General features: G+C 42.8%; 3 protein-coding genes across 3 annotated transcripts; all 3 read left to right on the forward strand.

Moving 5' to 3' along the window:
• The first annotated feature begins 12,547 nt into the window (after positions 1–12,547).
• Positions 12,548–27,893, forward strand: lratb.1 (lecithin retinol acyltransferase b, tandem duplicate 1). The gene is made up of 20 exons (XM_061095782.1): positions 12,548–12,860; positions 13,992–14,092; positions 14,961–15,030; positions 15,344–15,474; positions 15,567–15,655; positions 15,817–15,916; positions 16,358–16,401; positions 16,738–16,815; positions 17,076–17,272; positions 18,537–18,601; positions 18,721–18,827; positions 18,923–19,025; positions 19,126–19,225; positions 21,451–21,490; positions 21,595–21,646; positions 21,857–21,965; positions 23,789–23,872; positions 23,976–24,093; positions 24,948–25,038; positions 25,731–27,893. The coding sequence occupies exons 1-20, from the start codon at positions 12,608–12,610 to the stop codon at positions 25,803–25,805; spliced, it is 2,007 nt and encodes a 668-aa protein (XP_060951765.1). The 5' UTR covers positions 12,548–12,607; the 3' UTR covers positions 25,806–27,893.
• Positions 27,894–31,535: 3,642 nt separating this feature from the next.
• LOC133028888 (lecithin retinol acyltransferase-like) lies at positions 31,536–36,041 on the forward strand. Its single transcript, XM_061095922.1, has 2 exons — positions 31,536–32,163; positions 34,640–36,041. The coding sequence occupies exons 1-2, from the start codon at positions 31,600–31,602 to the stop codon at positions 34,790–34,792; spliced, it is 717 nt and encodes a 238-aa protein (XP_060951905.1). The 5' UTR covers positions 31,536–31,599; the 3' UTR covers positions 34,793–36,041.
• Positions 36,042–38,035: 1,994 nt separating this feature from the next.
• Positions 38,036–46,562, forward strand: rbm46 (RNA binding motif protein 46). Its single transcript, XM_061066654.1, has 9 exons — positions 38,036–38,129; positions 39,334–39,514; positions 40,513–40,669; positions 40,853–40,982; positions 41,814–41,911; positions 42,718–43,141; positions 44,119–44,318; positions 44,567–44,669; positions 46,291–46,562. Exons 1-9 carry the CDS (start codon positions 38,045–38,047, stop codon positions 46,560–46,562), a joined length of 1,650 nt encoding a protein of 549 aa, XP_060922637.1. The 5' UTR covers positions 38,036–38,044.
• The last annotated feature ends 25,527 nt before the right edge of the window (positions 46,563–72,089 follow it).

Genomic DNA, 72,089 nt, shown 5'->3' on the forward strand with positions numbered 1-72,089 from the left:
ACTGCCTTGTGAACCAGCCAACGAGGCACTGCCGGGCGTACAAGAACCTCTGTCACGCCCAGTATATGGATATATAAAGTATGTGCGCACTTTGTCTAAAGCGCCATTTTTTCTTTGCAGCTTACTGTGTAGGATCAGTGGTCCATGCATGATCATTTGCTAGACACCGCCGTTTCCTGACCTGTGACCTCTGAATTAAACTGCTTAATTTTAACTTGAGAACGACGACTCCTGCCTTTGATTTTCACCCGCAACAAAAGCGACTCACAATAAGTGCATCAACCATGAGATTACAAACTCAGAACAACAAGAATCAAGAAAGTACTTAAATTAAAAACAATTATCAAGAGGTCATCTGACTACCGCCAATCAGAATCCATTATTCTGCATTACAACAGGATAAACAGCAGTGTTATAACTAGATACTAAACACAAGTTAAGAAAAATGTCTATTTGTTATTTTATATCAGTTGTCATAGCGGTGTAAGTGTCAGTATTTAGAATACTACAGATAAATATAAATTAATCTGAGTGTATTAAAGGAGACAAACCTCTTTAGTGGTATTTTTTCTTTCTTCAGAACAGATGGAATCGTGTCCCTGTCCTGCTTCTCCACCGACTGCTTCAGATGGATGTCGTGTCAGAGCCACTTTTAAAGCAGGTGTGCTCGGAGCAGATGGAAATCAAGCAGTGAGTTGTTTGCATGTTACACAACCACAAATGATCACTGAATGAAATCTAACCTGTGACCTCATGGCCGAGATTTATTGTTTTTCCGTGTGCTCACTCTGAGGATGACATGCACACTCTTACTAGCACAGTCATTTCATGGTGGAAGCAAGTGTATCTTGGTGCTTTGCTCTGTCCGTCCAACACTTAGGTCCAAAAGAAGATTTCTTGAAAGGTCCTCCTCAGATGACCTCGCAATTCTTCTTTGCTTGAGTGCAGGTCCATGTCAAAAACTCCTTGTCCTGTTTATAACCTTATTGACCAGGGTTCAGGACAGAACTGTAGAACAGAGACTCGTTCTTGTCCCAGTTACCACAAGAGACTCAGAGGAATGACCCAAATAACAATAGTGCTCCAATGTTCTATGATAAAAAATGAATAGGACTTTTACTTCTGGAACCAGGGGTGACTGAAGTATCTTCTACTACTTCCAATTTAAGTAAGCTTATGCTGCTATTGTTATTTGTGTTGATGAATAATCTACTAATGGCAGTGAGGTTTCTAAACCTAATCCATGATCTCTTAACTCAATACGAGACGATGGATCTGAATTATCCCGACTTGCGGCCAACGCTGACGGTTTTTACCCGAAAGAAATATGAACCAAACCACAGCTGAAAAACCAAGGTCAAAACTGAACCATTGATCTGAAGAACTGTTCCCTATCAAACAGTAAGAGTCCAACTGAAAGCATAACCTTATACCCAGTGTTGCCAACTCGGCGACTTTGTCGCTATATCTGGCGACTTTCCAAACCCTCATGGCGACTTTTTTTGTCAAAAGCTACTAGCGACAAATCTAGCGACTTTTTCTGGTGTTGTTGGAGACTTTCTGGTGTTTTGGAGACTGACGTGAAAGCACGTATCGTTCTGCAGTTCCTGTCCTCAACGAGCAGCGGGTGCTGCCGTGAGCCCCTCCGCCATCCCAGAGCACTCACAGGCGGTCAGTCTCCCAGTAGCTGCAGTCAGAGCAGAGACGAGAGCAGACTGCAAATGAATTGCGCATGCGCAAAGCCGCCGCTGATCCTGCCCTGGTTTACAGAGCGAGATGTAAGTGTCAATGTATGTTTACTGTCACTGGAAAACATGAGTCATTGAGTTCAGTCTCTTCATCGATTCAGAGTCCACATCGTGATGCATCTAAGAATCAAGACATTTCCGCACCTCTAGATGGTCTATTTCAAAGGCAAGATAAAAAAAAAAAAAAGAATCAACAGAAGAATACAGAAGCGTATTGCATTCACTTGAGAAAAAAATAAGTTCTGTTTTTTATTTTATAGAGAACTTATCTCGGATAAGATAATTATCTATGTCCTACAGCGACCATTACAATTATGCAAATTAGGCGATGACGTCATTTAGCGACTTCTAGCGATTTTTAGGACAGCCAATAGCTACTTTCCTTGCTGAGGAGTTGGCAACACTGCTTATACCACCTATAAAAAAAAAGCAAAAACCTAGAAGTGACGACTTTACGTACAATTCAGCAACACCATAGAAATAAAACCCAGTTTTGAATTGCACTTCTACACAATTTATCTGAAATAACAAACGTTCTCACTTCTGTTCCAGCCACACTACTTTTTTGTCTTAAACCCGACAATAAAGACTCTGAAATCAGCTTCTCATTCATTGAAACCAGTTTTTACTAAATAAGACACTAGTTACAATATCTTGTGTTGTATTCATGATCACACTAAATAATGACTGGTGTTATGTAAAACAGTCTTTGATTTAAATACAATTACTGTATTGACTATTTATATTATATAATGTATATATATGTGTGTGTATGTATGTTGTATCAACAAAACAGTTTAAATAGTTTGACAAACACAAATTTGTATTATTTAGCTAATATAATGTAGGTATAATGTATAAATCAGTTATTAATGACACATAGAGGAGAATTGTATTGTATTATATTGTTTAAAACATAAAGATATAAAGAAACTGAGCTATAAGAGGTGACAACATTACATCGGCACAAAAGATAACTGGCAATACATGAAAAATACATTCCAAGATATTTTGATACATTTAAACACATAAATTGTTGCAACAACATAGCAAAATAAATATATAACACCTCAAACAACCCTGAATATGTACAATGAACATTATTTAACAGCATAAAATTGAGTATTGTAGTATTTTGTATTTTACCACAGTAACAATGCAAAAATCAATTTCAGCTGCCTAACAAGTAGTTTGACGGCTTCTTCTTCTTCTTCTCCTGATTATTTGGTGCATTGGCGAGTGGCAACCAGTGATGCCGGTAACGCGCTACTTAGTAACGCGTTACTCTAATCTGACCCCTTTTTCAGTAACGAGTAATCTAACAAGTTACTATTTCCAAACCAGTAATCAGATTAAAGTTACTCCTCCAAGTCACTGTGCGTTACTATTTTGTCTATTTGTTACTTTTATTATCATCTTCCGTCACTCGCACCGTCACTCGCACACATCAACAACCCTTCACTTCCTCATTGCCCCCCCCGATCACCAACACAACCAGCCAATGAGGGCTCTGACATTCCCAACAACCCCATCCTATTGGTCCAAACAGTCACATGTCCCACCCCGACCCCTTCACTGACCCTCAGGATATCGGAACGCTCCTTCAACACAGTGTTTAACTGAACATATGTCAAATCCAAACATAAACATAAACCCAGTCCGTTACAATATATTTGATTTTCTTCTTGCGTCTCTGGGAGTGAAGTCATGTAGCCTATGCGACAATTAAGTTGAATCGCCGTCGTTTCGTGCCATAATAAACAAGATCCCTACTACTGTCAATGCCGGGCTGCCTCACAGAACAGCTTTTTGTAAAACAACTGCTTGCTTCTCTAATGCTGTGAACAACAGGTACAATGTTCATAAAACATGTTGAAAAGAATTGAATAGTTACATTTATAAACAATGTAGATCATAAATAGTAAGTTCTTCCATTACAGTGCTAACAGTTAAATGTGTCAGGTCAAGAAAGACTCTTTATTTTATTTTAGAAAAACAAGTATTTATGTTAAGTGAAGTCAAGAAAGACTGTCTTTATTTTATTTTTTTAGAAAAAAAACAAGTGTTTATGTTAAGTGAATTCAAGAAAGACTGTCATTCTTTTATTTTTTATAAAATCAAGTATTTATGTTAAGTGAAGTCAAGAAAGACTGTCTTTATTTTATTTTTATAAAAACATGTATTTTTTCAGGAAATAGTTTTTAAGTTCAACTTAAAATGTCAGGAGATACATTATACGTTGTTGTGTACATTACTGTTAAAAATGCACTTCTAATAAAGTGAGTGTTGGCAAAACCGGTTGTCATTTTTATGTTGAGGCGGCGGGGGTGTTGTCGGCAGCTGCTGAATGTAACTAATAAAGTAACTTGTAATCTAACTTAGTTAATTTAAAAATCACTAATCTGTAAAGTAACTAAGTTACTTTTAAAATCAAGTAATCTGTAAAGCAACTAAGTTTCTTTTTCAAAGTAACTGTGGCAACACTGGTGGCAACCAGCGTCACTGTCAGCTGTCGCTGTTCTTCTGGGAGAGAAACTGGACATTCCACACTCATGTGACCCCCTCAGCCAGATTCCGTGTTCTTCCTACAACATGCTAACTTTCCTGCTCTGTGCAGAAACAGCAGAGGCTGAACCAGACTGCTGGGCAGAGCCACAATCAGTCCACAATCTATCACGATACATTTAAAGTACGGATCCACTGACTCCTTATTATACAAGCCAACGGAAAGCACAAGTGCAACAAACCTCAACAGCAGCACTCCCACTATTGCTGTGATGATGTGTAGAGCTCTTTGCTTTGATTGGTCAACCCTCTCCCTGGGCCCGCCCCCCGGCCCTGGGCGAGTCAGGACTTTGAGAACAGAGAAGAAGAAGAACAACACGACAATAATTGAGATGCCCATCAAGCAAAGAAAAGGGAGGGCAGGAAAATCAGGCATGTACTTGATTGTTACCCCGATCCATCCGAAGCACAGCAGCCAAACACAGCCGAGGGTGATGTTTCTGATTCTCCCCCCTAATGATTGTCTCAGGCGATGGTAGGTGATCGGGTGGACAACGGCCAGGTAGGGCTCCACACAGGTCAGACTGTGCAGCAGAGTTTGTCCAGGGAAAACGATGCAACATAACACATATCCTATCATCAGCACTGTCTCCGTGCGGGTGTAGGCGCCCAAAAGGTAGAAGGCTGACCCCAAAACACCAATAATCTCGATAGCGATCGTGTGATAGGTGAGGACGTCGTTGTGACTGGTTGTCTGCCCTGTAGCTACAGAACGCTGATGCCTCCATCTTTGGAAACCGATGTAGAGGACGAGGATGCAGAGAGGAACGAGGAATAGGGTTAAGGTGACGGTGTATATGGTGTACATGACCATGCTCGCTACAGAGTTTTGACAGTTAAAGTAGTACAGAGAGTTGGTGGAGTTGGATGAGGAGAGGGACGGAGGTCCTTGGGTAACGTTGATGGACATGTTCTGTGGAGGAGATGGAACATACAAGCATGGTCAAAAATGTAATCATGAAGGTCAGACCACCATCTCCGTCTCCAGTTACTTTTCATAAACACAATTTAAGTTCTTGCTGAGGGTCACATTACATTACATTTCATTTAGCTGTCACGTTTATCCAAAGCGACTCACAATAAGTGCATCAACCATGAGATTACAAACTCAGAACAACAAGAATCAAGAAAGTACTTAAATTAAAAACAATTATCAAGAGGTCATCTGACTACGGCCAATCAGAATCCATTATTCTGCATTACAACAGGATAACTAGATACTAAACACAAGTTAAGAAAAATGTCTATTTGTTATTTTAGATCAGTTGTCATAGCGATGTAAGTGTAAGTATTTAGAATACTACAGATAAATATAAATGAATCTGAGTGTATTAAAGGAGACAAACCTCTTAAGTGGTATTTTTTCTTTCTTCAGAACAGATGGAATCGTGTCCCTGTCCTGCTTCTCCACCGACTGCTTCAGGTGGATGTCGTGTCAGAGCCACTTTTAAAGCAGGTGTGCTCGGAGCAGATGGAAATCAAGCAGTACTGGGAGTTGTTTGCATGTTACACAACCACAAATGATCACTGAATGAAATCTAACCTGTGACCTCATGGCCAAGATTTATTGTTTTTCCGTGTGCTCTCTCTGAGGTTGACATGCACACTCTTACTAGCACAGTCATTTCATGGTGGAAGCAAGTGTATCTTGGTGCTTTGCTCTGTCCGTCCAACACTTAGGTCCAAAAGAAGATTTCTTGAAAGGTCCTCCTCAGATGACGTCGCAATTCTTCTTTGCTTGAGTGCAGGACCATGTCAGAAACTCCTTGTCCTGTTTATAACCTTATTGACCAGGGTTCAGGACAGAACTGTAGCACAGAGACTCGTTCTTGTCCCAGTTACCACAAGAGACTCAGAGGAATGACCCAAATAACAGTAGTGCTCCAATGTTCTATGATAAAAAATGAATAGGACTTTTACTTCTGGTACCAGGGGTGACTGAAGTATCTTCTACTACTTCCAATTTAAGTAAGCTTATGCTGCTATCGTTATTTATGTTGATGAATAATCTACTAATGGCAGTGAGGTTTCTAAACCTAATCCACGATCTCTTAACTCAATTCGGGACGATGGATCTGAATTATCCCGACTCGCGGCCAACGCTGACGGTTTTTACCCGAAACAAGATATATGAACCAAACCACAGCTGAAAAACCAAGGTCAAAACTGAACCATTAATCTGAAGAACTGTTCCCTACCAAACAGTAAGAGTCCAACTGAAAACATAACCTTATACCACCTATAAGAAAAATGAAAAAACCCAGATATGACGACTCTATGTACAATTCAGCAACACCATAGAAATAAAACCCAGTTTTGAATTGCACTTCTACACAATTTATCTGAAATAACAAATGTTCTCACTTCTGTTCCAGCCACTCTACTTTTTTGTCTAAAACCCGACAATAAAGTCTCTGAAATCAGCTTCTCATTCATTGAAACCAATTTTTACTATATAAGATATTAGTTATATACAATATCTTGTGTTGTATTCATGATCACACTAAATAATGACTGTGGTGTTATGTAAAACAGTCTTTGATTTAAATACAGTCACTGTATAGAATATATATTATATAATGTATATATATGTGTGTGTATGTATGTTGTATCAACAAAACAGTATATATAGTTTGACAAACACAAATTTTTATTATTTTGCTAATATAATGTAGTGATAATGTATAAATCAGTTATTAATGACACATAGAGGAGAATTGTATTGTATTTTATTGTTTAAACATAAAGATATAAAGAAACTGAACTAAAAGAGGTGTCAACATTACATCGGCACAAAAGATAACTGGCAATACATGAAAAATACATTCCGAGATATTTTGATCGATTTAAACACATAAAATTGTTGAAACAACAGAGCAACATAAATATTAATATATAACACCTCAAACAACCCTGAATATGTATAATGAACATTATTTAACAGCATAAAATTGAGTATTTTGTATTTTTCCACAGTAACAATGCAAAGATCAATTCCAGCTGGCTAACAAGTAGTTTAAGGGCTTCTTCTTCTTCTTCTTCTTCTTCTTCTTCTTCTTCTTCTTCTTCTTCTTCTTCTTCTTCTTCTTCTTCTTCTTCTTCTTCTTCTTCTTCTTCTTCTTCTTCTTCTTCTTCTTCTTCTTCTTCTTCTTCTTCTTCTTCTTCTTCTCCTCTTGATTATTTGGTGCATTGGCAAGTGGCAACCAGCGTCACTGTCAGCTGTCGGTGTTCTTCTGGGAGAGAAACTGGACATTCCACACTCATGTGACCCCCTCAGCCGGATTCCGTGTTCTTCCTACAACATGCTAACTTTCCTGCTCTGTGCAGAAACAGCAGAGGCTGAACCAGACTGCTGGGCAGAGCCACAATCAGTCCACAATCTATCAACATACATTCAAAGTACGGATCGACTGACTTCATATTATACAAGCCAACGGAAAGCACAAGTGCAACAAACCTCAACAGCAGCACTCCCACTATCGCTGTGATGATGTGTAAAGCTCTTTGCTTCGATTGGTCAACCCTCTCCCTGGGCCCGCCCCCCGGCCCTGGGCGAGTCAGGACTTTGAGAACAGAGAAGAAGAACAACAACAGGACAATAATTGAGATGCCCATCAAGCAAAGAAAAGGGAGGGCAGGAAAATCAGGCATGTACTTGATTGTTACCCCGATCCATCCGAAGCACAGCAGCCAAACACAGCCGAGGGTGATGTTTCTGATTCTCCCCCCCAATGATTGTCTCAGGCGATGGTAGGTGATTGGGTGGACAACGGCCAGGTAGGGCTCCACACAGGTCAGACTGTGCAGCAGAGTTTGTCCAGGGAAAACGATGCACCAGAACAACTGCCCGGTCTTCAGCACTGTCTCCGTGCGGGTGTAGGCGCCCAAACTGTAGAAGATTGACCCCAAAACAGCAATAATCTCGATAGCGATCATGTGATAGGTGAGGATGTCGTTGTGACTGGTTGTCTGCCCTGTACCTACAGAACGCTGATGCCTCCATCTTCGGAAACCGATGTAGAGGACGAGGATGCAGAGAGGAACGAGGAATAGGGTTAAGGTGACGGTGTATATGGTTAAAACGATCATGCTAGCTAAAGAGTTTTGACAGTTCAGGTAGAAACTAGGGATGGTGGAGTTGGATGAGGAGAGGGACGGAGGTCCTTGGGTAAGGTTGACGGACATGTTCTGTGGAGGAGATGGAACATACAAGCATGGTCAAAAATGTAATCATGAAGGTTAGACCACCATCTCCGTCTCCAGTTACTTTACATAAACACAATGCAAGTTCTTGCTGAGGGTCACATTACATTACATTTCTTTTAGCTGTCGCGTTTATCCAAAGCGACTCACAGTAAGTGCATCAACCATGAGATTACAAACTCAGAACAACAAGAATAAAGAAAGTACTTAAATTAAAAACAATTATCAAGAGGTCATCTGACTACGGCCAATCAGAATCCACTCTTCTGCATTACACAGGATAAACAGCAGTGTTTTAACAAGGTATGACTGCTCGAGAAGTCACATTTATTTTACGTGAAAGGACTCAGCCCTAGTTAAGAAAAATGTCTATTTGTTATTTAAGATCAGTCGTCATAGCGATGTAAGTGTAGGTATTTAGAATACTACAGATACATATAAATGGATCTGAGTGTATTAAAGGAGACAAACCTCTTTAGTGGTATTTTTTCTTTCTTCAGAACAGATGGAATCGTGTCCCTGTCCTGCTTCTCCACCGACTGCTTCAGGTGGATGTCGTGTCAGAGCCACTTTTAAAGCAGGTGTGCTCGGAGCAGATGGAAATCAAGCAGTGAGTTGTTTGCATGTTACACAACCACAAAAGTTCACTGACTGAAATCTAACCTGTGACCTCATGGCCGAGATTAGTTGTTTTTCCGTGTGCTCACTCTGAGGATGACATGCACACTCTTACTAGCACAGTCATTTCATGGTGGAAGCAAGTGTATCTTGGTGCTTTGCTCTGTCCGTCCAACACTTAGGTCCAAAAGAAGATCTCTCCAAAGGTCCTCCTCAGATGACGTCGCAATTCTTCTTTGCTTGAGTGCAGGACCATGTCAGAAACTCCTTGTCCTGTTTATAACCTTATTGACCAGGGTTCAGGACAGAACTGTAGAACAGAGACTTGTTCTTGTCCCAGTTACCACAAGAGACTCAGAGGAATGACCCAAACTTTTACTTCTGGAACCAGGGGTGACTGAAGTATCTTCTACTACTTCCAATTTAAGTAAGCTTATGCTGCTATCGTTATTTATGTTGACGAATAATCTACTAGTGGTAGTGAGGTGTCTAAACCTAATCCACGATCTCTTAACTCAATACGGGACGATGGATCTGAATTATCCCGAATCACGAAATATGAACCAAACCACAGCTGAAAAGCCAAGGTCAAATCTGAACCATTGATCTGAAGAACTGCTCCCTATCAAACAGTAAGAGTCCAACTGAAAGCATAACCTTATACCACCTATAAGAAAAAAGCAAAAACCGTACAATTTAGCAACACCATAGAAATAAAACCCAGTTTTGAATGCACTTCTACACAATTTATCTGAAATAATAAATGTTCTCACTTCTGTTCCAGGCACTCTTCTTTCATCTCATCTAGTTTTCCCCCTCTTTCAAGCCGCGACCAAACCACGCAAGTGCTCCTGCTCTTTGTAGAAAGAGCAGAGGTGGAGCCAGGCCGCTTGGAAGACAGAGCCAACTAGCAGACATTAGCCACAAACATGCATCGCTTCCCAATTCCGAATCTGTGCCAAAAGTAATATTGCAACCCATGAGCCCACAAGACCTGACCACCAGTGCTCCCGTCACGATCAGAATAATATTAAAAGCCTTCTGCTTCTGTTGGTGACCTCCACCCACTTTCCCTAGCCCGACACGAATCAGAGCACTGACAACAGAGAGGCTGCAGAAACATACAGCAATCATGATGATGCCGTGGATAATGCTAAAGATTTGACTCGGGAACAGAGGGAAGGACCAGGCTGTTATACACAACAGTGTAATGCCGAAAATCCAAATACACCCAATGCTGGTGTTTCTGACTCTCACCCTGTCCGAATGTCTCAGGCCTCGGTAAGTGATGGGGTAAACAACAGCCACATAACGCTCCACACAGGTGATGCAGTGAAAGAGAGTCTGCGCAGGGTAAGCGGCACAGAAACTGTAATACCCAATCATTATCATCGTCAGACTACACGTGAAGATGCCACAACAGAAGGCGACATATCCAAAAACACTGATATCTCCAGGGTGACTATCTGGTAGGTGAAGACATCCGAGTGGCTTATCGTTCCTGATGCTGCGGAGCCCTGATGTCTCCATCGACGGAAACCCATCCAGAGGACGAGGACGTACAGAGGAAGGAAGAGGACATTGGTGAAGGTGAAGGCGATGAAGATCAGGGGGCTAACGGGGTGATTTACAAAGCAGGTGAAGATGACAGGAAAGAAAGAGGAGTTTGAAGAGCAGAGGAGAGGGGATGGTGTGGTGATGACGGAGGACGAGTTGAACGGCATGTTTGATGATTCAGAGCCTACAGGGAGGAGAAGGCAATTGTTAAACAGTGGACACTGAAGAGAGGCTATCGTAGAGTCACTTCTCTCCAGAGATCAGACACCAAATCATTATCGTATCTGTCTCTGCTCAATGGAAACAAAATCCACCTCCGTCACCAACACAAGAAGATGCCTGGAAGTCACTATGCTAAGCTGACAGTCCCGAGTCTGTAGCCTCATCTTTAAATGTCAAAATGTAAAACTCACATTCAAATAACATTTACGTTAAATCTTACGGTCAATGCTGCACTCATGTGTTACATACACCGTTGGTTGTCCTTTTAATTTAATCAGCTTCGGTGCTGTGTTGTGAAATAAAGCCAGAATCAAGTCAGAATAATTGAGGAATAGTTTCGAGGAGAGGTCAGATAATATCCAATTTGAAATAAAAACAATAGCCAGTATAACACCCTGTGTCGTCCCTGAAGTTGGAATTTAAAATGATCTTAAAAGATTTATCATAAAATACATACACAACATATTCTGTACAATAAATGAAAGCCTGCTTATCCTTGAATTTGACCTCATATTGATTAAAGAAAGGTTACGCATCATTACTCTGGATGTATTCTTGGAATCGTTATGTTCTTACCTGGCCTTAACGTAAATGTTACTCGATCAAAATAAGCTCAAAACATGAAAAATAGACCAACCTTAAAAGCTGCATTTATATCTGATATTTCTCTCTGAAGCTTGCTCCTCACTCGTGTATTGCTCTGGATAAAATCATCTGACAACTGATTAAATGTAAATATTCAGTTTTTATGAACAGGTGACCTGTCAGAGTAATGATGATTGTTGTTCAAATCTGTGAGTGGAAATAGGCAGCTTCTTTGCATGATGCAAAACCAAAGGTGTTGCCTTTGTTTATTTCCCCACTATCTTGACAGTAATGATTCATTTAGTGTTTTCTTTGTTTATGAAAAGTGTTCTGACGATTTAGGGCAATGAGCACTAAACAAATCAGGTCGGCGAGCAGACCAGATGTTTTCCATCCTGCTCCTTGTTGTGAAGCCGAGCAGAACGTGACCAGGGTCATGAAGTTGCCACCGCATGTTTGTGTATGTATTTATATTTATATGTATACAAATAAAGAGAGCGAATTCTCTCTTTATTGAATATGAAACCTCCAGGCACAAAAACAGTTTCTTTCCTCTCGCTGTCTCACTTCTGAATAGCCAACCCACTGACACTGTGCAATAACCCTGGATCTTTATAATAAACACTGTACAGTTTCTCCCGAAATTATATTATAATATTTATATTTTGTATTGTTTTTGTGACTGTTCGTATTGTACCGTTTTGTTTTGTGATGTGTATTCTGTGTAAGCACAGTGAGAGCCACTTTAGCGAGTCAAATTCCCTGTTTGTGCAAACTTACTTGGCCAATAAACCTGATTCTGATTCTGATGACTGAGCCACTGAGAGACCAAACAATATATCAATAACAAATCCAAACTTTATGAGAAGTGATGATCGTCTCTAGTTCTTTGTATTTGTATCAGAATAGACGAGAGCAGGCGTAAACAAAAGTTAAATAAGTAAATAACTCTGATGATAATAAAGGGGTGCCGCGGGTGGGACACGGAACCTCCCGTCCCGTGTTTCCCGTCGGGCTGGTTTCGCCGCTGGACCAGTTGAACTTGGGAGCAGTGGCTTTGATCTGGTCGTGTTGTTTCCGGCTGTGCCTCCACCTGAAGAAGCTCCGACATGTCTCCTCTCGCCCGGTGGCTCCGCAGCGGACCCGCGGGCTCCCGGCAGCTGTGGCGCCGCAGACACTTGGGACAGCTCGTCCGTTTGTCTCCGGACTCGAACCCGTTCCGCTGCAGCTCGTCCGCCGCGTTCCCCCCGTACACACAGCGTCCAGCCCGCAGCGGCTCCAGGGAACTCACCGGCTCTGTGAGGACCGAGCCGGTCCGGATCGGCTGTGCTTCCGGGTTCTGGGGGGACACAGCGACCTCAGGTACAGAGACAGACACTGTCCCCCGCTGACCGCTTCTAATGAGTTTAAACACAGGAACAGAGCTAATGAGACATCAGTCAGGTGCTCCACTGTCCTCAATGGTCCCCAAAAACATATTAATGTCCTCAATGGTCCCCCAAAAACATAATAACGTTTCAATTGTCCCCCAAAACACATTAATGTTTTCAATTATCCCCCAAAACATAATAACGTTTCGATTGTCCCCAAAAACCACACAGGTGTATTTATTTGTCACCACTGACCATGTTAATGTTTACATGTGTCCATTTAAAGGGACTCTTACCTTTGTTGCATTTTTACACTTTTTTTGGATAAGGTTAAATTGGTATTAATAAGGTAATGACACTCTAAAATGCAAGACAGACCCACCAGGAGTAAAAACAAACAATTATTTCACTCTCATAATATTTAGTGAAAACTTCAACCAATAAAATTCTTCGGACCGAAGGACCTTATTGGCCGACAGACCTGTCTGTTTGCTGCATGGACATGCAGGTTTTCCGTCTGCTTCTTGTGGCGCATTCGGGCCCGCGTCATCAAGGCATGTGAATGTAAATGTATATAACTTACCGAATCCATTGCTTTGGTAAACAAAAACTCACGTGCGTGCGCGGAGGCAGTAGATTGTAAGTCTGCTTGTAAATAAAGTTTCTTCAAAAAAACACAGCGGATGGGAACGAGGGGGTGGGGCATTGGAGGAAGGCGGGATGATTTGAATGTGCTGTAATTCTCAAATGCAACAAAGGTGAGAGTCCCTTTAAAGCATTATATTGTTTACAAGTTTCTCCACAAACCACAGTGAACCGACACATGCAATACAACGCCCCTGGAAATTCTGATGTTTTCATTATGTTTCTATCTGTTTTTTAATTTCTTGCAATAAAATTTCATTTGAAAGAGACAGTTATACCCAGCTACTCAAACTACTGAAATTATGAACTATAAACTCAACTACCTTAAAAGAGAATCAGAACCACACGTGTGTAATGACATCATTGTCATCAGCTCCTACATGTCAGCGGCTGTGAACGTCTGTGCAGAGTAATGAGGTCATCGTGTGCGTTGATTTATTGTGTGTATTCATGTGTGTGTATTCCTGTGTGTCCTCAGTGCCTCAGCTGATCTACAGCGGGAAGCTGGACTTCCTGGTGTTCGATTACCTCAGTGAGATCACCATGTCGCTGCTCACCGCCGCTAAGGCCAAGATGCCTGTAGGTCAAGTCATATGAATTCTGATGAAAGAGTGTAACATGTTTGTGTGACGGTATAGATAGATAGATAGATAGATAGATAGATAGATAGATAGATAGATAGATAGATAGATAGATAGATAGATAGATAGATAGATAGATAGATAGATAGATAGATAGATAGATAGATAGATAACTTTATTCATCCCCGAAGGGAAATTAAGTCGTCATAGCAGCCGGTATATTTGAATACAATAAAATACAATACAATACAATAAAATAAAAATATTGAGGTAGAATAAAAAACAGAAACACAAGATAAATAGGTAGATAAGGTGCAGTGGCAAGATGATGGTAATAGTACTGATGATATGATGGTAATGTTATTGTTAGACAGTATATAAAAATAGTACGGTATATATAGTATATAATATAACATAATATATATTTATATATGATAGTAATTATACCAATATAATAGCAGTATATATAATAATAATAGTAGTAATAATATAATAATAATAATAATAATTATAACATGTACACATGTATAAATATGTGTATATAGACTTATATATACAAAGAATATACAGAGAGTATGATATAATATATGATATATAGTAGAGGTATAAATATAAGTATTTAACTATACAATAGGTAATATAATATACTATGAGTGTAAGAATATTTAGACAGAGTGTGCAAAAGACAATATTATTGTATAAAATGATATATAATATCAGTATGGTTTATATTAACACATATCACATATGATGTGAAGTAAGTGTATATGGAGCGGAGTGTTGTACAGGGTACACAGTGCAAGGAGACAGGTATATTGAATCTTTTTTACATCATGTGACAAACTGTCTCCTGTGACCTCGTGTAGAATCTGGGCTACGCTCCGGATTTCGTCCACGTCGCTCTGGCTCCGTTCATTAATGACATCCACAGGAAAGGTGAGTGAAGAAATCTTAAAATTCTCTATTTTATATTCATAAGTTCTGGATTAATCTATAAATTATGTAGGATTCCGTTTGCTACAAACAAATGTGCTGTTTTAAAAAATGTAAAACTAAATAAAAGCAGTAAATCTGGAACAGGACCCAGGTTATATTTGTAATCTATGTGTTTAGAAATGACCAGAATGATTATTCTACTATTTAAAACAGTTTCAGATTAATTTATCTTGTAAAAAAATTACACCAAACGAATGTTGTTTGAACGTTGTTTTGGCTGTATCCATGGTAACCACCGACTCGCATCCTCCAGGGATCCGTGTCGTCAGTAACGCAGGAGGCGTGAACCCTCTGGCGTGCGCCGAGGCCATACAGGAAGTCATCAAGAAGGCGGGCCTTGACCTTAAGGTCGCTGTGGTTACCGGCGATGACCTCATGCCCCAAGTGAGACCCCTCCCCCCCAACACGATCAGGTTTTATGTGTAGTTTCCAACAAGGATGATGATTGTTTCATGAACTGAATTGTCTCCTGTCAGAGAAGCAGCCTCGCTGAAGTAAAGATGGCCGACGGCGGCAGCAGACAGCGGTTACCGAAAGCGCTCCACAGTATGAACGCGTATCTCGGGTACGAGCACCACACACTCTGATCCGAGGTTTATTCACGATCACTGGTCAGAGATCAGGCTGCGTCTTCACTGACACATGTCACATGAGGGTTCTCTCTCTCTCGCTCTCTCTCTCTCTCTCTCTCTCTCTCTCTCTCGCTCGCTCTCTCTCTGTCTTCAGAGCTGCTCCGATCCGGCGGTGTCTCGACCTCGGGGCCGACATCGTGGTGACGGGACGCTGCGTGGACAGCGCCGTGGCTCTGGGGCCGCTCATGCACACCGTACGCTTGATTAGGTTGCATGTGGGGGGGGGGGGGGAGAGAAAAAGATGAAAGATTAGATCAGTCAGTTGATGCCAATTCATCCAAAACTCTGATCAAACGAGACAAATTTAAGAGGTTTTTTTTTTGACTGATTGATCAACGGAAGAGGAAGCGACATCAGGAGGTTTCTGTCTCACAGGAAGTAACGTAAATAGTTGGAGGACAGATGCTGCATGTGTGACGTTTCCGTACCGATGTGTCCGATTGTGTGTTTATTAATACAAGCTGTGTGTGTGTGTGTGTGTGTGTGTGTGTGTGTGTGTGTGTGTGTGTGTGTGTGTGTGTGTGTGTGTGTGTGTGTGTGTGTGTGTGTGTGTGTGTGTGTGTGTGTGTGTGTGTGTTGGAGGAGATATCAGTTGAGGAATGTAACGTCTTTCTGGGTTTTTTAATCTGTTGCAGTTTGGCTGGCAGAGGGACGACTATGACCTACTTGCAGCTGGGAGGTACACACACCCACACACACACCCACACACACACACACACACACACACACACACACACATTAAAACATACCATTCATACTTTATCGTACAGCAGCGTCTCTTTCTCTGGACGGAGGGTTTCATGTGTAACCTGGACAGGAAGCAGAGATTTTTAAAATACAAATATTTAAAGTGAAATATTTTTGACTTTCAAAGTTGACGGCATCGTCCAGATTTAACCTCGATACTATTCCAATATGAGACTTTACCAAACACTGTCAAACATAAAGGAGATATTATTATTATTATTATTATTGATATAAATGTTTGTGTGTGTGTGTGTGTTGTGTTTGTCAGTCTTGCAGGTCACCTGATCGAGTGTGGCGCTCAGAGTACAGGAGGAATCTTCACCGACTGGCACAAAGTTCCTGACTGGTGAGAGCGAGCCCAGATCCTTCGTGTAGAAACGTCTGGAGAAATTAATTGAATTTAAATCTTCTGATCATGCTGGTGTCATGTTCCACGTCTTCTCGAAATTCCATCGAAATAGAATTTTCGCAAATTCGTGCTAACAGACAAACACCAATGAGAGCAACCTCCTTGGTGAGGGAAAGTCAGTCGGGCTACAAATCATCCAATGGAACGAGAGGATGAGTCAGATCTCTCCATCACAGTTGGCATGTTTCTCTCTAAAGGGACAACATGGGTTTCCCGGTCGTCGAGTGCTCCAGGGACGGCTCCTTCGTTCTCTCCAAACCGCCCAAGACCGGCGGCCTGGTCTCCTTCGGCACGGTGGCCGAGCAGCTGGTGTACGAGATCGGCGACCCGCGGCGCTACCTGCTGCCCGACGTCATCTGTGACTTCAGCCAGGTGGCCATCAAGGAGATACCAGGTGCACGCACACACACACACACACACCATACACACTCACACACACACATGCAGAGTCACATTTGAGGACGTGACCACAGGCTGAACCGTCCACTGTTTTCATAACCCTGAACGCTCCTCCGGTGACCTTAAACAAACGCGTCTGCAACTTCGCGTTCACCCCGAGCCGAACCCGTCACCTTCCTCTGAGCCTCCAATAAACTCTGTATCAGCCCGTTGTGATTTATTTTTCCTTTTTTCAAAACCAAACACGCCCCCCGTGGCCCCGCTGTGGCGTCTCACCCTCACATGAACTCCAGAAACTTCTCCTGCTCCTCCTCTGAACTCCTCCTGGCTGATAAGAAGTTTAGATTTCTCTCTGTTTGGTCATTAATTCAGTGTTTGTTTGTCGTTACTCAACCTCTCTGATGTTTGCTCCATTTGAAAACCTCAGCAGAAGCGTCAGCTCTTCATTCCAGATCTGAGGCAACTGTTCATAACTTCTAACTCACTAGATACCGAACTAAATATATATACTCCACGCTGAAATAGAGAAATAATATTCTACTGTCACAAAATCCTGAATCACGCAAATATCTTCTACTTTATACTCATTCAAAATTCGACTAAGAATCCTTAGAATGTGCGTGACTCTTTGCAGAAGATGCATCTCTTCCTGATTGGTTCTCATCAGTCACATGGACCATGTTGTCACTTTATAAACAAATTAAGCTAATATTTAATCCCTCATTTTACAGGTGAGATGCTGTTTGTCTAACTGTCACCACTTAGCATGGAGCTCAAATTTGCACCATTACACTAATCCCAGAGTAGAAGATTAATTGGAGTTATAACTCTTTATTTGGCCTGATGGACAAGTCCCAGTATTCTGTATTAAGTTCTTAATAAAACAGAAAATTATACATGTATCTGTTTTCTTCCTCCTGGTTTCTACAACATTGTCAGACTCGGTTATTCAAAGTTCACATGTTGAGACGTCCTCAGTCGAACTGTGCGGATTCTCTCTCGTTGACATCGGAGGAAACTATGTGGGAGTTGTGTGTCAACTCTGGGATGTGAACTTTCTGCTCTTGTTGTCGGTGGAAGTATAAATATTTCTGTCTTAATTGAATCCGTTGGCCTCGTTTGACCGAGTCCCGACCATGTGGCTCTTATCGCCGCTTGAAAGGAGAAGGGAACAGAAAATGAACCGGTCGAGTCTGTGGTCCCGTCAGGAGTCACTGATCCTGTGTGTGTGTGTGTGTTTTGTGTGTGTGTGTGTTCAGGTGTGGAGGGAGGGGCTGTCAAAGTGACCGGTGCTAAAGGCTTCACTCCGTCACATGACTACAAGGTGAAGCAGTCAGCTTTTCTTCTTCTCTCTTCCTTTTCAAAAATGAAACACTAACGGGTTTCACGTGAAACAAACGAAGCTGTAACGTGTCGCCCTGACCTCTGACCTCTGACCTCCAGGTGTGTGCGACCTACATGGACGGCTTCAGGGCGACGGCGGTGTGTCCGGTCGGAGGGCCGAGGGCCGCGGAGAAGGCCAGACGGACGGCGGACACCATCATCAAACGGTGTGAAGGGGAGCAGTGTGTGTGTGTGTGTGTGTGTTTGTGTGTCTGTTCGGGTGGCTGCTCTAACTTTAACATGTGTGTGTGTTTGTGTGTAGCACGAAGCGGATGTTCAAGCAGCTGGGAATGGAAGATTTCAGCTCCGTCAACGTCCAGGTCCTGGGAGCTGAGGACACTTATGGTCCCAACGCTGACACCCAGGTAACACACACTGCTGAGAACTGCTGTAGGTAGTGTGTTACATTATACTTCAATAATAGTGTGATTCATGGTGTGTGTGTGTGTGTGTGTGTGTGTGCAGGGCTCCAGAGAGGCAGTGATTTGGATGGCTGTCCACCACAAACAGAAGAAGGCTCTGGAACTTTTTGCCAGAGAAGTAGCTCCTGCAGGCACCGGCATGGGTACGACACACACACGACACACACACGACACACACACGACACACACACGACACACAGACACACACTGAGCGTCCACTGAAGTACGACATTTACACCGGACTTTAAAACGTGTTTCAGATAATCAGATTACAGTTTGATCAGTTCAGTTCAGTTGAAATCCACACAGAGCCCAACGCACACACACACACACACACACCCACCCACCCACACACACACACACACACACACACACACACACACACACACACACACACACACACACACACACACACACACACACACACACACACACACACACACACACACACACACACACACACACACACACACACACACACACAACACACACACACACACACACACACACACACACACACACACCCACCCACCCACACCCACACACACAGTGGTGGGAGTGTGTGTATGTTGCTCTAGATAAGGGGGGTCGCGACCTTCTGAGCCAGATTTTGATTTTGTTTATGGTGATGATGAGTTCAGCGCACACCCCCACAAACACACACACACACAGTCTGACACACACACACACACACTCACTCACTCTGTGAACTCTGTGTGACTCCAGTGAGTCAGCTGATTCACAAAGTCTGTGCCGTTGAACTGTGAGTGGGACCGGAAGCTGATCTGAACTCAGAGCAGCTGCTTCACCTGCTCAAACACTTTTATATGTTCTGTGAAGACGACGAGAATCATTTTTCCTTAAGTACCATTATAATAATAATATCATAAACTGTATTTATTAAGTTACAACGTTCTGGGTAAAGATGCTACTTTAGTCCACAGGCTCTGGAGCTTGTTAAAGCGTGTTCGTTTATAGTCCAGGCAAAGTAGCGTTTTACGACCGACTAATTGTAAAATAATTTTTTTCAGCATAGATCATTTCTATGAGGTGTCCAGAACAACATACTAAAAGTCCTAAGAAATCCTAGTTGAGGAAGTATGTTTAATTCTCATCAATGTGTGCCAATAAGGCCCGGCAACAATACACCCCAAAAAGAGTATTTTTTTCCTTTACTCCAATCAAAATAAAACTTTACACAATGAAAGTAACCATGAAACGTAACATTTTTTGTATTACAAGTTTCTTTTGAAATGAATTTGACAAGCACATGAGCTCCACACTTATTGAATATGTCCTAATTTGCATAGGCAAACACCATTCATATGTATTACAAATACATACATAAATTCATTTTCAAAGAAACTTGTAATACAAAAAATGTTACAAAAAAACGTAAAATGTAATTGTAAAAAATTATTTTACAATTACTTCTATTTTTGGCTCCAAAATGGGCTACTTTGCCTGGACTACTATCCTTTAAGAGAAGAAGAGCCGAACTCAGGCTGCTCAATTCAGTATTTATTTAGAAAGCAATGAACAGGTTGCAGCAAAGCAATGGGCTTCCAACACACTAGGTGTATCAGAGCGCCACAAACATCCGGCGTCTGTCTATTTTATAACAGTAGATCTTCGTTCCTCCTCCTCGGAAGTACGCAGGCGTAATCCATCCTCCTGGCATTTGGATTACGGAAGTGAACAGGGAGAAACTCCCACTGACGCTATAGTTGCCCGGCAACCTGTTTACTTCATTAAAGGCCTTGACTCAGCAGATGCCATGACGGGCCAAAACTGTTGTCCAGCGAAGCAAAGAATATTATGTTTCAGCTATATCAAAACAAACCTGACTGTGTAAACATTAGGAACAACTGAACCCAAACAATGTCCCAAAATGAAGTCAACAGAGTCGCTCTGTCCGACCTCCAGAACTTATCAGACAGCTCCTGGAACTCTGTCTGATGTCGAATGCAGCTAAGGAAAATATGCTTTAATATCAAAAAAGTGAATTATGAGGACAAGTAAAAGATTCAATATTGGCATTAAACAGCAACAGTTATTAAAAACATTTGTATGAAGCATAATATCTAGCTAAAACTGTCTCTAGCTTTATTTGGTTAAGAGTTCAGTCAGCAAAGACTATAGTTAAAAATGTAAGCTGCCTGAAGGTCCAGGAGTTCTGCTCTGACACAGTCTTTGTTTCGGCTGCTCCCTCCACATGAACTAAAGTTCACCTCTTGCCACTTGAACCCAGACTGACCTCGTGTTAGGGAGGAAACTTCCGGTCAAATAAAACAAAGTACTAATCATAAAAACAAAGTTCAGGAACCCATGGTCTGACACATTCCTTCCTTGTTCTCTGGTGTTGCAGCTCCGGGACTCACCGGCATCGTGGGCGGACGTCCCAGAGTGTGAGTGGACCCCACCGCCCCCCCCCCCCCCCGAGACGAGCAGCAGGGTTTGACTCGTTAGTTCACTGTCACTGACGTGCTCCTGTTGTCACTGCTGCTTTCAGGTCTCCTGTTCTCAAGCCGTTCTTCTTCTTGCACCCGAAATCTGAACTCAAGGTCAGTTTGAGTGTTTAAAAAAAAAAGACTAGAAGAAGAAGTCTCAACGTGTCCAGACATTTTTATAAAGGAAGAGTAGAAAGATTCAAACATCAAATCAACTACTTGCTTTGTTTTTAGTTTCTAGTTAGTTACAGTTACTCAGTTGTTGCTACTAGTTTATTTACAAGTTACTCATGTTAAATTGAAAGTTACACTGACTGTCCGCAGGCCGACATTCACGTCGACGGACAGTTGGTGGAGACGCTTTCAGAGGCGGAGCTAGAAAAACCTGAGCTGGAGGCCCCTCCCACCACAGCAGACGACACGCCCGAGAGAGGTGGGGAAACACAAGAAACACAAGTGTCGTGTTACTGCTTCTGTGTGTGTGTGTGCGTCATGAATCTCCAACACTGCCGTTGTTTGGTTGCTTTCACGCGTCATTTACCGACTAACAAGCAGTGAGGCATTAGTGCTGTTTCCACGGTTACGACACACTAATATAACTTGAGCTGTTGACAGATTCAGCCGATTGTAGACTTGAGGAGGTTCTGTGGGACCGTAGCAAATTAAATTGCCGACCTGACGAAGAGGCTCGATAAGTTTGAATGGTCCTTGAAGGGCCTTGAGTGTTTTAAGGGTCCTAGAAGAAGTGGGTTTGTCGTCCTTGAAGAGGTTCTGTGAGCTCTTGAGATCGGGCACTGATCCTTCTGGAGGGCCGTGCAGAATCTGAAGGGGTTTGAAATGGTTGGAGGGGGCGTCGTGTGCGTCACTGAGGAGGTTCCAGGGTCCCACGAGGAAAATGAAATGGTCCTCGAGTGTTGTCAGCTGATGAAGACGTGTTCAACGATGAGGATTGAATGGTCGTTAAATGGTGTTTTGAAGGATCCCAGGGTTTCTTGAGGGTCCAGAACATTTCGTGTCACAATAGGTCCCAGTGAATATTTCAGGCGTCCATGAAGAGTCTCTGGCTTCAAGGAGTCCTTAAGTTATTTAACTGGTGACAGTCGGTGACGTGTTTGAAGAGTAAAAATTACAAAAACATGCCGGATACAACCAGGGGTGTTACTGACGACTGCCTACAGGGGGCGACAGACTCCCATGTCCCCTTTAATACCAAACCACAGTTTACACAAAGATCAATGAAAACAAATAATCAGAATAAAGACCAATAATACGGCAACACACACACACACACACACACACAGACACACACACAAAGAATTGCCACGGTCTGTGTCTGTGTGTGTGTTCTCCTCTTCCTGGGAAGTACAAGCTGTGCCACTTTTTCCTCCTTTCATTCTTTTGCCAACACTTCCCTCACATTGCCCTGCACAATACACACACACACACACACACACACACACACACACACACACTCTTGCAACGCTTTTAAGACATTTTCAACCCTAGGTTCATGACGGGGCAAAGAATCCAAAAGAGAACACAAAGTGAATTGTGGGAAACAAAAAGCGAGACGCACACACCGGGTCCTGGCGTCTTCCCCTACCTTCACATTCCGGGCTGAAAACAGGAAGCCTCTCAAACTAACAGAAGAAAAGCGTTCAAATAAAAGAAGAAAAAGACGAAGCCGCTGCTTTTAATATTTATGAATCTGCTTTTGTTTTGAAAAATCTAAACCACTGAGCACTATTTTTTCAGTTTATTGTGAAAGATGGATGCAGATATTCCTTGCAGGGTGTTGCAGGTCCTTCCAGGGACCCTCCACATGAGGTATATCCTAAGAGAGGTTGAAAAGTCCATGAGGAGGAACCGGGGGTCTTATTCATGACTCGGTCCTTGAAGAGGTTTCTGGAGTCGTACACTAAGCGTTTGAATCCAACACAAACAGGGAGAGGTTTGCTGGACGTGGTTTGACTCAGATCCGTCTGTTTGTACAGTCACACAAACCATAAATAAACACACTTATAAACAGACTGAAAAACTATAAATAAATACGATTCCAGAGCAAACTGAGTCACACAAGAGGAAACCTGGTCCTGAGATTTGTCATCGTGCGTGTGTGTGTGTGTGTGTGTGTGTGTGTGTGTGTGTGTGTGTGTGTGTGTGTGTGTGTGTGTGTGTGTGTGTGTGTGTGTGTGTGTGTGTGTGTGTGTGTGTGTGTGTGTGTGTGTGTGTGTGTGTGTGTGTGTGTGTGTTCAGACCTGCCCAGTGGACGATACAGCTACAGACTGGAGGAACTGGCCTACACGAGGAGCGGAGACAAAGGAGACTCAGCCAACATCGGTGAGAAGAACCACAACTATCGACTCAGTTACTCTATATAATGACGATTTGTGACCTTGTGTAAAAAGGAACAGTGACGGTGAATAACTCTCCCTCTCATCAGGCGTCGTCGCTCGTCATCCTCTTTTCTTCCCGTACCTGAAGAAACACCTGACGTCCGCGGTGGTGGAGGAATATTTCTCGCACCTCCTTCAGCCGGGGGTCGCCAACGCTGTCACACGGTGAGCGGTGGGGGGGGGGAGAGGTCATTCATGTGTGTCCATGACGAATCACCTGCAGCCCATTTACTGATCCTTTCACTTTGTCAGTCCTTACTAGACTAGAACTTATTTTGCAAGTATCATGACCTTCTCTCAAGGTCATCGCCATTTAACTACACAACAGAAACCAGGGGGGGGGACGTGTGTGTGCTAAGGTGTGTTAGTGAGGATGTAGATTCTTCTTGTTTTTCAAATCGCTGTTCAGCAGATGTTACTTGAGGATGTGAGCAGCCTCGCGTTGAACCAGCGGCCGCAGGTACGGATGGAGGATTCTGGGAATAGGCCGCTGGCGGACGTGTCTGAGCGATGACTCAGCGAGTGGCGTGTTAGCGATTAGCCTAATAAAGAGGTGGAGGCTGTAAAGCTCGCCGACCTGCGTCTCCTCTCACACCCCGAAATGCCTCCGACGCTTCATTAGTGCACCGCCAGAGCTCGTTAACCCTCCAGGAGGCCCCAGCACACGCACGCACACACACACACACACTCTCACTTAAGTACTTGCAGACAGAAACACACACTTCCACGTGCACAGGTTTTTGCATATGATCACGTTTAACCCTTCCCCCATGTATGCCACCGCAAACATGCACGTTAACACACACACACACACACGGACACACACACACATTCAAATCAAACTGAACACAGTGTGTGCAATAAACCCTCTACATCAACGCATGAGGTGCCAGGCTGTACGTGTTTGTGTGTGTGTGTGTGTGTGTGTGTGTGTGTTCTTTTGTTTGATGGTGTGGTTTCTGTTGCGTGTGGTGGTTTGGGTTGCCATGGTTACTGGTGTGTGTTTTTGTGGTTTGCAGATTCACGCTGCCGGGGATCCACGGCCTCAACTTCGTGTTGCAGAGTTCACTGGGTGGGGGAGGGGTGGCGTCCCTGCGCAGCGATCCCCAGGTAAAACACACACACACACACACACACACACACACACACACACACACACACACACACACACACACACACACACCCACCCACACACTCTAGCCTCATTCTAAGCACCTTCAAATGGCTCTTTGAAGTGGTGAGAACCAGACAAAATGTCTTCCCAGGGCTGCTGTCCAGCTCCATCACACGCCCACGTTCTCGCCCTGATTGGTTCTTAGCCTCAGTTACACTTCCACCTCAATGGTCACGTGATTTTTGTTTTCAGGTGTGTTCCTGTGGACGGAGATTATAACTGATTACTTCATAGTGACTGACAGACAAACAGACGAAGAAGAAGAGATTCTGTTTTTTTTCTTCTTGCATCTTTACAGCTCCGTGAGGTCGTGTCCTTTGTCGCCCGTAACGCTCCTGCGTTTGAACCTTTGTGTCTTTCACCCTCCTCCTTTATTTCTATCCGTCCCCTGTTCAGAAAGTGCTGTAAAGTTTTTACTGCCTCACTGGATTCTGCGGCACATCAAAGAAACGCACACTATTACGGCTCAACACTCTCAATGTGCTAACACACACACTTCATTTCCGGGCCCATGAAGCTGAGACCCACGCAGGATGTGGGAATTCAAACACGTGAAGAAGGACACGTGCGGTTTGGGATTTAACGAACGAGTGCAGCTCCTGAGAACTGTGGTGTTGTCTTCCCTCAGGGTAAAGCCTTCGGTCAGATGCTGCTGGACGTGAAGCTGAAGGGCCTGCCGGACCTCAAGTCACTGGTGGACTGAGAGACGTCTCCGAGCGGCGAAGAAGCTCCCGGCAAGAGAGGAAGACGAACGTGAGACACAGGATCATTCACAATCACGTCCGAGAGACAATAACCCAATCAAGGAGAAGACAGTTTAGTTCATACTGTGCAATTTAACGCCAAACAGCGAATCCAGTCCGTTTTATTCACACGCATTTGCTTCTGAGGGTTTAAGGATCTGTACAACATTTGAGATTTGGCACAGATTCACAGGATTTGAACCACAATGAGAAACAAAAGGGTGACGTCCAGGAAACTGTCAAACACGCCGCCACCACACCATAAATAATTTTTATGAGGGAAGCTTGAATGTTCAGATTCGACCTTGGAACGAGCAGTTCAGGAACAAATGTGGGGTCCGTGAGATGTGGCTGAAAGCTCTGTGGTAAAAGTTTAAAGAGGCTTCAGTTCACCAGGAGCAACCGGAACAGCTACAGTTGTTCTCTCACACATCTCAATTCAAAAAGAGACACATCCGACCTCCGCTGCTACACCACTCAAAAGAAGAAGTTTCCAAGGATCAAATTATAACTCACTTTTGCTACAGTTACATCTGCCGTATTTTACCTTTTCTAAACTAATGATCAATTAATCAAGAAAATAACCAATCGATTGAATCAGTAATGAAAATGGCCGTTAGCCGCTGCACTAGCTCAAAGCTCCTGAGCCGAAAGTTGAGGTTTCTCAATTACTTCTTTCCAAACTATTTCAGCCAGCGTGAATACAATGTCTGAGTAAATCCGCTGCGGAGGAGCATGTAATGTGGTTAAAAGTTCCAAAACATCTATTAAATAGCCCTTGAGGTGAAGATGGTTTTGTCAACCGACAATTATTTTGTCAGGATTTGATCTTTGTATTGAAAAGTGGTTGTTGACTGAGTATGAATCACAGGATCCAAACTCCCAAACCCATCTGAACAGACTGGTAAATGGCTGCCTGCCACCATGTGGAGGCTTTTCCAGCCCAGAGGGGGACATGATGATGATCTGGATTTAAACTCCTCGCCAGCTTCAGGGAAATTGCCCCTGACCTCCCACTTCCCTCCGAAGGGGAGTGGTGGTTTGGCTTTCCCTCGGAGGGTGAACAAAGGATCCGCCCGGGCAGCGAGACGCTCCGTTCAGATATCAGAGGAGACACATGCTCGCGGGCCTCAGGTCGACCGGGCCCGGCGCCTGGTTTCCCCACGGCGCGTTCACCTCAACACGACCGGGCTCCAGTGTTCGCCGCCCCGCAGGAATGTGAGTCTCCTTCCACCAAACCGACTCTGTGGCCTCTGGTCTGTTTATCTATAATTGCAAACAGGCCGAAGCTGCAGACGGAGTCGCTGCAGAGCTTCTGTCATGGATAGAAACTCATCTTACCCACCTCCTCTGAATCATTCTCTCCCTTCCCCAGATCCTCCTCCTCATGCTGCTGCACTTTTCTCTCATCAGCAGAAATGTGGAACGTCTCCTCTTCCTCTTTTCCTCTTTGGATTCTTAACCTCTCTTTGATGTGTCCCCGACCTTTGACCTCTTCTGGTTCTTTGGGACTTTGATGATCTCTGTACCAAAAAGTATTTCGTCAATGGGACGATTCCAAACAAGAAAAGGAAACCACATTAAACGTCTTCCTCAACCAATAAATAAACAGTTTTCTTCCTGACAGACAGACAGACATTCATTGCAACACGACTAATCTTCACAGACGTGAATTGGAACCAGAGTTTAACGAGTGTAAATCAGGCCAATGAAAAAGAAATCACACGGGAAAAATAAAAAAACCCATCCAAACCACTTTTGGATTCAACTGAAGAGATCAGATGTGAGGTGTTAAAATCAAAGCTGGGAATTCCAACTCAATTCCAGTTTCAATTAAAGTCCCGAGTCACCACTTTACATGGAAAAGAAACTCACGCCTCCAAGATGACAAATGAGGTTCGAGAGAAAAATGCTGGAATTTACATCTGTCCTGCATATTGTTGCTTCCCAAAACTCCAACCCCGTGATTCCCAGGGAACATTGTGTTTTGTTAATTATTTGTCGAAACTCTTCATCATTGTGACATAGCAATTTTTGCAACCCCGCCCCCCCCCCCCCCAAATAACTAACTAACATGGACCACATGAACATAACGGTTCACAACTGTGTAGAAACAATGATTTCCTGGCAGTTGTTGCTCATTTTCTCACACACGTTTTAATAATCTCTATTTTATCTCTTTGTCTCCTCTCGGGCCAAAAGTTGAGTTTGGGAACGGGAGTCCGAGGCAGCGGGGGTTCATTAAATCTTAGTTTAAGTTTCCATGATGTTTCTGCTCATTAACAAAAATGTGTTCTCATGCACATGGAGAGAAAGCACGAAAAAAGCAAAACTCTGCAGTGTCGGAAAACACTTTTTTTATTTGAACTTCACCGCTCATAACAACAACATATAATTAAATCAAGAAACTGAATGTTGTGAACACCTGTGCCAAATGTCATGTTAATCCCGCCTGTATTTGTGATCTGGACCAGCGGTAGTATTTGGGCAAAAAAAGAGCAAAGGACTGAGAATTGATCTTTGTTCAACACCAGGTATTTTCTTTTAGATTCTCATCAAACTCTGTGATATTGATTATTAGAACAGCCTTTGTTCATTTACTATTTGATCATTAAAGACTGTTGACTTCTGTGCCAAATTTCATGGTAATCCATTCTGTAGTTGTTTGCGTTTGGTTAAAAAAATCCAAGGTCCAAGAATTGAACCTTGTGGAACACCATAGATTTATTTTTTGAACTTAATACTCAGAGCTCTAAGAAGCTCCAACTTCTCTTACGCCAAGGAAACGAGGTAAAAGTTCTTGTTGTAACTCTGATTAAACTCTGATTTAATGTGTTCATAGATTAAGAATCGAAACGAAAGCAACTAGGGAAACATTATTTAGAATATCAAATGTACTTCTAGTAAATCTGAAAGCTGTTGTTCAGTTTCTTCTCAGGATGTTTTTAGGAAACGATTTGAACTCTGTTCTCCACATGAAGCCTTTCTCTGGAACCACATGTGCATTTTTTGTATCACTGTTGATTCTAATAGGGGGGAGAAACATCTGCGAAAAACTGTTTATACTTGAAACTAATTTTTATAAACCCCACATGATTAAATCCATAGAATCAGAAATGTTGTAATTAACGATCTTAGACGGATAAAAACGTAAATCATGAGAAATGTGAAGAAAGCCACTGAAAACAAACAGTGAGCCTGTGTGATTTTGTAGATAATTACTAAAGAGATTAAAGATATTTTGATGAACGCAGCTTCTGTTTTAAGTGGATTTTTGTGCGTCTGTGTGTGTCTGTTGTTAACTTGTAAAATCTCTTTGACACAGGAAGTGGAGCAGAAAGAGGCGTCGACACAAACCTCCAACATTTGTTTCAATGATTTGTTGTTAAACGTGGATTTTTGCTAGATATCTACATCTAATATTTTATGTTTTGTCGTCAAACTGAAACACAATCTAAAGTTTCAGACGTTTCAGATCATGCACTTCTTTTTAGGAGTTAAAATCTAAACTAAAGATCCAGGAAAAAGGTTTTTCTGTCTGGATCAGAGTGAAGATGGTTTGAATGACCTGGTTCTTTAATTTGATTAGTATTCATCACATGCAGACAGCATGGGAACCTGTGTGTGTGTGTGTGTGTGTCCTCGAACCATTTGTCAGAATGTCGTTGTCTTTGTGCAGCGCGGACTGACAGAGGTAAAACAACACAATCACAACCTCTCTCTATCTCCCTCTCTCTCTCTGTCTCTCGCTCTATGTCTGTCTCTCTGTCACGGCGGACAAAAGGAGATAAATTACTTATCATCCATCACTTTTCTTTTCTCTTATTTCTCTTTAGGCGTCTTCTCTTGTGAACTCATCTTTAATTTGTCACCAGACTGAGCGTCGGCATTGTTCATGAAGACATCAACTATGAACCATCTCCCTGGTGATTAACTTAAGCTAATGCTAAAGTCGACAAACCAATTAGAGTAAAGCACAGGCAGACGCAGAAAAAGTTTTGAAAGATTTTAATCCAGCGTGGGAAAAAACCTGAGGTGTCACATGTGAAACAGATACTGATACAGTTTTTGTTTGGTAGTATGATGATGATGATACTGGTTTACAGCTCCTGCCCACACTGCTGGAGAGCATTAACACCATGCAGGGTAATCCACACAACACACACAACACACACACACTCACACTCAGCCGTCACTCATCTCCATTCACCTTTACACTGCAGCTCAGTCGGGGTCACATCAACACATTCAGCTGCCAAATCTCCTCCAACCAGTCATTCAGCATCACTCAGCAGGGAGTGTGTGTGTCTGTGTGTGTGTGTGTGGGAGTCTGTGTGTGTGTGTGTATTTCCATAAACTTCCCTTAATCCCAAAAGTCCCCTTCTCTTCAGAGGGTGAAAAGCAGAAGAATGATGAATAAGTAACTGACCTCGGTGAATTACCCAGCATGCTCGGGGGGGCTGTGGCCTCAAGCGACATTCAAGACGCTTGAACCTCGATCATCGACTGCGAGTAAAGATGGATGATAATTCAAAAAGACACAAATATTCATGAAATCGTCACCACAAGATGGCAGCGTTCGTCTTTGAGGTATTTTGGCTTCATTTCCTGGAGGAAGCGGAGACACGTCGTCCATCTTTATTCGCAGTCGTTGGTCCGTAACCACAGAAACGAGTCATCTGCTCTTGAGTCATTGACAGTGGTGGGAAGTAACGAAGTAGAAATACTTCATTACTGTACTTAAGTAGATTTTTCCCATATCTGTACTTTACTTGAGTATTTATTTTTCGGACGACTTTTTACTTTTATTTGTTACATTTGAACAAAAATATGTGTACTTTCTACTTCTTAAAGTCTCAAACTGGCTCGTTACTTGAGCAGCGGAGGTTTGGCGCAGCTCTCTCTCTCTCTCTCATCTAGGGTTCAAAATTTGTAAAATTATACATTATATTCATATTGTTGTAATAATTTTTCAGTCAGTTGAGATACATCTTGAGGAGAAACATCTTGGGTTGTTTTGTGTCTGTATAGACCTACTATAAAAAGCACTTTGCATTTTTAATTTTGGTACTTGTACTTTTACTTTTGATACTTAAGTACATTTCAACACCAGATTCTTTTGATACTTAAGTACTTTTAATATGAGCTACTCTAAGACTTTTACTCAAGTCATTTTCTGACGGGTGACTTCTACTTTTACCGAAGTCACTTTCAGGTAAGATATCTGTACTTTTACTCAAGTATGGCTTTCAAGTTCTTTATACACCACTGGTCATTGATACAGTGGAATCCCCCCCCCCCCCCCCCGCCCCCCAGCATAACGTCACTGAACGTTCTCCTGCTCCAGTTCTGCAGAAACTCAAGATAAACTTAACTAAACTAGTTAAGAGTAGTGAGAAGTGTTGGAGACAAACTCTTTCTTTTTACTGGTTCAGTTTATTAAAAAGTTCATGTGGAGAATCCCAAAGTAAACACTGTGTCTTCACCATCTTCATCTTCATCAGTGAAGTGCTGCAGAGGAACGAGCCCTGTGGTTTTTAACATTACAAAGAGCGTGTGTGTGTGTGTGTGTGTGTGTGTGTGTGTGTGTGTGTGTGTGTGTGTGTGTGTGTGTGTGTGACGTCAGGGGCTCGTCCTCCTGCAGGGACGTGTGAGGAGGAGGAGAAGTTGGAGAAGTTGGAGGAGGAGGAGGAGGAGAAGTTGGGAGCAGGACAGCCTCTGGTCCTCAGTGTGCTCTTCCTCCCCGCTGCAGACATGTTGGACACCCTCACCTTCCTCCTGCAGAGACTCTTCCTCCTGGCTCCCATCGGGCTCTCCTCCCGGCTGCCTCCCCCCCCGCTCCCCGGCCGCTGTGACCGGGACGAGGCTCCTCCGCAGCCCGCTCCTCCGCACCGGTTCCAGCGGGGAGACCTGCTGGAGGTGCCCCGGACCCTCTTCACCCACTTCGGCATCTACCTGGGCGAGGACCGGGTGGCCCACATGATCCCGGACATCCTCCCGGTGCTGACGGCCGAGCGGCGGCAGGTCCAGGAGATGGTGACGAACACGCGCCTGCTGCTCGGCGTGCTCGCCAAGCGCGCGTCCGTGCGCGTGGACGCGGTGGAGGACTTCGCGTACGGGGCCGTGATCCGGCTGAACGCCATGGACCGGGCGGTGCTCCGGGGCCCGCTGCCCCGGGGCCCGCTGCCCGGGGAGGAGGTGGCCCGCCGGGCGGAGCTGATGCTCGGCTCCGTGTCCTACAGCCTCCTGTGGAACAACTGCGAGCACTTCGTGACGCACTGCCGCTACGGGAGCGCGCAGAGCCTGCAGACTGACCAGGTGAGTGGCTTCTTCATCACCGTCATCACCTTCATCACTTTCATCACCTTCATCACCTTCATCACCTTCATCACCTTCATCAGCTTCATCACCTTCATCACCTTCATCACTTCACTTTATCACCTTCACCACTTCATCAGCTTCATCACTTCACTTTATCACCTTCACCACTTCATCAGCTTCATCATCTTCATCACCTTCATCACCTTCATCACCTTCATAAGCTTCATCACTTTCATCACCTTCATCACCTTCATCACCTTCATCACCTTCATCAGCTTCATCAGCTTCATCATCTTCATCACCTTCATCACTTCATCACTTCATCACTTCACTTCATAAGCTTCATCACCTTCATCACTTCCCTTGATCACCTTCATCACCTTCATCACCTTCATCACTTCATCACTTCACTTCATAAGCTTCATCACCTTCATCACCTTCATCACCTCAATCACCTTCATCACCTTCATCAGCTTCATCACTTCATCACTTCACTTCATAAGCTTCATCACCTTCATCACCTTCATCACCTGAATCACCTTCATCAGCTTCATCACTTCATCACTTCACTTCATAAGCTTCATCATCTTCATCCCCTTCATCACCTGAATCACCTTCATCACCTTCATCAGCTTCATCACTTCACTTCATCACTTCACTTCATCACTTCACTCCATCGGCTTCATCACTTCACTTCATCACCTTCTTCACCTTCATCAATTTCAGCACTTCACTCCATCACTTCACTTCATCACTTCACGTCATCACCTTCTTCACCTTCTTCACCTTCATCACTTCATCAATTACTTGATCACTTTATTAACTTCATTACCTATATCACTTCTTCTCCTCCATCACCCTCATCACCGTCATCCCTTCTTCTCCTTCATCACCCTCATCACCTTCATCACTTCTTCTCCTCCATCACCCTCATCACCTTCATCCCTTCTAATGTCTCATCACTTCACACTTCATCACCTTCATCACTTCGCCTCTTCTTCTCCTTCATCACCCTCATCACCTTCATTACTTCTTCTCCTTCATCACCATCATCACCTTCATCCCTTCTCATGTCTCATCAGTTCACTTCATCACCTCAACAGTTGTTTTGTGAACTCTTGTGGTTCCATCATGGTTCTGATGTGGTTGTTTTACTGTCCTGGTTCTGTGCTGGTTCCATTGTGTTCTGTTACACTTCTGAGGTGCTCAGTTGTAGTTCTGTCCTGGTGTATTGTGGTTCCAGTTGTAGTTCTGCTCTGGAGAGTTAGGTTCCCAGTTGTAACGGTTCTATTAGAACAGACTCTTCCATTAAAAGTAAAAATCCAGTATTTCCACTGATGACGACCCCTCCCATGTGTCTGGTGACCCTTGGAACGGCCTCAACCCTCGAGTTGAGAACCACTGGACTTAAACGACTGCGTATGAACTAAAATAACTCAGGATCATTGTTGTTGTTTTTTTATAACAACATGTTTTAATGAAGTAGAAACTAAAATATCCGATCTGAGAGGTTAAAGGTTAAAAAACAGAAACTCCAGCTTCGTCTTCGTCTTTCTCTCTTCAGCTTTGAGGTGTGTGAGTTTGTGAGGCAGTTTTTTTTTTAAACGAGAGGAAAATGTGCGTCGCTGTTCGGAAAAGTCCAGAGAACAAGAGCTGCATTCAGACTGGTGCCGTCTGCCAGGAGCCAATGAGCTGCAGCGGCGGCAGGCTGACGACAGCCACGATGATGATGAAGATGAAGGAGGGCTTCTGTTTCTCATGTATCATTACGTTTCTATAGAAGACATGTCCTGAATCGGAGTTTCCAGGATCCTCAAAGACTGGAAGGATAACAAAGGTTTTTTTAACACCTATAAAAAGCTGCGATTGATTTTGATTTGAAAACCAGAGTGTGTTGAAAAAACTTTTTTATAAATTCCATTCAGTGCACGATATATATTTTCTTTAACATCGTGTTTTTCGAAAAAGTCACCTCATCACGCAGATTTTTTATTTTCTCATTCACATTGCAGAATTCTTTTTAATATAATAAAATAAAAAGTTTCAGTCCTATTGATTTGAATCGGCTCCACCTCTGTTCAGCGTCTGGTTTCGTTCAGGCCTTTTTTTTTTTTTTAAAGTGCGGCAGAAAGACTTTCCCCCGATCGAGTTTCACTTCCTGTCATTTTGAACGTAAACATTTGACCTGTCGACATGCCGCCGTCAGCTTCTTCTACAGGATCATTACCGGGAGGGGGCAGGGGCCAACAGGAGCTTTAACAGGGGCCTCGGGGCCTCAGGGGCCCCACAGTCCACTCAACAACAGCTCAATTGTTTTCTCGCTACTTCACCAGAAGTCATGTCTCCTCAGTCAAAGTTAATCACGTGTATTTTGATTTTTTAATCTATAAAAAGTACGTTCAAGTTTTATTTCTTTGATAAATAAAAAAATATGGATAGTTAATAATATTTCTTTTATTTCTCCTCTCTCCAGTTCTGTGAGTGGCTGAAGCTGCGGATCCTGGCCCAGCGTAACGTGCTCCTGACGGCTCTGCTCGGCCTCCTGTCCATGGTGTGTTTGGGAATATCCCTCAGCACGGCCCTGCCCACCCTCGTCATCCCCTTCACCCTGTGGATGGCCAGTTAGAAACTTCAGGTCGCCAAGGAAACAGGCCCATCCTCCGACAGAGAGGACGGAGTCGTCTGCGAACGATCTCCTCCACGTGAATAACTCGATAGTGACAGAAGCTAAATCCACTCGTAGCTCTTTGCTTCTGCTGCACATGAACTTTTTTTAAATCTCTATTTGCTAAGAATTAACAGCAGAGGAAGAAACTAGAAATTCACATTAGCAGCATTAGCCACCAGGACTGGACTGATAGATAAAAGAAGACAAAATAGAAAAACATTGATAGTTTGAAGTGTTTTAATGAAGTTTTTAAGTTTTGTGGATATCCCAAATTGAAACTGTGACGTTAAACGGACCAAAGATCAACTTTAAGACAATTTAAGTTTCCTTTTTTTCCCTTTTTTTTTTTATGAAAATGTTTAATATTTTTCATATTTGGTCTTGATTGGCCGTCAGATTAGTCAAGTCCGGTTTGTTTGTTTTGTCAAAAGCTGAAACAAGTCAAGGTCGTTTGACTGATGCTGCCATCCAATCAGACACCAGTGTTTATTATGGGACCTGTTCGTTTCAGCTCCTAAAGGACCAGTCTGGTGTTTTTCTGTATTGTTGATATTGTAAAAAATAACAACGTGTTTGTCCACCTCAGTGAAGTGGGAGATGTCGAGGACTAGTTGAAGCGGTGGATTAATCTACACGTGAGGTTTTGATTCTTATTCGTTGGAAACCTTGATGTTGGTTTGTGTTTTAGCATGAGATTTATTGACAAGAACAAAAATTATAATAATCAGCGGTTCAGTTCATTAATTCCACCTTAAATTTTCATGTTTTAAATGAAATATTGGACATTCTCAGTTTTGTACACATGAAATAACAAACATTTGTTGACCCTGGAAAGACTGAAAAAGTTATCTTGAAAGAAAATCATGAATTTTCTGTTTGGGGAGCTTTAACTCCGTCTTGCTCTTGACAAATTCGAGATCTTTATTCAGCGTTTGTGGCTCATTAGTGTTTCCACATTAAAAACTTGAAATCAAGTTAGAAAAACACAAAATCTTGACTGTACACAACAGTACAACAGTAATAATAATACGTTTCTCTACACTGTTGCCTTCCGTCCCTGAAGCTCTTCTGTAAATATCTGTAAATATCTTTGTCGACAGGATTGTTTTTAACAGTCACAATCTTCTGTACAAAATGTATTTTTTTTACAATGCTGTAACCCTTTATACCGTGTTTATGTAAATAAAAGAAACGGAGACAACTTAAACCTGTGGGAGTGTTTGATTTCGGTGATTTTAAGAGTTCTAGATTGTTAACTGTTAAATTCCCCCATCAGATCTTTTTGAGTTTTCAGGTATAGAGAAAATTAAGTCTTTGGTGTCTGCTGCCCTCTGTTGGTATTGCATGGTAACAGCATGAGCAGCAAGCCTCAAGCAAACCACAGAGACAGTTTGTTGCTGACCGAACATTTACTTTATTTAAAGCTTAAATTCCTTCTGTAAAAACCTTTCATTCTAAAATGTCGACAACATGAAATAAGAAGTTGGAACCTGGTCTAATTGAGAGTTGACATTTATGTTCGGAAATATCTGTAAATCAACACATTTTTTTTTATTCAATAATATATCATTTTATATTTAATTATTAGTTTTAATGTCACAGATTAACTGAGGAAGTTTCACAGTTACATTTAAGTGAAAGAATTAGACTGTTCACCGAGACAAAGAGCGAGAGAGAGGGAGAGAGATAGTCTGTGTGTGTGTGTGTGTGTGTGTGTGTGTGTGTGTGTGTGTGTGTGTGTGTGTATTCTGAAACAAAGCTGTTGTTGTGAAACAGATTGAGTTGAGAAATTAAACAACTGAAGCTGCTCAATAATTTAAATCCTGACGTCTCTGTTGTTCTGAGGTTTGTGACTCAACAGCATCAGTCTGCACTGTTTTTATTTGTATACATAAAGATGTGTATGTATATATATATATATACATATTGTGAATGTATGAATGTATGTATAAAAACACTTGAATATATACATCAGTGTTATAAGAACGACCTAAATTCTTTGAGAAACATTTGAACGTCTACTATGATAATTTGGGTTGGTCCATGTCCCATCTGCTAACATGGAGGAGACAGCGTTAATGACATGTAGTGCATCCAGCCACTTGCCTCTGATAAATATTTATATTGTGACTTTCTTTAATTGATTTTTGTTATATAATTAAATTAAGTTTTTAGTATTGAGTCCTTTTATTTTTCACATTAATGAATTTGCCTTTATCGTATTGTTCTTCTATATTATGTTTTATCTGTTTTATTAGTGTGCGTTGTTTTATAAATTAATTTTACTTCCTTCAGTTTTATTTTGAATTATTTTATTTTAGAGGAACTCTCTGTTGTCCCGCCTGCAGGTAGATGCTGCGCGCTGATTGGCTGATCGAGGCACTCCTCCTCACGTCAATCAGACTCAGTGACGAAGAAGAAGCAGAAGAAGAAGAAGAAGAAAAAACGTTTTGTGCTAAAATGGCGAATGACAGAAAAGGTGAGTTTTAAAAGTTCACTTCGATAAAACTACTCGGATAAGTTGGAGCTAAAGCTGCGGCTAACGAACATTAGCCAAGTTAATAGTAGCATGTGTGCTAGTTTGTGCTAATGCTAGCCCCGAATGAACTGTTGCACTTGCTGGTTAGCAGGTGAAGCTCCGTGTAGCTAATGATGCTAATCGCTCCTAGCTTAGCAGCATCAGACAGCAGAGCTAACATTAGCTTGGTTTGCCTGTGGAATTAGCCAGTGAGTTAGCTTATAATGATAAATGGTCATATAGAAGTTATCATGTTGGTAAATTCTCTGAAATTTGATTCACTTTTTAAATTGAATTGAATTGGTTAAGTGTGTGTAATTAAAGCAGATGTTAAATCCCTTGTAAAGGCTTTGAAGAGCTTTCATGCCTTTTATCTTTGTACACTTTATGGATCAAACCATCAAAGGACTTTGTCAATACAGACAGAAATCATCATTAGTATTATTACAGACAATATAAAGTCTATAATCATTTATCTCTGCTAATTTGTACTTAAAATAAATAGTAATTTGACTTCTAGTAAAAACTCAGACAAAGCAACTGTAATGTTTTGCTTCCAGTTGTTGTTCAACTTGAAGAAGTAGTTCCCCTTCAGAATGTTTCTTGTTATGTTTGGAGGCACAGACAAAGACCTAGATTCTGACATGGAAGGAGAGCCCGAAGGAGAGCTGGGGCAGTCGTGCACCAAGGAGATGGCGCTGTTCTCTCTGATGAAGCAGACCGGCTGCACCATCATGCAGGTGAACGGCCAGAGGAAGTTCGGCGGTCCGCCACTCGGTACGTGTGTGAAGAAGCTCATGAGCTCTGGTCAAGAACTGCTGAGGATGATGGTTTAACATCTGCTTCCCAAGTTTGTGTTATTAGCTATGAACTTCAATAAAAACGTACTCGACAAAGATGTCTCTGCAGGGTTCCTACGGTCATGAAAAACCTGGAAAAGTCATGGAATTGTAAAATGTGTATTTCCAGGCCTGGAAAAGTCCTGGAAAAAAATTAAAATCCCAAAAGTTTTGGAAAAGTCATGGAAATTTGTTATTTTCATATTTTCATGTCGTTCATTTACGCTGAGTTTTAAATGATTCATATGCTTTAAAAGAAATGCGCTCAAAATATAAGCAGGCATACGCTCTCATACTAACTGAGCTCGTATGAGAGCGTATGCGTAAGGTATACTGTTTGCCTTGGAATTGTCATTGCTAGTTTAAATACTACATTTTGTCACGTTCTCATGTATACACTGAGATTTCACAAAATGTTTGGATATGGAAATTTGGTTAAAGTTGTTGAAAAGCAGTGGTGGGAAGTAGTTACTGTACTTAAGTAGATTTTTCACATATCTGTACTTTACTTGAGTATTTATTTTCCTGACGACTTTTTACTTTTACTCGTTACATTTGAACAAAAATATGTGTACTTTCTACTTCTTACATTCTCAAACTGGCTCGTTACTTGAGCAGCATAGGTTGGCGCGCATCTCTCTCTCTCTCTCTCTCATCTAGGGTTCAAAATTTGTAAAATTATACATTATATACATTATATGCATATTGTTGTTATAATTTTGGTCAGTTGAGATAAATCTTGAGGAGAAACATGTTGGGTTGTTTTGTCTCTGTATAGACCTACTATAAAAAGCACTTTTCATTTTTAATTTTGGTAGTTGTACTTTTACTTTTGATACTTAAGTACATTTCAACACCAGATACTTTTGATACTTAAGTACTTTTAATATGAGCTACTTTAAGACTTTTACTCAAGTCATTTTCTGACGGGTGACTTTTACTTTTACCGAAGTCACTTTCAGGTAAGATATCTGTACTTTTACTCAAGTATGGCTTTCAAGTACTTTATACACCACTGTTGAAAAGTCATGGAAAAGTCATGGAAATCCATTGGTCAAAATGTGTACGAAGCCTGTCTCTGTAAATCCTCCTGTTAAAGACAGAAGGTGCTCAGCTTCGACTGTGTGTGTGTGTCTGTACAGGTTGGGAGGGGCCGCCCCCCCCGCGTGGCTGCGAGGTGTTTGTGGGGAAGCTTCCCAGGGACGTGTACGAGGTCCAGCTGCTGCCTCTGTTTGAGAGCGTGGGCCAGGTCTACGAGCTCAGGCTCATGCTGGAGTTCAACGGCCAGAACCGCGGCTACGCCTTCGTCATGTTTGCCAACAGGTGACAAAGAGAGGACTCAATATCACGCTACGCAAACAGGATTCTGTTGTATATCCGATAAATAATGATGTTGACAAAGAATCGGCGGGAAACTACTTTCAGGGTTCCCACGGTACCTGGAAACCATGGAAAACATGGAATTTATTTTTTAATTTTCCAGGTTTGGAAAAGTCATGGAAACTGAGCAAAAGTGAACACTTACATGGAAATTGAAACAGTTGTCCTGGAAAATTTTATTGGATGATGTGTAAAATAGTAATAAAATGAAACTATTGAGCACAGAATTAATATGAGTTTATAAAAACCCTTTTACTGTAGATAGAAATGGATGATCCCATGTTGTAGAGCATGCTCTTGGCATCCTATCTGGTATATTGGATGTTGGAATTTGATGCAGGCAACCTGGTGATGTGGACTTTAAAAATATAGTTTCGGATTGGTGGACTTCGGGAATAATAACCTAGAAACGTTACTCGCGATCTCAATAGAAGGGTCAAATACATGCATTTCCCAGCCAACAGGGGAGCCTTGACATCTACAGTGAAACTTCTTCTGCAAGTTTATCCTCAAATTTAATTAGCTGTGTTTTAACTGTGTGGTAAACCTGGGTTTATCAACGTTAGTTAGTAATCAGTGCAATCTTGCTAGCTAGCAGCTTACACTAGAATTGTTAAGGTCATTTTTACCTTGCTTTTTAAAATACTAGAACTATGTTGATCCCCATATGTATTTCACTCATTGACTTTTCCTAAAACCGTGTTATTCACCACATTTAGGGGAGGGGGGCGCGGATGGGGTCGGAAAGCTTCAGGGGCCTATAGATCATCACTTAATAAGGGCCCCTTGAAAATCAGGAGGTAGCATGGAATTTTTTTTCAAGGCAAACGTGGGAACCCTGACTTTATATCTGCTGCTTTTATTTTGAAAAGTCAGGGAGTGTTTCAGGGTCTCAATTGACTGTGATCGTTAAGTGTTGGTGAATGTTGGTTGTGGTGCAGAGAATCAGCGCAGAGGGCCATCCAGACGCTGGACAACTACGAGATCAAGCCGGGAAAGTTCATCGGCGTGTGCGTGAGTCTGAACAACTGCCGCCTCTTCATCGGCTCCATCCCCAAAGAGAAGAAGAGGGAAGAGATCATGGAAGAGATGAAGGAGGTAAACACGAGGAGGACACGCTACAGAAACATGCTCCTTCTGTGGCTTCCACCTCCGACACAATTATTTGAATTTCTGTTGCGAAATATATATATTTTTGGGCCTTTTGGGACCATCTCTCATAACTTCAAGTTCTCTGTTCAGCACACGGTGTAACTCTGTGTGTGTGTGTGTTGGTTTCAGGTGATGGAAGGTGTGGTGGACGTCATTGTGTATCCCAGTTCCACTGAGGAGAATAGAAACAGAGGGTTTGCCTTTGTTGAGTTTGAATCTCACAAAGCAGCAGCCATCGCCCGAAGGAAGCTGCGGTCTGGTCAGTATTAATATTAATATTATTTAGGGCTGGGCAAGTTAACTCGTTTTAATCGAGTTAACTCAAGTGATGAGTTAACTCGATTGTTTATCCGCCAATTATTTTCTTTTTTCCTGTTCTGCAGCAGTCAGCAAGAGACTTTCACAAAATAAAAGCCTGACTTTCACAATAAAACAATAAATAATCAAACCTGAGTTAATGCGAGATAAAATAATTAATCGAGTTAACTCATCACTTGAGTTAACTCGATTAAAACGAGTTAACTTGCCCAGCCCTAATATTATAATTACACACACACAGTCTCTCGTGCAGCTCCTCTCTGTGTCCAGCAGAGGGTGGCAGACCACCACACTAAGTTAAAACCAGCTGTGATAAATCCTCCCTACAATTCAGAGGAAGAGAGCTATTTCAAAAAGAGAGGAAGAAAAATAAATAAATATTATCTTCATCATCTTCCTCCTTCTTCTTCTTGTCCTTCTACACACGAAATCTGGCCGGGACATTTGTGGAGGACAGTCTGAAGTCACTTTGTAAATGCAGCGTGAACAATTTCAGTATTTTATGTCAATACCAGAAGTTTTGAAAATGTTTTGAACTTTGTCATCATGTTACCTAGTGCAGTCAATGGGAATACAGCATCTTTAAACATCAGTGTTCTCACTCATGGAGCAATCAAACTTTGTGAAGATAAATCACAGACATCTTTATATTGTTTAGATGAAGTTCAGACATCAGAGTTTTTTCCTCTTCTTCTTCTTCTTCTTCTTTTGTAATATTTTGATGACGTCACGACTAAAATGTTCTGCCCCGCCCTGTCTTTGTGTTTAACAGGAACCTATAAGCTTTGGGGTAACAACATCCATGTGAACTGGGCCGATCCTGAGAAGGACGTGGCCGACGAGGTGATGCAGCGCTATAAAGTCCTCTATGTACGTACACGTGTGTGTGTGTGAGTGTGTGTGGAGATTTTATTATGCCTGTGACAACTAGTGGCCGGAGTATATTTTATTAATCTGGTCTCTTTCGTTAAATGTTTAAAAGTTATTTCATATATTTTATGAACATGTGCACGTAAAATCTGGGCAACGCTCATCTTTCTTCATTGGTCATAAAATAACGAGACAAGAGAATTTATACCTTTTAGAAAATCCACCTCACCAGAGAGTGTAAAAACTTTGAGTCTGTTAGAGATCTTCTGAGATAAAACGTCGGGCCCTCTGCTCGTGTTCTCGGCTCCTGCAGCCAGAGGTCGATGTTTTCAGAAGAAGCCTGTGAAATATTCAGCAGCCTTGTTCACATCAGAGGTGAAACAGCAGGAGACGACTCAGTGGAGCTATTCAGCCTCCAGGGAATCAATTAGTGTGAAGCCTTTTACTCTGCAAGACCGAGGCCAACCGATACTAACCTGAGAGCAGCTCACAACTGTGTGTGGGAGGCCCAAAGTGTGTGTGTGTGTGTGTTTGTGTGTCAATCTGCTGGATGATGAAATAATCTCAACTTTGAGACACCTAAACGATCGCACTCTTCAGCGTTAGTTCAGTCTTGATGTGCTTCGATCATTTTATTGCATCACTGATACACAGACGCTGTCCTCTGGTCCGTCATGTTCACATATCTCTGGTGTAAAGAAAACCTGTAGACCTGCTGCCATGATAGCAGCGAAACCGTAAACACATTTCCTGATTTTAAAACGGAGGATTTAGTGGATGATCGTGCTCTTGTTTCTCTGCTGCAGGTTCGTAACCTGATGCTCGGCACGACCGAAGAGACGCTCTTTCACGAGTTCTCTAGCTTCAAACCGGGCTCCGTGGCGTTTGTCAGGAAGTTCGGTAATCAGGCCTTCGTGCACTACCGCCACCGCGAAGACACCATGGCCGCACTGAGCTCAATGAACGGGGCCAAGATCGATGGTGCCACTGTGGAGGTGAGGCTGTCCAAACCAGTGGGGATGAGAAACAGGCAAGGGGCCAGCAATGGCTTCTGCAGCCAAGGGGACCTGGAGAACAATGCAAGAGGAGGAGGAGCAAAGGAAGGAAACGTGGCGCTGAACAGGAGCGGTGGGGGGGTGAACCTAGACCTGGATTATGTGTGTTCTCCACCAAGACGTGCGTCCGTGCCGCCTCAGCTGGTGAATCCCTCATACCCAGGAACAGCAGGAGGTGAGGACGGGGGGGCTATGAGTAATTCATGTAAATTTTCACTCATAATGTTGCCAAAGAGAATCACATCAGAGAGGTCAGTGTGGATGAAGACTCTTTTCTCACTTTTCCAGCAGCCGAGTCATCTAAATTTAAATTGCATCAAATCATCTGCATAGAAACATCAGTCAACTAGTTTCATGATAATAAGACAAATAACCCAGGAGACATTTAGTCCCATGGACCAAAACTTTCTAATTAATTAGTTTCCAGTTTAACTTTACTGACACTTGCCAAAACTGACCAAACTTTTAAACTTTAATTAAAATAAAGTTTCAGCCTTTGAGAACGAAAAAAATTCAGGCCAGAATGAATTCAACCTTCGATCTGCGTGTTTTCCTGCCTGTGGAATCCTCCTGTTTCATTAAACCCTGTGAGTTCTCAGCACGAAGCCCGACTCCTCATCACTGTATTGACACAGCTGTGATAAAGATCTGCCGTTGGAGCAGTGCTGCCCGTTTCCTGATGCCCGCAGACATTTCAGAAAATGAGAAAAGTTTCAGAGTTAACTCTGTGCAAATGGACTGTGAAATGTTTATGAGAGGGAAGATGTCACCTCAGCGACGAGAGAGGGAGAGAGGGAAAGAGAGAGAGAGAGTCAGTCCGGGGGGAAAAGGAGGGAGGGGCTCACTGAGAGATGGACAGAGGGAAGTGAGGACTGTGTATATAGATGATCCATGACTGTGTATAAAGATGATCAGTGATGGTGAGACTCTCCACAAGTCTGTAAAACTCTGGAGTAGTGTTGATACTATTTGTAACCATAGCAACCGTACACTGTAAGTAAAGATGGATGACATAAGATGCATCAGTAGTTTGACCTGAGGCCGGTTCCTGCATCTTCAAACCTTCTGTTCCTCATCGTGTCAAACCCAACGAGCGCTGAAATGAATCCTGTGTTTGTTTGTCGTGATCTCATTGTGTGGTTGTGTTTTCAGGTGACCTGGACAGGTGTGTGTTCCCGGTCTTTCCCGGCGCCCCCCTCTCCCCCACCAGCCTGCTGTCGCTGAAGCAGAGTCAGATCAGCTCTGCCGTCAGCCTCCTGGACATCTTCTGCCACAGCAACTGCTGGTCGCAGCCCGAGTACCACCTGTACTCCACCCCGGGGAAGGATGGCCAGCTGCTGCTGATCTACAAGGTACAACCCTGCTCCTCGTGTGGAGCGGGTGGTGACACACAGATGTATGTGTGCACTAAAGCACCAGGTTGGATATTCCAGTGTCAGGAGGCCTCACTGTGTGTCAGTGTTTAGATTCATTTGTTTCAGCTTCACTCACCGTCATGTTTCTCATTTTCGCTTCACTTTCTCAGCAGGAATTAAAAGTAAAGAACAGTCATTTAAGATGTGAAGCAAGTAAACAGTAGATTACGTGTGTGTGTGTGCAGGTTGTGATCCAAGCTACACAAAGCAGCTACATCCCTGACAAGCTGTGTGTGCTGCTGGACGACGCCAAAGAAATAGCTGCACAGACCACACTGAGGAGCCTGGGTACTTTTCAACACACACACACACACACACACACACACACACACACACACACACACACACTTCTGATGGACAGTTCATGTCTCATATGTTCCTAGAGCCTGACGATTGTTAAAAGCTACAATGTGAAGAACAGACGACAGCAAAGCAAACACCCACAGTGATTTCAGAGTGTTTGCAGATATTTAAGCAAATTAATTTAGTCTCTTAATTTATATGAAAGTGGCCAAAGTTACATATTGAATGAACGGGGACAAAAGGTTTTACATCTTTCTGCCTGAGGACTTTAGTAAGAAATCATCCTTTCAGAACAAGAACAATCATTCGGCCTCCTTCTGTAGAGGAGGTGATGAAGAGGACGGTGTAGATCTTCAGACGATTTCTCCTGGAATTGTGTAAAACCGTGAAAAACACTCAGGTTTCTCCTCCTCACACCTGCAGCACGTCACTGTGTTTGCGCTCAAACCCGACGTCGCAGCCGCTGTGGTTACATGAGCCGAGATTAAAAAGGTTTTAATATTTGATGACGGGAAGAGAAAAAATATGGGACAGAATAAAGTTTTAACCAGCTGAGACTTGGCAGAGGAGCAAGACAGAAGCAGAGATTTCCCGGCGTGGCTGTTAGATCCCGGCGGCTCCTCGGTGACTCCATCCCACTCAGGGATTTCCATAATTTTGAATTTCCTGGAAAGCCTGCAGTTCCTCTGAGCTTCTGTTTTGCGGCAGTGAGTCGGGGTTATATGCAGACATTTTTGTTTTGAGTTTGAGAGGAGATTGTATCGCCCCCCATTGTCAGGCCGCAGACAGAATCCTGCTACCATATACACTGTCATTACCCATCATGCATTTCCTCTAACCCACAGCTGTCGAGTCTTTTCTCAGCTTTTTCGTCCTAAGTATCATCCGACTGAATTATTGTTAAGAACCTGCTTCTCCTGGGGACGGCGCTTAAGTGCAGCGTTAATTCACCATCCGTGCATTTTAGAGTGGGACTCTGAAAAGTCATCACACGAGTGTGAAGAGGAAATAAGAACCTCGGAACAGGAGTGAAAGTGGGTCATCTCAGAGACCCAAGAAACATGATTAATATGAGGCTGAGCTAAAGTGGTTTCCTTAATTGTCTCGCAGGAAGCAGGTTTGTGTCCCTGCGGTGTGAAACGCCGGCCGCCGGCCAAACAGCAAACCAATGAAAAATAGTTTGTGTTTGGACACGAGATGTGATGAGGACGCTGGGAGCGCCGGGGCCTCTGGAGCTCCGCCCCCTGGTGCTCGCTTTTAATCAGACGCCGAACACGGCATCCATTTTTTATCACCCGCCGCGCCGCAGGGAACTGAATATCATCGAGTGATGGAACTCAACCTACAAAATAAAACTGTTTCCCTCCCTCACTTCTCTGTCTTAAAGTGAAGAGAAAGACTCAGATTCAAGAGCTAGAGTCAAAGACTCAGATATTTGTGAAGCTATCAATTTACTTCATGTTACATCTTCACCTGCTTCCATAAACATTTAAAGTCATGTGACCTTTGATTCGATGCACCAGCTTCTTCTTCTCCTCTTTCTATCCATCACTTTTTGTAACCTCAGTCTTTTTCTCTGTCTCACCCTCGTCTTCCTCTCTTCCAGATTTGTCTTTCCACAGCGAGTCCTCCAGTGATTCTCGGAGCAGCACCTCCCCCCCCCCCGCCCGGCCCCCCTCTGCCACCATTCAGGGGTTTCTGACCGACGACCGCAGGGCCTTCACCTCCTGCCTTTCTCCCTCTGCTCCACCCCCACCCTTCTCTCCCCCACCCCCACCCTTCTCTACCCCACCCCCACCCTTCTCTACCCCACCTCCACCCTTCCCTGCCTCCCAGACCCAGAGGTTCTTCATCAACTCCCCGTCGCCTTTTTACTGACGGTGAGACACGCGAAGATCGGAAGGTTCATATAATGTACATAATCACATTTCAACTTGTTTCCTTTCGATTTTAGTATATTATGAAAGTATTGTTTATCTTTATATACAGTCACTGATGTTTTATATACACTTATTGATCGTGTATTTCACCTGTTTTCGTGTGATGATATAAATCTGCGTCATGTTGTTGCAGGAAGTTTTTCCCAGTCTGAGCGTCGGCTGTTTTCTCCAGCAGAGGAGCGAGGAGAAAAGGCAGGACTCTCTTTTTTTTTTATGTCTACACCACCAAACATGTCCTGAGGCTGTGTTTCAGTCTGGCTGACGTTCAGAGCGGCCGCTCCACACCTTCTAATGTTCGGAGACGCGTTCACGTCCTTCGTCTGTTTGTTATTTCTGCCTCTGTTTTAAAAAAACCTATCTTGCCCAGAGCCGCCTGTCGGGAGCGAGGGATAATGTTTAGTCTGTGATGAGTCGCTCAATCTCTGACACTGTTTAGATCCCACGAAAACATACAAATCCAACAGACGTAAACGACTTCTATCAACCTCTGGTAAATGTCAGCCTCCTCCCCCTCCTCTCTGCCGGCTCGGTCGTCCCACAATGCATCAGCAGGAACACAGATCTCAAATTCATCCACATTCATAAACATTTGAAAATAATGGGATTCTTTACGGAGGAGTATGAGGTTCGGGCACGAGGGGAAAAAAATTTGAGGACGAGTATTTAAATATCATTTAGCATTTTGAGAATAAAATTGACATTTCAGGTTCATGAATCCAGTTCGAGTGGCAACGACAGAGTTGGATCTTCTTCTTCTGACCAGTTTACAGACTGATTGTCACTCTGCGCTAATGAGATAAAGCATCAGTTTAATATGTGCTAATCCTACTAGTAACACGTATTCTTTTCATTTTTTCTTACACCTGACCAACATATTCATCCATTTTATACATAATCCGAGAATTTATTTAAAATGTACACTATTAATTATAAACATTCAAATTCTAAAACTAAAGATGAATATGTATTTTTATAAATTTTCTATATCACCTCATTTAAACAAACAAGAATAGATATTAATATTTTCCAATTGATGTGAGAGCTGCTGAGGAAGACATGAACCAGGTGGTTGGTTTCTTTTTGTAGAATGAGACACTAGAAACAGAGCAGAGACACTTCATGTTCAAAGTTCTTTTAACATTAATTTAAAATTCATTGGAGACACAAAGAGACGAGGGTGGAAGTTAAACAAATTTGTTTTCACTCTTGAACTTTTATTGATCAGTTTTAACTCGGATCAAACCCGATGCAGAACAAGGACAAATGATTCTCTAAGTTCAGGCTGAGCAGCTGACGTTCTTGTTTTTATCAATTCAGGTTCTTCGGATCGTAGCCTGATTTTTCTTTTCAATGTTTTACTGCTTCTTACTCATGTTCCGACGTTTTCTGGAATTTCTGTAAAAGTGTCTCCGTGGAAATGAGAATAAGTGAAGTGTTGTGTGTTCAGTGTCCTGCAATAAAACATTAACTGTTGATATATTTACAGCCACTGTGTCGTTTGCCATCATTTACTGAATGAACATCAGCTGTATTGAAGAATATTTGAAACCAGAGATTGAGACATTAACTCCTTAGGAAAATGTTTACTGACGTTTATAAAGTGAGAAGTCGAGTCATTTTCTCATAGATGTATGTTTAGAACACACCTGCTGTTTTTCCGACTTCTTTCCTTTTTGAGTTCTGTCTCTTTTAACTATAGAAGTCGTGTTTTATATCAGTCAGTCAGTTTTACCTCTAGCTTCTCTCCTCACATGTCCTCAGTTTGAAACCCGGCTGGTTGTGATTTAGTTTTTAGTTCTTGTTCTCTTTTGAATTCGTCCCTCATCCCTCTCTTCTGCAGTTCGTCTTTTTTTTGTGATCGCTCTGACTCAGGTTTATAATCCCTGTTCACCACCTCAGCTTCTCTCCTGTCAGCGCTCACAACTCAACACCTTTTGTTGTAATCAGCCCTGTTGTTGGCGCAGTGTGTGTGTGTGTGTGTGTGTGTGAGAGAGAGAGATAGGTTGAGAAAAGGGTTTTCAGGTGTATTCAGCGTCTTGTTGCTGTTTTCGCCATGTGATGTTTCAGGGACATCAAAGTGCTGTTACATTTTGGTTGCTGATGGAAATTTGTACTGCTCTTTAAACAGTGTGTGTGGGTGTCTGTGTGTGTCTGTGCGTGTGTATGCTGGGCTCAGGCAGAATTCTTGCAGTGTTGTAATTTCAGGGTGGTAAAAAATATTCCCACAAGGTCACAAACAAACACAAAAGTTACCTTGACTGCAGGGGGGGGGGGGGATTCTTTTCTCATATCGTTGAAGGTCTCGAACACTTTCACAACTTGTGTGGTTCAGACTTCTAAGTTTAGAGTCTCTCGCTCTTTCTCTCCAACATGCTGGCCTTTCTGTTGAATCATCCATAACTTTTTTTATTGTCCTTAAACACTGCTTCTGCACTTATAACTTGCCTTTTCTCATTATGTTATGAATAGGGTTGCACAATTCCGGTAATATTCAAAGTTGGAAACTTTCCATGGGAATTAACGGGAATATGCAGGAATTAACGGGAATAAACTGGAAATGTTGTGGGTAATTTATACTAACTGTATTTACCTTGTCATATACAGACATAAATATAAATATTTTGTTTTGTCATAGGCTGATTTGAGCCCTGAGGAAACTTTGGGCACTTGACTATATGCTTCTGCATCGTTGTGTCATTCTTAACAAAGGTCTTTGCACAGTATTTGCAAATGTACACAGCCTTTCCTTCTACATTGGATGGGGTGAAATGTCTCCACACATGAGATAGTGCACGTGGCATTGTTCTGTAGAATAAGATGAGAAAAAAGTTTGTAAAAAAACACTGATGCAATGCCAGAGATATAAATAGTTAGCCAAACAATTGGAATCGTCTGTAAACATATTTTACAATTGATGGATAAATGAATGGAAATAGGCTAGATGAACAGATGAACAATCCTCAATCAGCATGCTAATATATTTTCCCCAGTAATATCATCGAAACTTACCTGACTAGTCCTGCACCACAGAGCTGCATGAAAGGTTGAGAAAAATCTTAAATTCCCTCTGAAGTGTTTCTGATGGAGTCTTAAGTTCTAAATGTTTGGATTATTGTTTGTCTTTGTCCAGCTCGACCTCTCTGACCCCGTGTGAGTCGTTTCTGCTCCTTAGTTTCCACATGAAGCAGCAGTTATCGGAAAACGATTCTGCTTCACTTAACACAATTAGACCTTTTCTCGTTTTTTCTCTCTTTCGGTCTCATTAGCTCGATAAGAAACCTGCTGATTCAGCCGCCATCGTGTTTCTGTGTGTTTACTTTCAAGGATTTAAGATTTAACTTCCCGCAGCAATAAAAAGATCAGTTTGGATTTTGGGAACTTTCTCCCAATCTCCTTATTTTCACTCCTCCGTGTCCTCCTGCTTCCATCCCTCCCTCTTCATCTCCTCTTCCTTTTATATCTCTTTAGATTTGTGCGTCGTAGTTTTTTTCCTATTGCGCTGCTGACAGAGGCATTATGTTTTTGATGAACTGATACGATTTTCATGGTCGGATGTCAAAGGTCAACGCTGTGACCTCATGAAACAGCAGGTAGTTAATTCTAGTATTACTTCTTCTCTCTGTCCTTCCTCTCCTCCTCCTTTTCCCTCAAAAGAACTTCAAAGGAGAGAGAGAAAGGAGGGAAGATGGAAAATGAAGAAGAAATGTGCGAGAAAAACCGAGTACGAGGAGGAGAGAAAACTGATCAGGCTAATAGTGGAGGAGGAGGAGGAGTGGAGCTGAGCACGAGGGAGGACAGGGCAAGGCGGAGGGGGAGGTGCAGAAGTTAAACAGATGGGATTATAGACCGAAGCAGCAGGAGGGAGGAGGAGGAGAAGAGTGATACTATTGTATGTATCTGTATATTGCCCTAATGAAATGAATGCTCTTTGATTATCAGCAGGAGGGAACAAATACGTGTTCACAGTTGAACATGTCAAATTAATCCTGCGTGTAATCCACACTGTCGGCTCCACAACTGCACATTCTTCTTCTTCTGCTCTATTACCTGCACGCTCTGTCAGAACAAACACAATCTGGGCGTCAGTTCATCCACTGTTTCACTCCTGCGCCTAATTTCTGTCTTCTCCATCTGTATTTGTTGCATCTCGCTGCGATGGGAGTTCACTTTCCAGTCAGGCGTCTCTCCGGACGGCTCGCACCTCCCGTCTTTCAAATGAACAGACGGAATCAAAGAGCGAGGCTCAGAGTGGATTCATGTCTGGTTTGATCTTTGGTCGTTTGCTCCATTCGGAAGTAGATTTTCGAGAAATTAAAGATCTTAGTTTTGTATTCCCACTTCAACTTTATCTTTCGAGGTTAACATGAACCCTGGAGTCGTCTGATGTAACGATCCCGAGAGTCATCAGTTGTTTCTAATGTCAATGAATCTAAAGAAAGTTATAAATTGACTGGATGAAAATAGCTTCAACATTTCCTCCTCCCTCCTTAAAGACATTCACCATCAGGACTGAAACTAAATCCTCCACATTTGTTTGCCCGCTATCTTCCTCATCTCTTCCTCTTCAAACATCCTCTCATCCTCAGGCTCAAAGAATACCCTCCCTCTCTCTTTCCTCTGTGGCTCTTTATTTTCTCATTTCTTCCTCGGCTTACGCTTAAGTCGATTTTTGTAAATGTGCTCGAATTGTGAATGAAGAAGTTGTTTTCACTTCAGGTCCTGAGCCCTTATCTCACGAGTCCCCCAGACACGCTCGTGTTCTCCGTCAAAGCCTCCAGTTTGTTCCGGAGAATTCGGTCCAATATTTTCCAAACCCTCCGAAGCCTCCAGGTTTAACAGAAGCAGGTGAGCATGATGAGAAAACCACCTTATGACACACGGGATTAGGAAATTAAAAACCGTCACAGGAATGACGTCTCACAGACGATTTCCTCCAATTACCACAACTCCTGTCTGTCCCCTGGAGACGTCCGTCCCGGAGGAGACGTGCATTGATCTTTGTTCCGATGAACAGCTCGGATTCACAGCTTTGAAGCAGGAGTTTCCCACTGGGAGATTTGTCAGAAGAAGAAACGTTTCTGTTCCGATGCCTCGACAGTGTCCCTCTTAAACTGGATCTCCATCTGCAGGAGAGCTTCGGGTGATCTGAGCGTGACCTGCAATTAATCCAGAGTGAACATGTAGAGGAATTCTCAGCCCAACCCGATCACACCCACAGATCCCTTCAGCGTTTCTGTGAAACTGGAAGTAATCATATCTTACTGTTCAGATCTATGCCACATTTTAATGGGTCCTTTACTGGCCCACTTCCATATCTCCACCAGGTTTGGTGGAAACGGACAGAGGTGAAAACATAACCCGTTCAGTGGAAGTAATAATGTTTGTGCTCCATTCGTGTGCGTCGGCTCACTTTGAAAGGAGAGATACTCGCTGCATCTCGGGAGATAACATGAAACAAATATTCTCATTACAGGATCCTCTCCGTGTGTCTCCCAGCTGGGATTGGACTGTCTGCAGAGTAATGTCCTCCGACCTCTCATCCTTCATCTCAGGGAAAATGTTCCTGTGCGATTACAAACACGACTGGAGGAGAAACGGTGACGGATGCGACAACAGAACTTCACTGGCCTCATGAATGCCAGCGGCTCAGTTCATCTCTGTGGAGAAACTCATTAAAATCTGGTTCAAACTTTAATGATCCAGAGAGGATGAGTTCAAACGCAGGCACTCAGAGTCCTGCACGGGCCTGTTTCTGCAAACCTGCCCCCCCCGCAGAGCTCTGTACCAGACCCCGCCCCTTATCGCAGATTCAAATCTGTCCCGAGACCCGATCTGCCAGCTGTGATCAAACACACGCGGTAATTATTTGAGCTGTTTAGCTTCATGCGCTCCCGTTCGCTTACGACTGCCTGGTGAGTGCCCTCTAGTTGAATTATGGGTTAATAGTCCAGGCAAAGTAGCGTTTTACGACCGACTAATTGTAAAAGAATTTTTTTCAGCATAGATCATTTGTATGAGGTGTCCAGAACAACATACTAAAAGATCTGCTGCGACTTCAAACTCTTCTTCAGTCGATAAACAGACTCTCTAACTTCAACTGAACAACAAACTATGAAATCACCAAGCTCCTGCTCCTCCGAGAAACTACGGTGGCCTTCACGTGACAAAAACATGAACGCCGCTCAGCCAGTGTTTGGTTCGTGTGATTAGAAACACGGTCGACTCAGAGTCTTTCTCCAGAGAGCATGTCCATTTTCCTTTATAGTCCAGGCAAAGTAGCCCATTTTGGAGCCAAAAATAGAAGTAATTGTAAAAGAATTTTTTTCAGCATAGATCATTTGTATGAGGTGTCCAGAACAACATACTAAAAGTCCTAAGAAATCCTAGTTGAGGAAATATGTTTAATTCTCATCAATGTGTGCCAATAAGGCCCGGCAACAACACACCCCAAAAAGACTATTTTTTTCCTTTACTCCAATCAAAATAAAACTTTACACAATGAAAGTAACCATGAAACGTAACATTTTTTGTATTACAAGTTTCTTTTGAAATGAATTTGACAAGCACATGAGCTCCACACTCATTGAATATGTCCTAATTTGCATAGGCAAACACCATTCATATGTATTACAAATACATACATAAATTCATTTTCAAAAGAAACTTGTAACTTTCATTGTGTAAAGTTTCATTTTGATTGGAGTAAAGGAAAAAAATAGTCTTTTTGGGGTGTATTGTTGCCGGGCCTTATATGAACACATTGATGAGAATTAAACATATTTCCTCAACTAGGATTTCTTAGGACTTTTAGTATGTTGTTCTGGACACCTCATAGAAATAATCTATGCTGAAAAAAATTATTTTACAATTACTTCTATTTTTGGCTCCAAAATGGGCTACTTTGCCTGGACTATAATGGAAAGTGGACATGCTCTCTAGAGAAAGACTCAGAGTCGACCGTGTTTCTAATCACACGAACCAAACACTGGCTGAGCGGCGTTCATGTTTTTGTCACGTGAAGGCCACCGTAGTTTCTCGGAGGAGCAGGAGCTTGGTGATTTCATAGTTTGTTTTGTTCAGTTGAAGTTAGAGAGTCTGTTTATCGACTGAAGAAGAGTTTGAAGTCGCAGCAGATCTTTGTCCTTGTGATCCGTCTGGAATGTTCCCGCCGCTGCTGGTGCGTGAACAATAAATCAGAAAAACAAATGAGCGAGCGACAGAACAATGTTTCATTTTTGGTCGGCAGATAGTTTGGGGAGATGGATGAGAAGAGGGTGACCTCTGCTGAGAAGAATGGAGGTCGAGCGAGGCCTTGTGTCTGTGTCGCTGATGCTTATCCGTGTGTGCAGGTGTCTGAGCAGGTGCTTAACAACAACAGACACCTGGAGCCTTGCTTCTTCAATGCTTCACTTCTTCTTCTCTGGAGGGAAAAACAAACTGTGCAGATGGAGATGAAGACCAAGGCTGACCCGTCTTTTCCTCTGAAGGAGGAACAAAGTTGCAGCGAAGTAGAAACAAACAGAATTATAAACCGGGATAACGAGCGCCACCTCCGTGACTCGGTGAAGATTCAGGCAAAGAAAGATCAAAAAATCCTAGATGAGGAAGAGGAGGCAGATGTGGAAGAGGAAATTGAAATAGTAACTTTTGTAAGATGTAGGCAGAAGAGAAAGTGCAAAGGGATTTATCAGCTGCCAGAGTGCGTCGGCTGTGTTCATCCATAAGGACGAATTCATATTAGATTAAGCTGACGTGCTGCTGATATCATTGGCCTTTTATTAAAACTCATAAATCAGCAGTCGTAGTTGTTCCCCCTGCGATTCTCACGATAACAGGCGCTGGAATATTTGAATTTTATTTCCTCCCAGGATTTTGACTCTAAAACGTTTGAATATGTTTAGTGTGAAAGAGGATTTAAAGATTTTAAAACGGGACCGAAGCTCCAGAGAAACAAAAAATAAAACTGTCAACAGGAACAAAGTGTCTACACTCACAGTTTCAGGTCTTATGTGGGATATGAAGAGAGGAGGAAGTTTAAAAACCAACTTGTGTCGACCTTGAGGTGACACAAGGGAAAAAGAATCAATAAAGTCACGAGAGTTCATCTCCCCAAATGTTTCAATCATAGACTATAAATAAAAACTCTCCACAAAATAAGCTGAGATATCCTGAGTAGAGCTTCAGGATCGATAGTTACTGAGGATTAAACCCGGCTGTAAACTAGAGTTCACACGTCCACCAAGGTCCAGCTGTCCCCATATGAAACCACATCGGTATTTACTACATCCATGTTTTTATTTGGATCAAGTCACTCCCTCATAAATATCAACCCTCTAAAAAAAATTTCATCAAGCTCCATCAATCATGCTCTGAGAAATCTGTGAAATAAATCAGCTGAGATTGAAATCAAAGAACAATATATTATATTATAATTTAAAATGAAATGCGAGTAATACAATGTGTGTGTGTGTGTGTGTGTGTGTGTGTTGGTTGTCGGACAATCCACAACTCTATCATTCCACCACGGTTAGAAGAATGACCTCGGCTGCTTCGACACTGTCAATATCAATATCTGTCTCATTTATATCCATTACAGCACAAAGATAGAGAGAGAGAGAGAGAGAGAGAGAGTGTGTGAAGAGTGTGTATGTGTGTGTGTGTGTGTGTGTGTGTCAGCAGCGCAGTGCCGCCCGTTGTTTCCTCCGTCGACACGTCAGTGCCGGAGGAGAGATGGATGACCCAGAGAGAGAGAGAGAGAGAGAGATGGACGGTAGAGCGAGCGAGGAGCAACTGATTGGTCGATCGCCCAGAGACAGCAGGAGAGGAGACGGTGAGCTGATCTGAGGTCAGCGGACGAGTCCGACCTCCTGCTGCTTCTTCAAATGTGAAACACAAATTAACGTCTGAAACCATGAACAGAGACAGTTCAGATTCATGAGTTCTGTGGGAGGAGCTGAAGTATCGGGGGGGCTCTAACCTGTGGCTTCTCTGGACTTATCTTAGCACGATGGTGCTAGAACCTTCGCCTGCTCTCTCACTCTGTCTCAGGTCTGTAGTTCACTGTCTCTGTCCAAATAAGAAAATTATAATAATGACGATAATTATACAATTCATAATGAACTTTATTCATGTCACAAAATGATTGAATTATCGTACATTACGTGACTTTTATCGTCTTACACGATCCTACGAATCCGATAATCATCAGCTGTTAACGCTGCTCTGATTGTGTGGGTCATTGTTAGGAAGTGACGATGACTCATGAAGAAGAAAAGGTCTCAGATCCCAGTGTTTCTGTGACTAAGACAAAATCATAATTACACCCTAGATGAATTATTACGTGTCACTTTGACCTTAGAGCATCACCAGCCGTGTCGGTTCATTTTAATTAAAGATCACAGGAAACCAGGCAACAGGTTATTATCACATGTATTCTGACACAGAGAGAGAGAGAGAGAGGGTGAGAGAGGGAGAGAGAGAGAGAGAGAGAGAGCTGGAGGCAAGGTGACGGTGGACAGGAGGGTGAGAATGATGGTGTCTCCGGGGTGAGGAGGACGGGTGGAGACGGAGGTCATAACAGGAACTCGGCCGGGAAGTGGAACAAAACTGATTTGGCTCGGAGCGCCGATGATGTCATTACTCCAGGTTTTCTTCCCGGGTCAGCGACAGCTTCAACAGCAACGACGACACTCGCAGAACAAACAACAACCTCCACCACCCCCCCACCCGTGTGTGGGTCTCTTCTTCCTGTGCAGCCGAAAAAATGAAGAAACTAGATCAAAAATTCCTTAATAACTCAGGTTGTTTCGTCCAGAATCTGCTGCATTCGGTTTCGAGAGTTACTTAGTTTTTCACGTGGGCCTGATCCTCCAAGAAAAACCTCCTGATCTTTTAGTTTTCTAATCGTTTGCTCTCTCTCTCTCTCGTTCTTTTCAACATTTACATTATATTCCTCCTTTACACAGTATCATAAATCACCTGAGGACACCGACCACATTCATCTCGACACCTCATCCTCGGCCTCCATCCAGTCTGTGCCAATGTTAAACACTCGCGCCACTTCCTGTCAGTCACATGGCGCCGCTCCATCCTCTTTCCTTTCATCTCGAGGCCAAAGTGACCGAAAGTCTGAGTCAACCTGCCACTTGAGCTGATGGAGTTTCCACTCCATTTGCCAGGAGTCAAACTGCCACAGCTATCAGCGTGTTTACGGCAGCGGATTCACCGGCTCGTCTTGAGGTTCACCTCCAGAGTGTCCTCCACCCACCTCGTCTCGGGGGGGGCCCTCTCAGGCTTTCAGCTCCATGGGGATCTGAAGTGTTATTCCCTCGGCTCGGAGGCGTCAGTAAAACCTTTCATGACTGTGAAGCCACTCAGCCGTGACTGATGCACAGAGATTAAAGGGTGAAGTTTGAGATCTCTTTTGTATCAAAGTTGTACAATTTCATGACATTTCAGTTTTTTCTTTTTATGACAAAGTGCCTCAAAGCGTTCATTTCTTGGATGTGACTCCAACTTGTAGCTTTCCATGTGTATTTGGGTGGATGACATGACGCATGATTTTTCTGTAACTAAGTGTGAATGTCTATTTAGATGCATTTAACCACTTAAACAACACATGGATGTGATGCATATTATGGTACTTTGTTTTAAACTTATGATTTTGTATGAAATATCTGTTATGTTTTGATTATATTTTAAGCTGAATATGCAAAATGTCCTGCGGTGTGACCGTAACATAGGTGAAGCATTAAACTTACATATTAACAAAATAAACCAGAAATATCTGGAGCAGGTAATAACTGCCTTGGCCTTATATTGTATATAATGAATTTATTAATATTAGGTTTTAATATGCACAAAACTAGTATATTAGTATTTACAGCAAAATAACTTTTGTAACACAAATGCTGTCCTGTGGCGTGACATGGAAAATCAGATTTTTGAAACGGCAGTTACATGGACAACTATAGGGGCCCTTAGTTTATTCCACTACCAGGAAGCCCCCCAGATGTTGGAATGTACTGTGTATGTTGAAAGGTGACTGTTAACCTCTGATTAATTTCATAAATTTCACTCTTTCAATCAGAAAATGAATGTGTGATTTTTCGAATGTCTGTAGTTAAAAAATTGTTTAAAAAAAAAGTGTAAACAAAAATTTCAATTTTTTTTTTTTAAATTGAATTAAACATATTAAGGTTAAACTGTGTTATTTTTCAGTTAGCATAATAGCTAAGGTCAGTCTTGTATAGCAATGACTCAAAATGATGAAAATGTCCTGCGGTGTGACGGCCGGTCACACCGCAATGAAATTATACAAAAAATCCACGGGACACTAGCAGTTTAAAAAAATTCAGCATTTGAACATTATAATTTCATAAAACTGTAATCCTCATTAGAACTTTATTAAAAAAACACTGTTTCACCCTTATTTGTCAACTACCCATTTATCTATGAATCTATAAATGTAGAAAATAACTTTCCTGTATCTCCACCCCCTCAGCCGACTAAGCTAATAATATGTTTCTAACATTAGCTTCCTGATCAGTAGCTCCCCTTCCTTCTCCTCTGAAACATCTCGTAAAGCTTCGACCACACAAGGTTTCTCAGAGGTTTTTAAAACTCTTCATGGACACGATAACAGAGTAAAACACACGATTTTCATTGGTGGGAGGTTAGGACTCTGAAATGATGACAATTCAAAACGTGTCCCTCAGTTTCCCCCCCCCCCCCTGCCACCACCAGAGCTCAGCTTCATCTGAAAACCACAGAGAATCACTTTCACTCACTGAAATTGAAAACGCTGCAGCAGCTTCTCAACCGTCTGTGTAATCTCCGCTGCTGAAACACAGCATATTGAGTTTCTGCCCCCCCCCCCCACGAGGGAATCTGTCAAACTCCCGCCGAGTCGCTGCTCGGTGACACCTGGTTTCTCTGCTTAACGACGGCGGCTTCGCGGCGCTGCCGAGGATTTACTGTCGCTCAGATTCTACTGGATTCTGCTGCTGATCAGTCAAAACTGAAGTGAAGACACTTTAGTTTCTCCTCCTTTTTGCTTCCTGTTTCCTCTCACAGGTTGTTGTAGGTTATTAACTCTACAGTGTTGAGTTTTCCTTTATATATATACACACACAGAAAATTGCTGCCTTAGTTTTAATAAATGTTCGAAAAACCCCTTTTTCCTTTTTATTGCTGCACCTTCCATAAATTTGAATATTTTAAAAACTCATGTTGCTCTTGAATTTAAATGAGGCTCAGTGGGTTTGGAAAAATAAAGCTGCTGCCTGTAGCTGCTGATTATTTAAATGAAAGAACCAAACAGATAAATATCTTAGTTGAAACTGGAGCTTTCTGCTGGTTCAGTGTCTGGGACTCACAAGGGGAAGATCTTTGTTTGTTTTTTCACTCGATCCTTCAGCTGCTACAGACCTGCAAGACATGTCTGTGATTCTCTCTCGTTACAGTGTTACTCCGCTCGCCTCTGCAGTTTTGGGGCCGAAGTTATTGAACTGTGACGTGAGCAGAGATGGAAGTGGGCCCCAGGGGACACCATCTCCTCCACACCCCACTGCCGAAGCAGGTCATGTGGAGCCCAACTAAGACAAACTGACAAATATTGTTTGAAGAGTTCCACTCTCCACTGACTCAGTACAGACACGTAGACCCCCTGCAGACAAGCCGCCTCCTTCCATGAGATGTATGAGATAGAGAGGAGCCCCCCCCCAGGCCCAGATCTGGAGGAGAGGGCAAGGAAGCCTTTGAAAAGTAGAACATATCTATTATCCATCATACAACTTGTAGTTACATGAGATATATATTCAGGCTCAAACAAGAATTCAGGAAACGTATGTCTGTGCCGTCACATCATCGTCCTCTTGGGACTCTTCTGCATTTGAACGCTTTAATTTGCACAGACAGGGGTTGATTTTTCAGTCTAAGCTAATATGGTTGCTCCTCTGGGGACCTCCTCTGCTCCGGGACCTCCTGCTGCTCGTGGACCTCCTCTGCTCCGGGACCCCCTGCTGCTCGTCCTGCCTTCAGTCTCCAAGTGTCCCTCAGCTGCCACGGGGGGGCACAGCAGGAGGTCCGAGGGTTCAGAGGCGTTAACGTGGAAATCCTTCAGACGCGGAAACTCAAACATGTAATTAAATCCAGACCCACAGCAACATGGACTTGATAATCCCAAATGAGTTGTTTACTCCACCACATGCAGCTTCCTCTTGAAGCCTTTATGTCACTGGCAGGGTTCCACTGGCTGAGGGTTGGCACAGTTCCCGATGATGTGCACGTCATGGGAAACCACCGGTAAGAGGGAAAGGTCTTGTACCATCCTATTGGTGACCCCCACTGAGGGGACAGACACGCCTCTCGCTGCCAGTGAGGGACAGTGACCGAGTAGAGGATCATGTGGAACCCGTCCACAGCACAAACAGTTTATCAAAACTTTATCAAACCCCCAAAAATGCTCAGAGTTGTATGACCTGAAGTCAATTTGTTTCGACAGAATCGGCCTCGTTCAGTTCCTTTCTCGTCAGGTCTCTATTTTTAAATCTCAAAGCGACACCGTGGAACTTCTCCTGATCAACAGCGCCAACGATTTCAAAGGAAGCGACGGTGCATTGAACATTCCAGTCATTCTTGGCGTTCCTGTGGAAGAATCCTCCGAGGTACGTGTTAAATACTTGAAAATATACTTGATGTAGAGTTTGTGGAAAACATCAAATACAAAAACTCCATAACATTTTTAAAGTTCAATTTAAATAACTACGCTGCTGTGATTCATTTCCAGGAATGAAGACCGGCCCGCCTTGTTTTCCAATCACGACCTCCTTTGATTTCCATCCTTCACTTCGGATCGGTAAGCACTCTTTCTGTTGATGTCTCTACGGCAGAGTCCAGCTGCTCCAAATCTGCGAAGCAACAGGACTGAAGAACCTAAAACTCTAAACACCTTAAACCCAGAGTGAAAAAAGCATGCAGAGATTTTTCATTCTCCCTTTCTGAGGCGAGACCAAACTAAACACATTCTCCTGATACAAATGTAAAGTATTTTTGAAACTACACTAACTCAGAGTTGGTCTGTGATAAACAGGCGACTTGTCCTCTCGTCCAGTTTCAGTCCTCAGCGAGAGTCGGGGACTGGCTCCATCTTCCCATCATCGGTGTAGATGATGGATGGATGGATATATGCTATGTGGCTGAAGGTTGCCCTAGAGTACACGCAGTACACGTCTTGAGTGTCGGTCGGTGAGTTTGCGTCGTGATGAATCGTTTGCGGTCGGGTCTGGAAGACGTGGGTGCAAACCAGGCTTGAGTCTGTGTTTCATGCCCCGTGTAGTTGTAGCTGTGTACTTGATGAATTTGATTTTATTTTGTTCCTAAAAAGTGCAGTGGCTCTTCTAACTCCACTGAGCCTCACTGGCACTTGTTCCAGCTCCTGTACATGTACCAAACTCTCCTTTTTATCTGTGTTTGACAGATTTTTACATTACACAGGAGATGTGACGCTGGCGACAAGAGAACGAAACACAAAGCGGCTCTTTTGTAGCCACAGAGATACATCAGGTATGCGACTGAACCGCTGCCTGATTTACTGATAACACAAACTAAACCCCCCCCCCATGAGACTGATGTTTAGTTTGCAGAGTCTGATTCGGGGAAATGACACCGGGAGGAGTGGCTGTGTTTAACCAGCGTGTGACGTATTTGGGTCGATTAGGTTTCCTCCCTGTCAGTGGAATGTGATAATGTCGCAGGTCTGAAGTTGTGTTTTTGTCTCCGTGAAGTTGTGTTTATTGATGTCGCTGCCTGTTATCTGGGAGTCGACCTGAGGAGCCCTTCTTCAGCAGCACTGATGCGTTCGGGGGGGGGGGGAGTCTGTCGTCCTGGCAGCAGACACGAGTCTCATCTCTCACTGTCCTTCCTCCTCTGTTAAAAATCGATTTGCACCTTGAAGCTCGTCTAACATGAAGATGAGAAGATTCATTCACGTCTCAGTGGAACTTATACTTATTCCTGCCCAGTTCTCTGGGGATGACGCCCCCGGACGACAAGCATGCACTGACGCTTTTAAGGTCAACTCCCTGCAATATGCTGCTGACCACTAGTGGGCGTACCAAGACAATAATCTGTGGATAAAGACACAACAAGCGATGGGGAAGTAGGTTGTATTGCACGGGACTTTTGAATGCTGCTCAGATTCTAGTTCCTTTATATTTGTACTAGGGTTGCAAAATTCCGGGAATATTCAAAGTTGGAAACTTTCCATGGGATTAAACGGGAATTAATGGGAATATACGGGAATTAACGGGAATAAACTGGAAATGTTGTGGGTAATTTATACTAACTGTATTTACCTTGTCATATACAGACATAATTATAAACATTTTGTTTTGTCATAGGCTGATTTGAGCCCTGAGGAAACTTTGGGCACTTGACTATATGCTTCTGCATCTTTGTGTCAGTCTTAACATAGGTCTTTGCACAGTATTTGCTAATGTACACAGCCTTTCCTTCTACATTGGATGGGGTGAAATGTCTCCACACATGAGATAGTGCACGAGGCATTGTTCTGTAGAAAAAGATGAGAAAAAAGTTTGTAAAAAAACACTAATGCAATGCCAGAGATATAAATAGTTAGCCAAACAATTGGAATCGTCTGTAAACATATGTTAGGATTGATGGATAAATGAATGGAAATAGGCTAGATGAACAGATGAACAATCCTCAATCAGCATGCTAATATATTTTCCCCAGTAATATCATCGAAACTTACCTGACTAGTCCTGCACACTACAGCAGGCCTCAATAGCCCTGCTGTAGAGTGAAGGATGCATTCCATACATCTTTAAAATAGAGTTTTGAATGAATTTTTTATTGCTCAGCATTGAATTTGCGTAGTTGTTTTTTTTTTTCAAAATTCCCCAAATTCCCGAGCTAAACTTCCCATGGAAACTTTCCGCCCCTTTGCAACCCTAATTTGTACTGTACAAAACTAGATCCTGTGTGGGATTGTTGGGCCAAACGAGGATTCTGGGAAGCAGCTCCCTTTTGTTCTCTCCTGGATTTAAGATTCAACCAACTTCCTTGCACTCGACAGCTCTCAGTCGAGGTGACCTTGACACAGTCAGATCAACAGGATGCGACGGCTCAGGCCAGTTCCCAGAAGCTAATCTCTTCGCCGGGGGGCTCGGTCCCTTTTACCTCGATAAGCGAAGGTAAACAGCGAGAGAGTGAAAACCACAGCAGGCGACAAACTTTCCCTGAGTCCTCGAAGGTTCCGACGCAGCCGACAGAAATAGAGCCGCCGAGGTGCAGAGACGGCTAATAAGGCGTCAGCAGAACATCACAACGAGACAACACACGGTGAAGACTATCTCTCAATTGCTGCCACTATCTGCTACGACACACACACACACAAATAATTAAAGAGAACACACTTTCAAAGAGGCAGAGACTCACGACAGACACGCAAACATCTCCCAAAGTCCCAGACTGCAACAAAAACACGTCTCATCCAATCGTGTGATAGATATAAGCTTTTTATCTGCCTCATTTTGTTTCACACACACACACACACACACACACACACACACACACACACACACACACACACACACACACACACACACACACACACACACACACACACACACAAACACACACAGTTTGCAGTTCAACACAAACAGCTGCAGGAGCTTGTGTTGGATTCTTTAACAGCTGCAAGTCTGACTCTGAATTTCACTTCAAAATAAAAGACCTGCTGGAGCTCAGAAAAATAAAGGACGCTTTTATGAATCTGTCAAAATAAAAGCTCCAAATGATCCACAGAGTTGGACGTCCCGATAATGAGGCCGTCCATCCCCCATAATGCTTAGGGAGGGAGAACGCTGAGTGCTGACATGTAGAATCATTTTTTTTGTGTTCTGATCATTAAAATACCTGAAATATAATCGTTTTGAAACAGAATTTAATGCATATTCTTCTTTTCTCATTCATTTAGTCTCAGCCGGACACGACAGGATCAGAAGCGTTTGTTTTAAACATGCCTGACACATTCGTACGGAGCGGCGCTGTGTGATCCTTTCATCCTGTCATTACCAGCTTTCATCTGCTCCACTTGCGTCGAGCCTCAGTATCACACGGCGTTTGATATGCGAAGCTTCAAGCTGTTAAAACCTCGAATCAATTATTGACAAAAGAGAAGGAGGGAGTTTGATCAATCAGAGCCACTCACTCGGATCAGCGGGAGCGGCGTCCAGACCTTTAAGAATTCATGCCGAGGTGCATTGAAGTTATTTGAGCATAAAACAAATAACGGTATGTGATTTATGGTTATTTTAGTTTAAACCCACAGAAAGAAGCTCCTCCTCTCCCCCGCGGCTCCTTCTCTCTCCCTGTGTTATCATTAGCTGCTTCTGATGTGGAGGATTCCAGGGAGTGTTTAGATTTTAATGAAAAGAATAAATTGAATGTGTGTGCTTCAGCGCTGCAGCCAGACGTGGGCGGGTCAGGGTGGACGGTGATGGGATTGCAAAGCTGCTGTGGGCTCGCTGCTTGTTGTCAGATGGTTTTCAAACGTTCCTGTGAACATGTTCCCTCCCACAAAGTCCTGATCACCTGCTGGTTTTTCCGCCTCTAATCTTCCGCCTTTTATTCTTCTGCATGAAGCTGATCACCGGAGCTCAGGCTGCTCAACTTCTTCCTCAGCCGAAAAACAAACTTTGATTCACGACTCACAAAGCTTCATGACTCTCTGGGTTTATTCCGATGTATTTTCATGGTTAGGCTCATTTCTGGCGTGTTGATTTTTTCCTAATATGTTAATGATTTATGTCCCACTCGTCCATTGTTTTAATATTCACCTCCAGACAAAATCCTTGAATTGGTCCTTGACTCCTTCACAAGACAGTAAAGACAGTATTAAAAACAGCAGCATGAGTCATGAGAATATCAGGATGTAATTAAAGCTTTGCTCTGGAACACTGATCCCTCAGGGGGGGGGGAGAATTTAAAGACGTCTAAAGAATCTCAATCATGACAGAGAAAGATCATCCTGAAGAACTGTCCGGAGTTTGTAATCTCCTCTCTGAGGATTCACTTTAGTTCTGCAGTTAATTCATCTGTTTAACTCGGTCACACTCCGCAATAACTTCTCATTAGACTTTAGCTGTTTATTATTAAATCTGTTGTTTTAATCCACTTGGAGCTGAAACTCTATATTCTACTTTCTGACTTTGGATCAGCGAACAGAGAAGGTTTGGGAGGATTTCTGAGGCAGGTTGATTTCATTGTCTAGTTCCTTAAAAGGTTTTGTTTCGGACATTTCTGGCGTTCGATCTTTTTCTACATGACTTTAACTAAACCAGAGTCGTCCTCTTGAGAAAAAATGAAAAAAACCTCTGCTGGATAAAATATGAGTCGACTCCTTCTCCGACTTGTGCGTCTGTTTTCATTTGTGTTTACTAAGCAGAAGGGAAAAGGTTTGAATTATGTTCTAATTTCAGTTTGATTTTCCCTCTGAGTTGCAGCCTGCTGGCGTCTGATGTGACAGAGAAATAGCTGCACGGTATTTAATGTCTCGGCAGTTGCCTCCCTCCTCACCTCTCTGTCGCCTCCGGTCCCATCAAACTGCTCAGGAAAATAAATGACCGGAGCCATAAAGCAGAAGGAAGCGCGAGCAGCGTCGTCAATAAACGCTCTGCATGATTTCCCCCAGACGCTGAGCAGCGGTTCGGCGAAACGACTCGTTTCTATGGTAATTGTGAGACGTTTGATTCTGATGTGACAATGTGCCATTTCCTGTCGGCGGTAACGTTTCCCCCGACTGTGTCACATGCAGCGAATCAGCTTCACTGGAAACCAAACGCTCGTCGCCTCGTTCACATCAAACCTGACCTGAATGTGACATTCTTACCCACAGCCCCGGAGTTTCAACCTCAGACTGTTGATGAAAACAGACGCAGACTCAGAGGCCGGGAAGTGAAGCTAATGCAGAAGTGTCAGAAACCTGCATTCTGTGTACTGACCAGCAGAGGGCGACTCCGCTGGTTGTTTCTATAGACGTCATTGAGAAAATGACTTTTACACTTCTCACTTGATTTATAAGGTCAGTAAACATTTTCCTAAGGACTTTAAAGTTTCCCAGTTGTGTGTTTTATTTTCTGTTTACACTTTTTTTAGTAATTACTTTTTGGTGGACGTGTAGTTTTACTTTTGTTTATCACTTTTTTTCCGTTTTCCTCGTAGGGAAGACCGACACATTACCAGACTCGCAGTGACAGATTCTCTCTCTCCTCATGTTCCTCACTGCAGCAGCGATGATGATGAGGGTGATGATGAGGATGATGGTAACCTTCCTCGTGTTACATTTCTGCACATGCAGATACAGATCACAGTTTCCCACCAGCTGATGTCGGGGGTGTGATCTGATTAGATCGTCCGGCTCCATCAGACCTGAGTTAAACGGTTTAGTGCTGAGTCACTTTCACCGTGTCCGTCCAGACTCTGGAGTAAAAAAAACAAAACCTCGGCGTCGTTCTGAAGCTTCAGGTTGAAGATAATTACCGGCTGACGACCTGGGAACCTTTATCTGACATTATCTACATGGCATTTCTGCGCTATTTGGAACAGGATAAACAGGAAGCCCAGCGGGAGACAGATGAGGGATGACACATGACAAAGGTCATGGCAAAGGTCACATGTCGGCCTCGAACCTGTGACGTCAGGGCTTCAGTGACCTGGGCCTGGCGTGACCCGACAGCCTGTAAGAACACGAGAGGACTAGAGACAAACCTTCGTCTTCCCTTTTCTTTTGGGTTTCTTTGGCATAACCTTTGCTGAGTAAACCTTCAGCTGATTGGCTGCAGAGATAACAGTGAGGGAAAATGTCACAGTGTAATAAAGGTGCGAGTCTTGTCGGATCTTTTATTTATGCGTTTGTTTACTCGGAAGGAAGTTCCATCGTCTTCATCAAGACCTTCCTCTCGTTTCTGTTTGAATGACTCCAGATGTGACCTCTGGTGAACTGATCAGAAACATGGTGTGTGTCTGTGTGTGTGTGTGTGTGTGTGTGTGTGTGTGTGTGATCGAACGCCAGATGCTTCACATTCCCTCTTCAAACACTCTATACATTTCCCATGTATTTGCCTGTGCAGTGATTTGAGTCATGAATGTTATTGTGTGTGTGTGTGTGTGTGTGTGTGTGTGTGTGTGTGTGTGTGTGTCAGTATGTAAACACCCATCAACCAAAGGTCATCTCAGACATTGGCAACTGATCGTTGTCAGCTATGACAGTTGGGTGCCGTGGCAACACACACACACACACAAACACACACACACACAGTGTTTTCTTGGCTGCAGTTTTTGATGCATAATCATCAGCAGAACACCAATCCTGAATATTAATGAGCTTGTAAACGTTCAGACATTTGAATGCAGTGATGTATAATTGGTTGGGCGTGTTTGTGTTTACATTCGGACAAAAGAGTCGTGAAAAACAACCACAACACCTGCAGAGGGTTTATAAACACGACCAATAACTTTATATATGATCACTGACTGTATATAACGTCTGAGCTGTCAATCAGTGATTATCAAATAACTAAATAAAACTAAACTTATCAGAATCATGGATCCTGGAGCTGAAAACAAACGTCTGTTATTTTCAGCTGATTAGAAACGAATGGAACAGAAAACCTTTGAATGGACTCAGCTGATGGTCACGTGGCTCAATCAGCCTGGGGCCCACAGCAGGTTGTGTAGCTTCACGTCACAATGTTCTGCAGGCTGATCCATAACCAGCTTCATTATTCACATGACAATCTGTGAACGCCACAACTCAATACTTTTAAGTGGAAGACAGATCGAAGGGCAGAGATGTTCACATGATGCTGTGACCCAACTTTCATCCCGTGGCTGATAAGAACGTAGAGTGAAAACCATCTGTAGAGGACTTCCTCTGCAGCATCTCTAATCTTTATTTATACTCCCTCGGTCAACATGACGGAACATCGCAGGTGCCCCCCCCCCTCCAGCTCCTCCTCGCTGATGAATCCAGACTCTAACTCCTCGGGATGCTCCAGTGAAGCGGAACATTACAGCGTCTGGGAAAACTTGAAGACGGTAAGATGAGAGAACAAGTTATTGATCCAAACAAGGAGAAGTGTCTGTGAAACTCAGGAAACACGAACCAGGAAGATTCACACGTGGAGGAGAAGAGATTCTTCAGATAAACCGTGACCCAGAAATACAGAACAGGGAATCAGATCAACCAGTCGACAACTCACATGTGAAGTGAAATTCCTTTGTGTCCAAAAATGACACGTCTCGGTTTTAAAACATTACTGTTGCTATGGTTACGTCTGGCGGCCGTCCACGTGTCTCCAGGGCTAAGGACGATCATAAACTTCCTCCATGTTAGCCAATGGGACTTAAATATCAAGTAGACAGTCAATGTTTGTCAAAGATGGTTTCTTCCATTTTACGAAGTTCTTATCACACTGGTGTTTGTTCAAGTGTTCATGTCTCTGATAAGTTTGGTTTGAATTAGTTATTTGATGAGACTGACTCACGATTGGTCGAGTGTAAGAGACGCACCTCGTGACCACGACTTCACTCCGGACTCTGACTCCAAGTGAGGTCATCGTTTGTGCCTGGCATATTTTGGCTTTTTTCCCAGAGGAGGTGGAGACGTGTCGTCAATCTTTGTTCTCTGTGTGGACGGAGATCATCTGTGTGGACGGAGCGAAAAGGCTCATCGGAAAAATAGATCCCTTCCGTTTCAATATGAAAACAAATCGGTGTGAACTTCAGGTTCAGCTGAGAGAAAAGTGTCGTGTATTCACCAGAGTAAATGATTTTAGCATGTGTTTAAATATAATGACAGGCTGATATTTATGATGCTTATTTTCGTGACTCTCAGACATTCTCAGAGAGTCCTTCAGCTGTTTATTCAAGCAGGTCTTTCCTTCTTTGGAAGGACCTTTGACCTAGGGAATGACCTCTGACCAGCTAATGGATGGCTGTAAAAGGAAGATCCTTGACCATTATATTTTCATCTTCATGTACAAAACACGTCCTTATCAGCAGGCCTTAGGGTGGATGACATGTTACCCGAAGCCATGGGCGGAACCAACCTCTCTATATAATGTGTGTGAGACCACGGCTGGTCACTGGGTGATTTCTCCGAGTTCTAGAGCTCGTCTTGACCTGTACTACTTTGTGTAATAAACATTGTTATACTTGTAAATACTGGGTCCGCGTTCCTTTCCTTCACCATCGAACTTCGACAACCACATCAACCTCTCGGCTGACCAGAAATACACATCAAAAGTTTGTTCAGTTTGTTTTGGGAAATCATTCTGTAGTTACTTGTTATTGCTTTGTGTGTGATGCACTCTGTGTCTCGTATCTGGATAAATAACCTTTGCTCTTTAGTTACTGATCTAAAACATGCAAACATGGCAGCACGACCCTTTAAAGCCAGACGTTCAAGCTCTTCATCCTGTTCTCTGCGAGGCGTCTCTCCCTAATGAGTCGAATGTTCTCTCTTTAGGCTCCATGAGAGAGGATAATGGGACTAAAGGCCTCGGCTCCTCCCTAAAGGTTTGTGTACCGCTGATGGGAAACCATCACCACAGGCCCATTTATTGGCTTTTAACCTACAAATTTCCTCCTCTGTTTTCCCTGCAGTAATGGCTTAGAAGAGGATTTCACTCAGTCTGTTGCCCAATCTCTAACAAACCCGACGACTTCAGCTCACCCACGGGTGGCGGCTAAATATACGACTTTCCATTATGCTTGATTCCATCCTCTTTAGCCTGTGCGTCCTGCTGCCAGTCTGAGCGAGAGGTTTGTAATGTGAGGCTATGTCTTGTGATGGAGCTGCAGCCTTGAAGCGGGAGTCATTACTGGTCTGTCAGCAAAAAGGAGAAAAAACAAACTATTTTGGTCTCCGCTTCATTAAGCCCAGGGCTGCGTAAACTCGTCTCCATTTGTTCTCGCAGCATCGGTGTCGCCTCGATATTTTTATGTCTAATTATCTATCTGAGGTCCTCTGGAGGTGACGTTCCTGCAGCAGGAAGCTCCAGCTCTCTGTGCTGATGTCTCTCGCTTCCATTGTGATGCATCTCTCTGTTTGTCTCCATGATGTCTAGCGGCAGACCCTCAGGGAAACAAGCGTTCCCTCGTGTTGACACATTTATGGACGCGTTCCTCAATCGTCTTCATTAAAACCATTTAATGACTGAATTTGCTGTTGGTTTGACATCAGCACATATTTCAGCATCTGGGCTTCAAAGCACTGCCGCTAAGTGACAGGTGTTGAAGGTATATGTAAAACAGGCTGGTAATAGATGGAACGATTGGGTCTAATTAAAGATAATGAGCTGCGGTCGTCAGCGTCCCAGTTTTATTAACTCGAGCCGTGCTAGTGTAACGGTGTAAATATGTTGATAGTTAAAATCCTGTCCAACTCGGAACTGCAGTCATAGTTTTTTTATGTATTTCTTTTATTTTGCCGTGTTTATCTTATTTTGAAGGCCCACAACGGGAACTTCTGGGGATTAGTGGGGCGCAACCTTTTTTTTACCTCAGATGCAGATTCCCAAGCACTGAGTAAGTTGTGTCGCTCTGTCTGTCAGTGTTTTAGTTGATATTGGTTAATTTAGTGTTTAAAACGTGTTTAATAATGTGCAACTTTTGTAACTTTTTTTTTATAGATGACTGTGTCCTTTTTGTTGTTGCAGGTATGTTGTTCATAGTAGTAAATTGTAAATCTATACGATCACGTGTTAGTCAGATGCAGATTCCCCAGCACTGAATGACTGTGTCCTTTTTGTTGTTGCAGATGACACAGAAAATAAAGTTTAAACTATTTTACCAAGCCTGAGTCAAGAGAGATGAATGAAAAGAGCTGCAGTACAAACACAGACCGTCACACTAGCAGCTCTATGAGTTAAATGCTGACATCACCATGACAACGTTCACATGATTTTTAGCAAGTATAAACTTTACCATGTTGATGATTCGTTGTCCTTCACCTGTTTCCTCAACAAAACCCTGAAACTTCTGCTGTGCCGCCATTTTCAAATCAAAATCTGTTTATTGAAGGATTTTCAATATATATAAGTGCAATGCTGAATGGACATTACAGAGACAGGAGGTAAACATGAGTACAACAATCAACACCAATGTGTCCAGACAGACATGAATTGGGAAATATAACTTCAGGAACAAACAAAACACAAGGTAACAACAGAAAAAGAAAAACAGAAAAAAACAAATGCAACGTTATACAGAAAAGAAAGAGAATATATCAAATAAAATCTTCAAATGGAAAATAATCCCTTCCCAGTCACTGCCAATACACTACAATAATATAATATGAGCACATTGTCACATCTAGAGCCTCCGCTGAAAATAAGCATAAGCAAAGAGTACATAGTGTTGTTAAGCTGCACCTAATGGCCGCCATTTTAAATCTTAGTTTTAAGGGAGTTCAGAGAGCTGGAGCGACCTTCAGTGGAAATCGGGGCGAAACTTGGGTTGACAACTCCTGTGGATCAGTGTGTGATATGGAGCAGCTCTGACATAAGGTGTTCACGCTTGGCGAGCTCCTCCGCCATAAATAAAGGTTTGAAGTGAAAGCCGAGTCTGCAGCGGACAGATAGATCAGCAAGTATCAGGCGGCAGCAGCGCGGCTCGGATCCACTCCCAGACCCTGTCCCTTAAGAACCCAGCACATGTTGTGAATGCAGATTCGGATGATGTTGGGAGGAAAAACTAAATAAAGTGATCGTGAGTGTGGAGAGAAATTCGAAGGCGTATTTTACTTGAATTTCAACCGCTCTAATAATAGATTATTTGGATTATTAACAAATCACAAAACACCTTTTATGTATTTAATAATGAAGATGTGGAGATTTTGACCTTTGACTCTGAACTTCCTCCGTTTTACATCCGTCTGTTCAAGAGGCGATTTGATCAACTGTCTCATTCACAGCCAGTAAATAGTGAAGGTTGTTTCCTTCAGGTACGAAATAGAAATGTACTTCTTTAATATAAAGCCTTTACCCACAATGCATTACACTTAGCCTCAAATTCTCCCATTCACATCATCAGCAGCATCAGCAGCAGTGCTCAAGGGCAGGTCGGCACCTCTGACCTCCACAAGCCCACACTTCCACCTCCTTCACCGGAATGTTTGAACACTAATGCTGACCTTCGTGATTATGGAGAGATTTATTTCTTTCCACTGAAGGAGCCGGTTGAGGTTGAGAGCTGGAGATGGAACATGAGTGTTTTTCAGACATTCCTGTTTAGACAAGACTGTGAATATTCTTCTTACTTAGATTGAAGTCACAGGAATGATTGACGGCTCCAAGGACGTTTTCGGAACATAACCAGGATGTCTTGTGTATTTTTACACGGATCACATACAGTTAAAATTCTTTCTCTTTTCTTT

The sequence above is a fragment of the Limanda limanda genome, chromosome 22 (genome assembly GCF_963576545.1).
Source record: "Limanda limanda chromosome 22, fLimLim1.1, whole genome shotgun sequence".
Classification (NCBI taxonomy): Eukaryota; Metazoa; Chordata; class Actinopteri; order Pleuronectiformes; family Pleuronectidae; genus Limanda; species Limanda limanda.

Bases quoted from the DNA above. Each gene is read 5' to 3' on its own strand.
- lratb.1 (XM_061095782.1), top strand. From the start codon at position 12,608: ATGTCTCCTCTCGCCCGGTGGCTCCGCAGCGGACCCGCGGGCTCCCGG. The intron at 21,647-21,856 runs GTCAGTTTGAGT...GACTGTCCGCAG, and splicing joins ACCCGAAATCTGAACTCAAG to GCCGACATTCACGTCGACGG. The intron at 24,094-24,947 runs GTGAGCGGTGGG...TGTGGTTTGCAG, and splicing joins GTCGCCAACGCTGTCACACG to ATTCACGCTGCCGGGGATCC.
- LOC133028888 (XM_061095922.1), top strand. From the start codon at position 31,600: ATGTTGGACACCCTCACCTTCCTCCTGCAGAGACTCTTCCTCCTGGCT. The intron at 32,164-34,639 runs GTGAGTGGCTTC...TCCTCTCTCCAG, and splicing joins AGAGCCTGCAGACTGACCAG to TTCTGTGAGTGGCTGAAGCT.
- rbm46 (XM_061066654.1), top strand. From the start codon at position 38,045: ATGGCGCTGTTCTCTCTGATGAAGCAGACCGGCTGCACCATCATGCAG. The intron at 43,142-44,118 runs GTGAGGACGGGG...TTGTGTTTTCAG, and splicing joins ATACCCAGGAACAGCAGGAG to GTGACCTGGACAGGTGTGTG. The intron at 44,319-44,566 runs GTACAACCCTGC...GTGTGTGTGCAG, and splicing joins AGCTGCTGCTGATCTACAAG to GTTGTGATCCAAGCTACACA.